The 72089-nt window shown below is 30.9% G+C and overlaps 6 protein-coding genes and 1 pseudogene across 9 annotated transcripts in view; 3 read left to right on the top strand and 4 right to left on the bottom strand.

Annotated features, from left to right (window-relative positions):
- The window catches only part of LOC113846096 (transcription initiation factor TFIID subunit 5-like), a 9834-nt gene extending 3219 nt beyond the window's left edge, over nucleotides 1–6615 (bottom strand). Inside the window, exons 1-14 of the mRNA XM_027473990.1 lie at nucleotides 6270–6615; nucleotides 5096–5177; nucleotides 4911–4989; nucleotides 4677–4774; nucleotides 4520–4576; nucleotides 3587–3674; nucleotides 3373–3482; nucleotides 2379–2486; nucleotides 2026–2177; nucleotides 1771–1881; nucleotides 1615–1684; nucleotides 1455–1491; nucleotides 472–636; nucleotides 246–322 (exon numbers count right to left, since the gene is read on the bottom strand). Coding sequence (XP_027329791.1) covers nucleotides 246–322; nucleotides 472–636; nucleotides 1455–1491; nucleotides 1615–1684; nucleotides 1771–1881; nucleotides 2026–2177; nucleotides 2379–2486; nucleotides 3373–3482; nucleotides 3587–3674; nucleotides 4520–4576; nucleotides 4677–4774; nucleotides 4911–4989; nucleotides 5096–5177; nucleotides 6270–6391 — 1356 coding nt within the window. The 5' untranslated portion in view covers nucleotides 6392–6615. The remainder of the gene's footprint in view (nucleotides 1–245; nucleotides 323–471; nucleotides 637–1454; nucleotides 1492–1614; nucleotides 1685–1770; nucleotides 1882–2025; nucleotides 2178–2378; nucleotides 2487–3372; nucleotides 3483–3586; nucleotides 3675–4519; nucleotides 4577–4676; nucleotides 4775–4910; nucleotides 4990–5095; nucleotides 5178–6269) is intronic.
- A 10795-nt stretch (nucleotides 6616–17410) lies between these two features.
- Nucleotides 17411–19096, top strand: LOC113846818 (probable WRKY transcription factor 40). Its single transcript, XM_027475487.1, has 4 exons — nucleotides 17411–17487; nucleotides 17712–18041; nucleotides 18279–18395; nucleotides 18547–19096. The coding sequence occupies exons 1-4, from the start codon at nucleotides 17428–17430 to the stop codon at nucleotides 18898–18900; spliced, it is 861 nt and encodes a 286-aa protein (XP_027331288.1). The 5' UTR covers nucleotides 17411–17427; the 3' UTR covers nucleotides 18901–19096.
- Nucleotides 19097–23894: 4798 nt separating this feature from the next.
- On the top strand, nucleotides 23895–25685 carry LOC113848219 (annotated as a pseudogene).
- A 1086-nt stretch (nucleotides 25686–26771) lies between these two features.
- On the bottom strand, nucleotides 26772–41226 carry LOC113848213 (formin-like protein 18). Its single transcript, XM_027477624.1, is given in 19 exon segments — nucleotides 26772–27171; nucleotides 27637–27703; nucleotides 27809–27877; nucleotides 28373–28489; nucleotides 28586–28657; nucleotides 31036–31130; nucleotides 31367–31448; nucleotides 31532–31582; nucleotides 31688–31768; nucleotides 32113–32154; nucleotides 32268–32366; nucleotides 34834–34905; nucleotides 35420–35546; nucleotides 35648–37412; nucleotides 37455–38484; nucleotides 38577–38869; nucleotides 39712–39742; nucleotides 39744–40480; nucleotides 41154–41226. Coding segments are annotated over 19 exon segments (5088 nt in total). The 3' UTR covers nucleotides 26772–26986.
- Nucleotides 41227–47611: 6385 nt separating this feature from the next.
- LOC113847711 (chorismate mutase 2) lies at nucleotides 47612–50499 on the top strand. 2 transcript variants are annotated; one of them, XM_027476959.1, is made up of 6 exons: nucleotides 47612–47964; nucleotides 48267–48492; nucleotides 49331–49417; nucleotides 49514–49657; nucleotides 49844–49936; nucleotides 50104–50499. In XM_027476959.1, exons 2-6 carry the CDS (start codon nucleotides 48268–48270, stop codon nucleotides 50335–50337), a joined length of 783 nt encoding a protein of 260 aa, XP_027332760.1. In that variant the 5' UTR covers nucleotides 47612–47964; nucleotide 48267; the 3' UTR covers nucleotides 50338–50499. The 2 variants fall into 2 exon arrangements, with proteins under 2 accessions (XP_027332760.1, XP_027332759.1); XM_027476958.1 differs by lacking the exon at nucleotides 47612–47964 and having other exon boundaries at nucleotides 48205–48492; nucleotides 50104–50440.
- Nucleotides 50500–53819: 3320 nt separating this feature from the next.
- Nucleotides 53820–62476, bottom strand: LOC113847134 (3-hydroxyisobutyryl-CoA hydrolase-like protein 2, mitochondrial). Of its 2 annotated transcripts, none has more exons than XM_027476024.1 (15): nucleotides 62164–62476; nucleotides 62004–62084; nucleotides 61856–61924; nucleotides 61617–61680; nucleotides 60241–60320; nucleotides 59318–59401; nucleotides 59142–59226; nucleotides 58528–58613; nucleotides 58313–58434; nucleotides 56187–56247; nucleotides 55231–55329; nucleotides 55043–55144; nucleotides 54927–54968; nucleotides 54674–54831; nucleotides 53820–54554 (listed from the first exon to the last, which is right to left on the bottom strand). In XM_027476024.1, the coding sequence occupies exons 1-14, from the start codon at nucleotides 62287–62289 to the stop codon at nucleotides 54712–54714; spliced, it is 1221 nt and encodes a 406-aa protein (XP_027331825.1). In that variant the 5' UTR covers nucleotides 62290–62476; the 3' UTR covers nucleotides 53820–54554; nucleotides 54674–54711. The 2 variants fall into 2 exon arrangements, with proteins under 2 accessions (XP_027331825.1, XP_027331824.1); XM_027476023.1 differs by having other exon boundaries at nucleotides 54149–54319; nucleotides 62164–62340.
- A 705-nt stretch (nucleotides 62477–63181) lies between these two features.
- LOC113847271 (BTB/POZ domain-containing protein NPY1) lies at nucleotides 63182–68245 on the bottom strand. 2 transcript variants are annotated; one of them, XM_027476263.1, is made up of 5 exons: nucleotides 67521–68051; nucleotides 66248–66317; nucleotides 64467–65645; nucleotides 63783–64011; nucleotides 63379–63731 (listed from the first exon to the last, which is right to left on the bottom strand). In XM_027476263.1, exons 1-5 carry the CDS (start codon nucleotides 67580–67582, stop codon nucleotides 63493–63495), a joined length of 1779 nt encoding a protein of 592 aa, XP_027332064.1. In that variant the 5' UTR covers nucleotides 67583–68051; the 3' UTR covers nucleotides 63379–63492. The 2 variants fall into 2 exon arrangements, with proteins under 2 accessions (XP_027332063.1, XP_027332064.1); XM_027476262.1 differs by having other exon boundaries at nucleotides 63182–64011; nucleotides 67521–68245.
- Nucleotides 68246–72089: the final 3844 nt, after the last annotated feature.

Genomic DNA, 72089 nt, shown 5'->3' with positions numbered 1-72089 from the left:
AAGATACAAAATCTAAACTTAATGAAATATTTGGAGCATGGTTAGAACCAACTTTCATATACATGCATATGCTATGTTTGGTTACAGCAATTAAAAAAATGTAGGGAATCACCAGATCATTTACATTTAAATGTTCAAATTTAAAATTATCCTTTAAATATTTTGTGTGTTGTATGTTTGTTATTGGAATACATACACAAAAGGCAAAAATATGGAAGTTAAAAAAATTCAGAAGACAGATTTACCTGAACATCCCAGACAGGGTAATTGTGAGCCTTGTAACAAACAAGATTGGCATTAAGCTTTGTACTCCATAATCGAACTGCACAAAAAATGTAAACTCATGGTTCGGAATAAGACTCAAATTAAAATAGAACAAAATATATAAATGTGAAAAAAAAAAAAAAAACTCTCAAAAGTGAAGAAGAAACAATTAGAAAAGAACATTCAAATGGCATCAAATAAACATACTTGTTTTGTCTGCTGAAGAGGAAAGAATAAAATCCCCAGTGGGACTAAAAGTGGTTGCATAGACTGGCCCTGAATGACCTTGAAACAATGTGTACTGCCTTTTCCCACTATTTGGTCCAAGAATTTGTTCATTTTGTGATGTGTCATTTCCTCTCTGTGAGAAAGCTGATGGTAGCAACAACTTAACTATTATAACAAGTAAACCATGAAACTCACATTTGAGCATATTGAATTGCACAAGACTTAACAAACTTCTTTCAACCAATTTAACTTTTGCAAAGCTTAGCTTTGATTTTGTTCAAGTCAACAGTCATTTTTTGTTAAACACCATGATGTTTTAGCAATAGATAAGGTTTTACAGCTCTAGAAGTCAGTTTTATATGCAGACAGGCAATTGTGATGAAGATGAAAGACCATCACATTATTGAAGGATCAGTCATTGCCTACAAATCACAATGACATCAATCTTTCAAATGATAATTAAGATCCAGTGCACAACCCAAGAAAAAAGACAGAGAGAGGTATGATCAATCCTCTAAACCTTTTTTGGATAAAATTTCCAACAAAAGGCTATTTAGGTGGCAAATAGTGTGCCCCCCATATTGCTTCACTTCACATTCTTGTACCGATTCTTTTCCTCAACTGATTATTAAAGTCAAAAGACTAAGAATATGCACAATGAATGAGTTAGATTATCTTGCACAGAATCCAGTATAGTAGTAACTCTCACCAAGAAAAGAGGAATCGGTCAAAACTTTACTTATATACATCAGTAAGCTATACAGCTGTATATTATGCATGGGTAAATACATAAGGAGTTTAAGAGGATGAGTTTTATAAGCCATATAACTGCAGCACATAAGAAATAACAATCATACTCATAGCTAAACTTGTTTCTAATCATATTAACATTTTTCAAGCAAAGAATGCAATGATCATACTCAGCTTGTTCCAAACAAATGATTTTTCAACTATAAACTTACAAGTGGTGGGCTGTTCAAGTTTTGCTAAATCCCAAACCTGTGGATACAAATCACAGTCACAATTGTCACAAGTTAACATTGTCTGGTAAGATAAAGTTCTAAAAGGAAACATGATTTTTTTTTTGGGAGAGGTGGAAAGAGGAGGATGAAGGGAAAGAACCTTTACTGATGAGTCAGAAAATCCACCAGCAATTAGCGATCCATCGTGCGATATTGATGAACAGCTTAAACTGGGGTAGTTGACCAAAAACTAAGTATTACTAAATAGAAACCCAAATATAAAATAAACTCGTTCTGCCAAAGTGTAAGGCATTACCCACTATGTGTATTGACAAATGTGTAGAAGTTAACAGAAGGCAGGGCAACGCTATTCAATTGTACACGATTCCTTAAATCTTCCAGGATAGACAGTTCTACCTCGGTTGAACTGCAAGAATGAAACATTACACCATTAAACAGAACAGAATTATATCTTGCCAATGAAAATAATGTTATCTCATTCTGGTTTAATCTACATCCTATACAGAATATGCAAAGCCTATTAAACAAAAAATTGGACATGAGAGAATACCCTATGAGCAAGGGGAGTTCTGGTTTCAGGCAAGGTGTTGCTGATATAGCATTAGCTTCAGGTTTTGCATTTTTCCCTGTTGCACTTCCAGCCTTGTCCTTTTTTACCTTTTTTATGGAACCACCTTGCTTTCCTCCATCAATTGACCTTTTCTAAAAGCGAAACAAGCACAGAACAAAAGTGAAAAAACAATTAAAAACTTTTTGACAATCAGACAAGTTAGCTGTATAAAAGTGATAAAAGTGCATTCGAACAAAACTCATGCAAAACTTTGTTATAGGTGCAGAAATTCTGAGAAACAAATGGCACATGAACCATAGAGAGTGGTAGATGCACTTCAAGAACATATGTACCTTACTCTCATCATTATCCCCTTCCTTGGCTTCCCCTTCTCCCTTTTCTGTGTCTGAAAGCAAGGCCCCAGCTTTATCTCTGTGGTCATCTACAGAATCTTCAAGCAACTGTGGCAGAAAGATTAATGAGATTGAAACCAGACCATTATTGAACATGACATTTAAATCAGAAAAATATTTCATTTAGAGAAATCAATGAAGAACTGTTTGAACCAGGGGCCATGGAAGCAACTGCTGCCTGTGCCTTGAATACTACCAAAACTGCCAAATCTTTATTCTTCCTCAACAACCACCAGTCAAAATTAAACCCATTGTCCCATACCAGTATAATGGCTGTAAATTTGGATTTAAACATTTGGAAGCATATAGCTAATTGCATGGATAATCTTAAATGGTTGTCATGCCCATACTGGGCACATATCCAATTCTTATGGGGAAAACATGGATACATATCCAATAGTCACTGGTCACTCAAAAAAAAAATCAGTCCACCATTTAAAACTTGTTTTGTTAGTAAGTGACATTGGCTGCTAATAAATTAAACATGTTGCTACTTCACTCCCTTCAAATGCATTATATGAATAAATGAGAAAAGAAGTAAAGTTATGTTTTGTTGTTTTAAAAGTTTTGAAGGAGCCATAGCTCCCACATATTCCACACATCAATCCAAGTACAATGATGACATGACAATGATAACAGATGTCAGTCAATTTAATTGACTGATCACAAGTCATGGTCTGATTATCTCAACATTGGACTTAATTGAAAAATTTGCCAAGACATGAAAACTGAAATGCACAAAAATTAGCAAATTTTCAAGTCTTTCAAAATTTCAGGCAACAGGCATTCTTCATGCCACTAATGCCCTTTCTATTCCAACAAAAAGTTTGCAAAAGCAAGACTGCAAGAGAAACTGGGATTGCATTGCTAGAAACAAAAAGAGCAAGATAATTTCTAACATTGTCTAGTTTTGTCAATATATTCAAGGACTCACCCCCCAAAGTATTTCTTTCTGATTTATCTGGTTTACTACATCCTGGATGCTTCCAGCGAGGGCAACAGCTTCTGGATCATCAGAAATTGAGCTAGGTTGTCCAGTTGTAACTGCAGGGCAACAACAACAACGACAACAACAACAAATTATATGCAACACTGAAAAGTCCAAATGAACAAAATCAAAAGATGCAGCTTGAAATAAAGAAAAGCACCTTGGAAGTTAATATGATCATTGATAATACCAATTATAGTGGTGGATTGCATACTGTGGAGATGTTGCAACAGAAGCTCATAAGAATACTGTCAAATGCCCAAAACATTAACTACTATCAGATTTTCTACATATAGCTCTATTTTGCAAAGAATGTAATGACCTCAATGATGAAAATTCTGAAAAAAGAAAACAAATTTCTATATAAAATTATAAATAAAGACAATGATGGTCCAGTCAAATAATGGATATTCATTTAACTGATTCCAGAGATCAATAATGGGATTCAGATATTGTTTAATTATATCATTATGATCAGACAATTGCATCTGCATGTAACTTCCTTTATGCCTCATGGAAGCCAAACCAAGGCAAGAGAAAAGTACCGCAATGGCCTACCATAACAGAGACTAGAGTGGAAATTATGGTATATCTCAAAATTTCCCTCAATTAATAAGTCATAATTGATAGTAAAGCTCTACCTTTGAACATGTGAATAAACAATACTGAGATGATGAATACTTTCAGCAATCCACCAAAGAATGTGACATCATTATATAATACATATGATACAGAAATATTACTACAAGTCTACAACGTTCCAGGCATATGCAGTAAATTCAACAGATTAGATTAACAAACAATAGAAGGCATACATTCACAAAAACTTCAACTAACTGCAAATCAAATGCTAATGACTAAAGATTGTTTCAAAAAGTAATGTATCATTGCTACTAATAAAAAAATAAAATCGCAGGGATACTAGTTAAACACAGAAAAGAAAGCCCAAAAAGGGGTACAATAGTTTTGGACTTCTGGTGGATTCTAAAACTAGATGAACAAAATCTTTTGCTTGAATAACTGAGAAGAGTAGATAAAAAAGGCTCAACTATAGTATATCCGACAAACTAATCCAGGAGAGTGAAGACATTACCCCACATATCTTTATGTTGAATTTGCTCTGCCTAAGCGAATGAGCGAACTCCATTTCCTGGGTAAGAACAATATTGGAGGATTATATAATGCTAATGATCTAACAACTTCAAGAATCATAAAAGAGATATCATATCATAGTTTAGACGGAAACAAACCTCAAAATGAGTAGGAGAAATAACCACTTCTAACTTTTGAAGGTCTCGTGAGTGCATCTTTTCATGGTCTTCACGAAAGGTATTGAAAAAGTTCCGAGCTGAGAATCCGGAATCATGAATCATGTAAGGAGAAGCATAAAATATATATAGCATTGATGACCTCGTTAGGAACTCTAAAATCTGAAAATAAAAATAATTATTATTTCATTAAATGTGTGTAGAAATATTTCATACCTTCCTGAAGATGCCCTTTTGCCACAAGATCCATGAAGCAATGGACGAATACAGGATAAAGCACACGTAACAACTCATGCTGCAAATAAGTGGCAAACCATATAATAACTACAGAACTGAAATTGAACAATGTTGTAAATGAACTTCAAACAAGAGTGCAGGACAATAACCAAACGGCATCTTACCTTGTATGAGTCAAGTGACCTGTATGCCCATGATCTCAGCCTACCATACCCATCATGGTATCTAGCAGAACCTCTCTCCAATCTGGGTTTTCATTCAAAGAATCACTCTCCAAAAAACCACACACAGTGGACAAGTAATATAGGATTTGAGCAAGCTGATCGCCGTGTTATAAGAAAAGGTATAAACCTCCTCTTCAACAGCTTACATGCTTGCCAGAAGATTTTGGAGGAAAGCAATCCAATTTAAATTCATATTAGTTCAATAGTTTTCTTGTGAGATGCTCAAAATGTCAAAAACAGATACCATTGCCAGTTTAAAAACACAGTTTAAATGTTAATAGGCCTAGCAAACTAGTTGTCAGTTTTAATTAATTCAAACAGAATTATTTGCTAAATGAAAACATGAAAACGTTTGGAAAACCCATCTACCAACTTTTATAGGCATAGCCACTAGGATGGCAACCGCACCTGCTGAAATCTTGCAATTTCAAAGTCATGTACTGATTTACAAAATGAGCCAGAAATGGTAGTTATTAATAACACCCCCCCCCCCCCCAAAGTGACAACTCCAAGATTGAAATCTGGGATAGTTTGTCTGAAGTTTCAATCCCCTTCCCTTGCAACCAACTAATGCTTAATTAAAATGTCCACTTACATAGTTTAAGTGTGACTACATTCAATTCTCTATAAAATACTGACTAACAGTTAGTTTAGATAAACTCGTCAACAGGATAGAAATTTTCCAAACTAGGCCTAAATGATTAGAAATCACAAAATCAAATACATTGATAACATTAAATGTTATAATTTCAAATAAAACTTAATATTCATTGACGGCACACATTAAAATTACCCGCGTGCGCGTGTGTAATTAATTTAATAGATTTACACTGACAGTTCATTAAAATTAAACTCTATATAAAATAAAAGCAACCAAAAATTTTAAGTTTTCTCTTATAACTAACAATAGCTTCATATTTTCACGAATTACACAAACACTGTGCTATTTTTTTTTTAATTATTATTAATACATAATTTTCAGAGGCGAAAGAGTTTAAACGAAGTCACCCAGCGACTCCGAGATCCTAGGTCGTTATAAATTAGCGAAATTGGAAAACAAAAATGTAACAAAATTAAAATAAGATAAAAAAAAAAGAGGGAAAAGAGAAGATACTGAGTGCGATTGAGAGTGTGAGGTTGAAGAGAGGAATCGGTGTTGGAGAGTTGATCCTTTTGCGTAAACCCTTTGTCCTTTAGGTACCCACTAACACAACCTTCTATTTGATCTTCGTCCATGCCCCTTTTTTCACCACTCCAGAGAAAACAAGCTTGCTTCTTCGGAATCGTAACTTGGATCTTTCACTTCACTTGTGAAAACTCAAAACTATGATTAAAACTTGTAATTTTGTGAAGAATTTCAGGGCGCGGGATTTGGATTTGTATGACTTTCGTTCAACTTGAAATTTCTATTTGGATAGGAACCTGATTTGACCAAAACTCTATGAAGTATGAGATAGAGTAGTATGTACCTAATTTATTAACATAATATATAGATTTTAGTTATTGTAGAGTTAAACAAAAGTTGGTAATTAAAATTGGGCTTCAATAATATCATTAGTGTTTATCAAATATTTAAAAAAATTAGCATGTATGTTGACTTATTATCAAATATGGCACACTTGGAAAATAATAGATGTAAATCATTCTCTATCCTTTCTTTTGTTAATGTGAAGATACTTATGGAATAGTCTTCATCAAAATGGTAGGTTATTAATTCTTTTTGTTGGGCTTTTATCTCCATTTAATAATAAAAAAAGAGAGAGTAGTAAGTGATAAATTTCTAATAAATAATTTAACCTATTTTCAATCTTAATAACAATAAGTGAAATAATAAAAAAAAATGTCGTTTTATTCCCATTTCTGTTTTTGTGCTTCCTCAGTGCTTTCTTCTCATATCATTAGTTTTGGGCTTAATTAATAGTGCTCCTACTATTGGGCTTGCTAAACTCGTTAGAGTAAGAGTATTCATTTATTGGGCGTTTTTCTTTCTATACCTTTTAAGTTGAATAACAAACATGTTGGAGCAAAGATACTTCTTATGAAGGTCCAAATTCTATCACATCTTTTAGTTGTATATTGCCAAACTAGAAACAGCAAGCTTTAAAATTTTACATTTTTGTGCTCTTGATTTTGTGAATCTTTTGTTCAATTCCTGGCAAGTGAAACATGCACAAGTAGGTACTACATGAAACATTTTAACTTCATTTGCACATGATGAAGATTGAGGGTGAAAGAATTTTTAAAATAAGTAAACCTCTAAAATAGTCCTTCAACTTGTAAGTGTCATGGCATTTAGTTTCTAAAGTTTTAAAATCTTCCCTTTGGTCCCCACATTATTTTAAAATGTTGAATTACCAAATTATGTAATAAGTAGGCATTACTATTTTTGAAGAAATTAATAACATATTTATTATGATCTCGAAAGACAACTTATAAACTGTTTTTCCCTAATTCTCCTTGTGTGACTCCATAGCCATTTTCAAGTTATATCTCTTCTCTATTTCCGATTGAGACTAAATAGTATTCCCATTTAACATAACTCTAATCTTATCCATGTGTATTAGGACTCAAAAGTTTAATGAGCTAAATACTTATCAAATCAAAATTCTCAAACATGTGGATTAGAGTCTATCCATGAACCTTAAACTTTAAAGTGTAAAATACAATAACCTTCCTTGTATTTATCAATGAAATAAGTTAACTAAATAAATAAAGAAAAAGTATCTTTACGTGGACTTAGTTTTGCAACGACACGCCGCTTCATTGATGGATTAAACGTATATGTTTCTTATATTGATGAAATTATTTAAAATGCCATAAAAATGGTGCACAAACAACACATGGCAAGTATAAAGAAATGTACTACACTAAACCAGATCAAGTGGAAAATTGATAAGCCAACACCAACTTCAATAGATAAATGTTGAAATTATTCATCTATTGTATATATTTGTATTGGGTGTATTTGCACGAGTAAATATAATAATATTGTCAGCAGAACTTTTATATTCTCTTCAAAGCTTAGTAAGAGAATTTGCATACAATTCCTTTCACACGTAAGAATGACTTGTTCTCTATATAAATTTTTCAAATACAAAGATGTAATCAGCGTGTAAAACGCTGTCCTTTGGTTTAGAAATAGTTATATATATATTTTTTAATAAATTGTAGTAACAAGGCATTGTAAAGTTCATCACAATGTAGTGTACCTCAAGGCAGCTTAATATAAGTATATCTAATGAGCTTGTTTTATTTTTCTTTAGTGTAAATTTCATCTGTGAAAATGATTTTAATATATAAAATAACATGATATATCTAACTTGTTGTTTTAATATGCATCAATCATACAATAAAATTTTATCTTATTTTATTTAATTTAAATATCATAATATTTTATACTCTCTCATATCCACCAATGATATCATTAATGTAAGAATTAAGCGAGCTAGATGATTTTCTTTTACAAAAGCTAATTAATATAAGAGGTCTTGTTTTAGATGATGAAGGGAGCATCTTATTATAATAAAAAAAAAGAGACCTAATTTGTAAAAGAAAAAGTTATAGTAGATTCAGGAGTATATTGAATTATTATTCATTAACTAATGATTATCAATCTTAATATTATTTTTAATGAAAATAGAATATTAGTTAAAAATAATATTTTTTAGTTTACTATAAAAATTATTAATTTGATATTCTGTATATATAGATAGAAGGAAAAGGCTTGAAACATGTGGTTGGTGGTATTTCCCTTTAGCCAGATTTGCGTGATGCTGGAGGCTTGTGCTTGTGGTAAAAAAGTATTCAAGGAAATAGAAAAAGTTAGAGAATTTGAATGATTCCACCATAGCTAAAGAGCTTGTTTTTTAATTCTTATTAGTTTTTATTGTCTTTTAATATGATGCTGCATAATAATTATGTATTGAAGCATTAATATATTATAATTTTTTTATTAGAGGATTTATGAAAGAATAATTTTGTTATCTTAAAAAAATGTGCAGGTGGGAAAATAATAAAAATGTGATGAATTTATGTACATGATAAGTGACACCATCCCTTGATGGTAAATTCAAGATACCTTTTATTTTAAAGAAAAATATTAACAATACTCTCTCTAACATACTTATTATTTAGTTAAAATTTATTAAAAATTAAAAAGTATCAGAAAAAAACATTAATTTAAGAATAAAAAATAATAAATTTTACATATTTTTTTATTTTTTAATAAATTTGTCAATAATTAGCATTATTCTATTTCTAAAACTTTCTTTGTTCATTCTTCTCTATTAATTGCTAATTTTTGTCATCAATCAATCTCAGGTTCAGTAACATAAAAAATTTAATCTACTCATTAAGTCGTAAAAAAATAAATTCTTCAAGTCAATAAACTATTTCTTCTGTTCTTTTTTCTGTGAAAAAAGTGAATTAACTAATTTATCAAAATTTAAAAAAAGTTATATATATATATATATATATATATATATCATAAATATTTTTTAACATATACAATAATATTATATGGACAAAAAGTTGTATTTAATAAGTTTTTATTAAAAATTCTACAATTCAATACATTGATACTGTAAATGTTAATAATTATAAAGAAATTATCATGTTCTTTAAATCAAACTAGACAAGAAAACTTTATATTCTCTTTTTTCTCTTCTATTGAAATCCTTTCCCAACTTGAATCTAACTATATAATTAATATTTTTCCTCTTCTCTAAATTTCCTAAATAATGAAAGGAAAAAAAATATGGGAAGGGAGAAATATTTGTTCCTCTATTTTTCCTTCTCTACCCTCTATATTTTTTAATCTAACAAGTTTTCTTTTATAAATTTCTATTCCTCTCTCTTTGTCTTTGTTTTATTCAAATCAAACATTACATTAAAAACATGGGCGACTTAATTTGGTTGCTCAAAATTATTATACCTACTGCATAAGCATCTAGCAAACTATATTATATATAAAATTAACATGTCACAAGCTTTCAATCAAAGCTTCAGCTAACTTATAATTGAAATTAAGACCACTGAGGTGAGTCAAACATTTGATCAATAATTCATTCATACACATCACGTGTAATATAAATATTAGGTACAGTCTGAGCTAACATAAGAATGTATATATTCCTTCAAAGCTTGCAAAGAAAATTATTGTAAATATTCCCTTTCACATTACAATTTCGAAAGCCAAAACTAAAGATTCCATAGCCAAAAGTAGTGTGGCATTGTAGATATCGTGGTGCTCGTGGCTTGCCAAGATTATATAAAGTTTCATTGAAACAAATTGACCAAAAACTTTTAAGTGGGATCTTTGTGCATTGTGATTCAATTGAAAAGAACGCGCCATTAATAAAGATGACAAAGCAAAGCAATCTACAAAGCACACAGCATATATATTTATATTCTAATGTCTATTATATCACATCATCAAATTGAAATTTTAAAATTTATATCTTATTCTAACCTTATTTTCATTCGTTTTTAATTCTTTCTATTTTTAATCCATTTATTTTCAACACATACTTTATTTTTTAATTAACGATACTCTGTTACTAAATTATAGTTTTTTATAATCAATTAAAATAAATTGTGATAATATTTAATATTCATTAAGAGAACTAATTTGTTATATAAAAAGAATATTTACAATATTATCATCAATTTAATAATTTTTTTATAAATTTTAGTCAATATTTAGAAATATATTAAAAAATCAAAAGAAAAATATTAATTTTAAAAAAGTTCCATGTAATTTTTTAAAGTTTTAATAAATTTTAGTGATAATTAGAAGTATATTAAAAAAAGTGTGTTATTAGTATTCTCTATTAATATTAATTTTTAAATTAAATTATTATAATTTTGAATTCAACTTTATTATTTTAATTTTGATTAAGAATTCTTAAATATTTTTCTAAATCATTTTAAGCTTTCATTTTGTATATTATTCAATCAATATGAATGTAAAATACATTGTTTAGTATATTTATTTTTTAATACATATATCTATATTTTGTGGAATTAAATTAAATAGTAAAATTAATAAATATCTATAATATTTTAAAATTAAATTATCTTAAATAAAATAATAATTTAAAAGAATAGAATATTCACAAAAGACAGATATTAAAGACAAGGAGACAAGACATTAACACAGTTAATTGCGCTCCTAATATTAAAATTTGTGATCACAGTGCATAATTGAGAAAGAGTAGTATGGTAGTGTTGTGATTAAGTATATTTTTAGTGTAGAAATTACTAATATATGTGTTTCTGTATTTTATGTGATACTATTTTTCTTTAAATTCTAAATAAAGTTTATGTTATGATAATTGAAAATGTCATTGCATTATGTTTAATGATAAAATAAATACTCATCTTTATTAAATATTTCAAGACTATAGATTAGTAGACTATAGTGTACACTGTAGAATAAACTATGTATTTAGAAAATATTAACGATTTTGTTATTTTAATTTTTTTATAGACTGTGATGATGAATCAAATAGTGTATGAATTGTAAAGATAAATGTAGATTGTAGTGTTCTTTTTTATTACCTTATGAATAATAGGATTTGAGATTTGACACACTTTTAGTCTCTATATCTAACAATAGACTGTTAGGCCTTCAAGAGTTATAAATAATGTTTACACTTTTCATTATCATAACTTTTTTGGGAGACTTATTCAGTATATATTTTTGAACAGATAATAAATGTTGATGTTGTAGTTAATTCTGATAATCTCAAAAAGGATGAGAATTTGACACTAGAGGAACTAGTTGAGATAGAAGATTAATATAGTAATAACGACTAAAATTTTACTATTATTAGCTGCTTATCATTAGGTCTTAGAGCTGGGGTTAACAAAACTCTTCTTTTTGTTAAAGGATGGTGCTATTGTAAGAAAGTTGATGGAAAATCAATTTTCATTTGTGTAGTCTAGAGGAAGGAACACTCTATTTCTACCCATTTTCATTCGGTGAGAGTTTGGTCAGACGTTGGTGCACTTGAAATTTGAGTTTGAAGGGAGCATAGTTGCCAATTCTCAATAAAATTTGTTCGCTCCTTTGCTGACTCCCTGACATTAATATATTTCTACCCATTATGAAGTAAACTTCCCTTAGTTTCTTTTATTTATTCATTTTCTTATTAATATTCTGTTCAGATTGGGGACTTCTATGAAGCTTGCGGAATAGATGCTTGTATTCTTGTTGAATATGTTGGTTTAAATCCCTTTGGTGGTCTGCGATCAGATAGCATTGGGAGAGCTAGTTGTCTAGTTGTGGTAAGCATTCTTACTTTTGTATACACTATTTTTATCTTCTGTTGACAAATTTTTATATTAATGTTGTGATTAAATATGCTTATTTTCTCATGCAATTTAATTTGTATTGATATGTGTGAACATACATCAAGAAAGGGCCCGTGTTCTAGGTGTGATGAAAAATTTGGGCATGACCAACATAGGCTTTACTATTTCTCACTATTTCCATATTTATTCCTTTTAATTTCTTGTAAAAAAATTAAGAAAGCCACAATTGTACTTTCACATTTGTGCTCACATGTTAGTCCAACAACCAAATAAATTTAATTGCATGACATAACTTCTCCTTTTTAGCTCAAATGCTTCAAATTTTAAATTTTAAATTATTATATAGAAAATAATTTAATTTAGAAAGAAAATATCACAATGACTACTAGGATATCATTCTTTCTTTAAAGTAAATTAAAAAATATAAAAAAAAATCATTTTCTTTTCTTTTAAGAAAACTTGACAATATCAAAGAATTGTACCATTCTACCAAAGTGCATTTTTTTTATAACTACTTAGCATAGTACTTCTATCTATCTATATATACAACAAATAGATTTATAGAAAAAAATATTTATTTTTTATTTAGAAACTACAAGAATCCTGAATTTTAAGACTTTAAGTAACTTTTTACTCGTCAATACACGAATTCATTTGTACATAGATTTTTAAGAGAAAAAACACAATCTCTTTTATGAACAATATTCTGAAAAACATTAATACATCATTTCATTTGCCTAATTGACCTCTATGATTACAGATTTATTGAAGAAATTTTTTATTAGATTATTGTTAAAAAAATAGGAAGGTGATAATTGTTATTATCCTAAAAGTAAATTTCCGACTATCTTTAGTGGAACTTGATATATCCAACTTTATTCTTCAAATACACAACATAATAATTAAAAGTGGCCTTAGCATTGAAGCCTAACAAACAATTATCGTTATCAAATGCCTATGTTGTGATATCTTTAATTTATAGAAGGCAAACACATTTGTTAAAAATAAACTATTTAAGTACGGTGATATGATATAAAGTCTTTAAATCAAGCTATTAAAAAACTAATCATAAATGAAGATATTAAAACGCCATATATTATTTGAGTAAAAACCCATATTTTATAACAATAGTCTTAAAATAATCTTTTATCTTCAAAAAGGAAATGAAAATTCCTGTATTTTAAGACTGTTCATATGCATGACGTGTAATTGAAGTCACTCATAATCATCATCCTAAATTATTCATTGTTCATGGACACATTTTTCTCGGTACATACCACATATTGCAGGATAGTTTCGTTCGCTTGAGAAGAACAAAACTACACATGCAAAAGCTTTTTCTTTTTTTTTTAATTATTATTATTATTTATGATAATCTTAAGGAATTATATTAACTGATTACAAACAAAAAGTTATTTTAAAAAATATTATGTAAAAATATAATCAAATATATTTTATTATTATTTTTTCTTAAAATCAATTGTGTCTCCTAAAAGTTGATGTTAGAAAAACCTAAACACAACCTTCTACATGTCAGCATGATGATCTCATGTTATGGTCCATAATATATGTAAAAAAAAAAAGAGAATTATAGTGCCACGACTTGACTTGCCTTGATTTTGAAAGATTCTTTTGTGGGCACAGGTTAATTTATAGTATAGTCTTCCACGTATTTCCCCTCACATGACACCAATTAAATATTACTAGCTTCATTCCATCATTAACTTGTAAACAAAGCATGTCAGATCTTTCATTGGGGAGCACAGATGTACCCTGTAGAAAATTTGTATTTATCTCGTTTTAATGAAATAATCAAGGATTCAAATTTCTATGTTTTTGTCAAGAATGCGTTTTGAAATAGAGTTTAATTATGCACTTATTTAATGGTTTTTTTAAAGCAAGAGTTTATTCAATAATTTTAATTATATGTTTTTTATATTTTTTTTTATAATATATCCAAATTGGATATCCCATTTTATTTTTCTCAGTCAATCCCTGGAAATTCAATTGGAGAAATTTAACTAATTAAACTAGGAGACTGAAAGCAGCAGTGTATCCCACTTTCAATTTTCATTAACAATGGAATTTCGTGCACAAGACTGTGCCTTGACTTGGACCTGTTCATGTAGCTCTTGTAAGAGTTGTGGAAGAATCGTTATCCTGCTGCTGCTTATAAAATATGTCTAAGTAAATGTGGAAATTCCACAAATAGGTACTTTATTTATTTCAATGGAGTTTTCCCTTATTTTTATAAACTTTCATAATTATTAAATAAAAAACATATTTTATATTTTAATACTTAATTTAAAAAATTGTTAAAAAAAGAAAAAGATATAAGAGAGCATAATAAACAAACGTTGAAATTGTTTGTGACGAGGAAGATAATCAGCTCAAAAGAGAGGAAAAGGACAGAGATTAGTTGGAAATAAAGAATATAAACTTTTCAAAGTTGGGAAATTGAATCATGTGGAAAAAGAATGAACAAGTTAAATAACGTAACGTAATATGCGTGGCGTGAGCATCAGAGCATGTGACGATGGCATGAGATGTCATATTCAGACTTGAAGAACCAAATAAATATTTTTTTTTCATTTTAAATTGTGAAATTGAGTAATTAAAATAATAATTTTTCATAAGATTAAAATATATTAAAAAAATTGGAATATTTTTTAAAGACATTTAAGTGCTAATTTAATAATGTTTAATTTTTTACTGATTTTGATTCGTGTCACTAATCTATTTGATCTACCAAATCTAATGTTATTCTGACAATACGTGTGAACCTATCTTATCGAAATTTAATTTATATACCAAATAAAGATACCATAGACGACAATGAATAATTATTATATGATGGGAATTTTTTAAGGGTGACCATTGATAGGATAGAAAAAAAATATAAACCGAAACGAACCAGAACTCCAGAAAGCATGCAGATTAAAACTGTTTCTGATCATTGAGCATGGTTGCGTCGTCAATGGAAAATGTCACACATATAATATAGTTCTGTTTGAAAGAAAATAGAAACCATTTATTAAACAATAGTTATTATATAAAAACAAAATATTTCAATTTTTTTAAAAAAAATATTTAAATATCAGATGAAACATTGATTTATTTTTTTTAATAAATGTTCTCAAGCCACTTATTAGTAAAATTAATATTCATACATGAAAATAGATAAAAAGTTAAAGTCTAACTTTTTTAAAGCTTAATTTATATTATTCTATTTAAATAATATATTTAATTTAACGTTTTTTAAAAATTTAATTAATTGAATAAGTTAAATTTAAATTTTAAAAAATTATTAAACTTAATAAAATAATTTATTTAAAATTCATAAAATTTATAATAATATATTATATAATTTTATATAAAAATTAAAATATAATATTGTAATTAATAAATTAAATTTTAAAATAATAAATTATTAAAATTAAAAATTCTATTTTTTTATTAGAATTAGAAAGCATCTCTATTTTTATTTTTTTTTTGCTATAGAAAGCATCTCTATTACCTGTATTTCAAAAAAAAAATGTTACTATTAATTAATATACTTTGTATGTATAATATAAATATTAATTTTTTTTTATATTTTATTTAAATATATGTCTTATGACTTTTATACAAATATATTTATTTAAATAATTTCATAATCCATTTAAAAAAGACTTAATGATCGATTAAAGATTTTAATATGAAATAAATTATTAAAAAGATTAATAAACTAAATTAAAATTTTAAAAATATTAAAGTAAATTTAATAAAAATTATATGATAATAATAAATTAAATTTTAATTTTAAAATTATTAAATAAGTCAGAGCTTTAATTAATATAAAATGAAAAAACTTTTTGTTAGACGATTGACTAATGGTGCTCTTTTTCTCTTTCTTTTGGAAGTCAATTGTAAATGTTTGGGCAAGAAGATTTTATATATTATACAAAGTTATATTTATTAATATATATATATATATATATTATATAACATATTAAATAATAAAATATTATAATTATAGTAATATTTATTACAATATTCTTGTATTATGAAATATTTTTATTGATATTTATATTAAATTGTGTACTTATATATTAACAAATAAATAGTCAGTGTAGTCGTTAAGTAATTATAATACATCCTTTTAAGAGGTCATTTGTTAGGATCGGTCATTTGGCCAATTTTCAATCTATCTGATTAAATCGACTGATTCACTCTAACTTTTAAATTAGTATTATTTTATTTTTAATAGTTAGTAATTTGTCCCAAAGAACTTACGATAGTAATCATGAATTAGAATCTGCTCACAGGGAACTAACATCTTCAAACAACCATAACTAACGAGGTAACTCAAAAATTAGTACCAAACAAATCGAATTCGCAAAATAAGAAAATCGCTTGTCTTTTCAACAATTGACAAATGACAAACCTTTGCAAACACATGAAAAGCACTTATAAGTGTGTTCACACGGCTTCTTTGCAAAACAAAAATCCAAGTGCGATAACTTTTCGTAATTTTTAATGGAAATTATGTAACTTTTCCGTGAGTTTTTGGCTTTTAAAGTACAACGTGGAAGAATAAAAAAATACGAAAAAGTAAAAGGGAACAGCTTAGTGTTTTAGAAAGACTCCCTCGTCAATTAGAAATGGAAGAAAGTCAATGAGATATTATTTTATTACTGATGGAAAAATAAACTTTTATTTATTTGGTGAAATTATTGTTCAGAGCAAGATTTTTTATAGCTTTTTACATAAATTAAGAATTAAAATATAATTTGAAAATAAATTTAAATTTGGAAAACGCGCATATGCTTAAAAGCAGAAAGTCTGACGCAGCTAAGGTGACGAGAGAAGTGAGGTGGCGTTTTCACTCTCATTTCCTGCAACCTTCCTCCTTTCCCCTCACAACTATATATCTCACCATAAAGATTTTCATTCCTCTCACTACATTCTAAAATATGGAACCAACATGCGTCCACACTGCACTCAATCTTAACGTTGATCCTTCTAATTACATGGTTCGTATCCATAAATAACGTTCATCCTTCCATCTACTTTTACCATTTCTTTTACATTTCACTTCAGTTACATACTTAATAATTCAATGATTATCACATGTTTCTGAAATATAATGTTATTATTAGTTACAGATAACATATAAAAACATTTTAATAATTGCATCAAGTCTTATTCTTCTCTAAAATTCTAACACGTAGCATTGGATTGGAAATTTTGTGACCAGGTAGAGGAATTGGCTGATGAGCTGCGTCGCCTAAGTCGTGAGAATAAGAGGTTGACTGAGACGTTGACCCACATGTTTGAGAACTATCAGACTCTGCAAAAGCAATTGTGCCAATCGATCAACTCCAATTTTGAGCAAGACCCAACACAATCACGGAAGAGAAAAGCTGAGAGTGAAAATTGTACCAACAAATCTGGTATTAGATGCAACATTAACACTCAGTGCAGCACCATAACTGAGGAAGAGTCATTCAAAAGGTACAAAGATATCACCTCCTCGCCTAAGGTTACCAAGGTTCTTGTCAAAACAGAAGCATCCAATACAAGCTTAGTAAGTTTCCAAATATTTGTCTTCTCTTCCTAGGAACTTATTTAGGCCGTCTTCATTATTTTATCTTTAAAATAATATATACTTAATTTATAAATTTAACTTGGCCCAACAACTTCATTGTTTTGTATACATATAATATAGTTTTGTATCTATATTAGGAGTAAATTTTGGGAAGATTAATGAATTCCAAGTGCTAACTGAGAATCCTGAATTGATTTTTCTTTTCTGGGTATGAAGTATGTGATGGACGGATATCAATGGAGGAAATATGGTCAGAAGGTCACCAGAGATAACCCCTCTCCTAGAGCTTACTTCAGGTGCTCCTTTGCCCCAAGCTGCCCCGTGAAAAAGAAGGTAATAAAATTTTCATAATTGGATTAGCACCCTCTATGTTGTATCCACAATAATCAACGATTTTAATTGGTACCCATTTAAATTGAAGCATCACAAAACAAATATCAAGTTTTATTTGATCAATTTCATCATTATCAAATATCAATTATAGGTACAGAAGAGTTTAGAAGACCCCACTATATTGGTTACAACATACGAAGGAGAGCATAATCATGGTCATCAACGAGCTGAAGTATCACTTGTCTCGAGCCAAAGTGAAGCCCCTAGAGGGTCAGGTCCTGGTTTCTCACCTAGTACACCCATAATTGAAAGTTCTTGCCCCACCATAACGTTTGACTTGGTCAAGTCAAGATTGGTTGACGATGCCCAAAAGTCCTCTATCCATCAAATTTTGGTTCAACAAATGGCTAATTCTTTGACAAGAGATCCCAATTTCACCGCAGCACTTGCCACCGCCATTTCAGGAAAAATTGTGGACCAAAACCCTATGACCACACATCTTTAGGAACATTAATTTTCAAAAATAACCGCTTTTTAAACTCTAAAAATTTATTAAGACGATTATTTTTTCAAGTAATTAAGTTGTAATGGAGAGAATTATGTTAGTTTGGCTCCTTTTAGGGTGACAACAGAGTCCAATAGTAAGAAAATGTATATATAAAATTCATGTAAAAAAAAACAAGTTCAAATTCTGTTTCTCTCAATATTGCAGCCCCACTATTTAATTTCTATAAATATAATTTTATTTCATTGTATTTTCTTAAAAAATACTTTGATTCTCATAAACTTTTTAATTATTTCTTATAATTATTTAATAATAACATGTCATATGTTACATCAGCAACTATATTTAAAATAAGATGACGCATGAGAACTAAATACATGGCATTCCACCACTAAATAGTAATAATATTTTTTTAAAAATTAAACTAATAAAAATTTTGAAGGCTCAATTTTTATATAGAAATGTCAAAGTGGGTCAAGTTTGACGGGTCAATCCGCTAATTAACTTGTTAAAAATGACAGATTAGGTTGAATATTTTGTCCTGACTAACTCGTTTAATCTGTCTTGTTTTAACCTGCAAAATATGAATTAACAGTAAATTAGTTCGTTAAGCTCATTTTTAATTAAATATTATTTTTAATTAATTTTTTTATTTTTGTGTTATTTTAATTGGATTAGTTCATTAATGCATTAGCCTATCAACCCCTTTCTATTTTTTTGGTATATAGTGGAATGCCCATTAGTTTGTTAGTCCACCCTTAAACGAGTCGAGTTATAAAATTTAATTCATTTTCAAATTGGGACACAGGGAGAGAAAGTGGACATGACTGACCCGTTTTAATACCTTTATATCTTGTTTAGAAATACACATACACGTTGTTGTATTAAAATTATAGAAATATAATTAATATTTTTCTTTTTAATACTTTTTCATTATTAATTGCTTACCTATGATCTAAAGGTGGGTGGTAATATTTTTTTATATATATTTATAAATATATAATATGTTAATTTTAATAAGGTATTGAATAATATTTTTTTAAATTTTATAGATATAATTTATATAATTAAAATTTTAATTTAACAATTAATTTTAAAATTAAATTATTTAATATAAAAATATTAATTAGGTGAAAACAAGTGTACTGATTTAATATCTCTATCTTGTGTGCATAGACTCACACGCTCTTCTGTTGAGTGGCAAAGTTTTTATGAACAATATTTTCAATTTTAAAAGACCGCCACATAATCAGACAAACGTAGATTTTCTCTTCGAAGAAGTAACATTGACACATGTTAGATGACAAACGAATATTGTAATATTATTATTATTATTGTTTTTATTTAGCTTAAACATAATTATATCTAGTACATGATATTTATAGTTTAAAACAAAATATAGGAAACTTATTTTAAACAATATTTTTCTTTAAAAATTATTTTAACTTAATTACATAATTATAAATATTATGTATAAAGATTTAATATAATTAAATGATTATAAAATATAATTTATTTTAAAATAATCCTTTTATTGCATTGCATGGAATCAACGGGTAGAAGTTGTTTTAACTTAACTTGTGATTTTGGGTTCAAATTCTAGAGACGGAAAAAGAAACAAAAAATAAAGAAGATAAAGAAGAAAAGTTGAAAAAAAAGTTGAAATTGGAACTTTAGGAAAAAGAAAACGATAAAAAAGTGCATAAAAATTGAGGAATAATTTATCATTACATCCAAAATTGATTATTAATCCATAAAACTAGTCTCATTTCCTTTTTCATTCTTACTTTTATTTGACTAACTATCATGTGTTACTGTATTGCATTATGCTTTACGTTTTTGCTCTCAAGTTTGTTCAACATTCACAGTGTCATTGGCCATTAATGTGTTATGACTAAATTTACACAACACATCTAAATCTATTTCATGTCAGTGAATTATCCAGACTCATAACTCGACGACCTATGCAACTAGTTGAAAATAACGATGAGAAAAAGTAAATTGATGTTGATTTGTTCAATCATGCCTCCAATATGTTTTCTAGATATCAAGCTCAAATTATTCAAATTTGAGAAGTTCAAAATTGTTTTTTTTATTTGATAAACTTAATAATATATAATACTTTTGTAAAATTTTAGAAGTTTGTAAAATTTGTATGGATTACTTGTCTCCTAAACATTATTTGGATTTATTTTAATATTTTTAAACTTATTTGATAATTGTTTGGTTAATATTAGTAACTACTAAAAAGTAAATATAAATAATAAAATATTTGATAATTAAAATTTTTTATTAAAATTAAATTTAGTTTATCACTACTAATAATTTTATCTCATTTTCACTCTTCTCTTTTTAAACAAATTATATACAAGTGCAAACCTTAGATTTCTTTCCTTATTTAATTGTCACAATATATTAATTTAACATGATGTATTTTTTTCAGTTATTTAATATATTTTAGTTAATTTTATGTTAAATAATTTTAATTCAATCAAATATTTAAAGTTATAAACTTTCAATTATATCTTATAAAATTTTTATTTACTTATCAACCGTAAATTATGTAGGTTAAGTTTGCATAAAATTTTAGGTTAAGTTGTTTTTTCTAAAATTATAAAAAATAAATAAAAATTGTTTACAAGTTAAAAAGAATTATCTTTTCAAATTTTAGAAAAATTAAATAAGAGAATTTTTCAAAAGTTAGTAAAATATAAATTATTATTTTTTATACTTTTTTTCGTTAATGAAAATATCTTCAAATGTTTGTTTTCACACATGAGATGGGGTAAATATAATAAATGGGAGCCATAAATATCCATGTCACGTGATTCACATGAAGAATGAAAAGGCATACGTGAACAAATACAAAATACAATTTATTAATCGCATGAAGAATCAAAATCTTGCATTTTTTGTCCAAGTTCCACGTGCTTTAATATTCGGATTTTTTAACTTCTTATCATACTCCTATCTATCTATTGCATTAAATTATTTTTTACTCGTTTATTATCTTCTTTGAAACATATATTAATTATTAAGCATAAAATTATAAAAAATAATAATTTATTAATTATATAAAATGATAATAAAAATAAGTGAAATAAAATTATCAAAACAACGGTGGGGATGTGAGGACGATGGGAAAGTTCAAGTCGAGTTACGTGCATGGATTGTATTCCACTTACAGTAATTACTATTTATTGTCGTTTACAGTGTGAGGTTTTGTCGGCTTCCACAACCAATGAATTTTCAGTGTAAACAAAGACTCTTGATTCTTGCGCCGCCCATCGAAAGTGTTTCAACGCGCTACCAGGGGGGACTCCAATGTTCCTATTTCTATGGATATTACCGTTTGGCTACATCAAAGTCTAAAACCTCTTCTTCTTAATCATATCTAAACGGGATTTCTGAGTATAAACTAAGAAAAATAATCATTATACACACTCATTAGATGTGTATACTTACTGTGAAGTAAGAAAAGAAACAAGTATAAATATGATAAATAATTTAATGTGGTAGAAATAGAAAATTTAGAAAAATGAAATAAAAGAGAAGTAAGAAAACTGTAAATATTGTATATTATAATTTATTAAGTAAATAAGTTAATTATCCTTAAGATTATATAATTCAACCCTTTATTCTCATCCAGTTAACATCTGTTAAAGTTTGATGGATGAAAATAATTTGTCATTTCTTTCTCCAAATAATTACGTTGCGCATCAATTGATACGTAAATCAACCAAAAATACAATCAAATGTTTTTTGATGAGTTTCAATCTATCTTCATGATTTTTTTTTCAAAGAGAGTTCATGAAATGAGTGGCAACTTCTAGTTTCTGCCCAAGCATTAGGATCTTGTTAATTTGAAGAGAAAATTCGGTTCATGTTCACGATGCTCGACCCTTATGTTCATTGGTGGTTGCTCTTGGATTTTCTTCACATTTTAAGCCATTCGATGAATATGTCACTAGTCTTGCGTGTCAAATTCAACTCGTCACCCGCATCTTAAGGCACTAAAGACAATTGCACTGAGTCATTGTACATCTGGAAAACCTTGACCTTTTTATACATCAATCTGAAAACATGGACCATGCGATATGAAATTGGAAAATGGATTTTTTTTTTCATTTATCTTTACATATTGTAGCTTATATGTCCCAGAATTATGAAATTTATATACGATAAAATAATTATATAAAATGAGGTGAATTGTTATTATTACATATTTGCTTGTATATGTAGAGTCGCTATCAAATGATGCATAATAATCAAAGACTTAAAATGAGTCTATTAATTATCTTGGAACCCAGGAACACGTTGGAGACATTATGATGAAAAGGAAAATAAAACTTTCTTTTCAAACGGCAAGTGTCATGCCTGTGACATCGAGGGATTACATCATTCTGCATACGTTATAGGAGTAGAAAATATTGGCTCATTGTGAAACTGTTCATAGCAATAATCTTAGTACATAAATCCAATCACTCTATATTTTTCTAACACATGGAGTTGAATTGAAAAATTCACTCATAACTAAGACCCTACTCTGGCCACCTCTCTTTTCATACAGATGTATCATTTGAACATTAAGAATTTATATTGTATATAATATTATCTTCAATTATTTTAGTTTTTTTTTATATATGTTTATATATATATATATATATATATATATATAATACACTTTAAAAAAATAAAAGAGACACTTCTAAAGTTGTTAAGAAGAAACATTATATTGCTTTTCATGTGAGGGGCAGAAGAATTATTAAAGAAAGCAAGGGCCAGAGGTTGGAGAGTTTTGGCCACATATATAAATGAATAGATTTCCTTTCATCTTACTCAACCTTCAACCACCCCCATTCTGTTCTAATTTCTATAAAAAATTAAAAGGCTCCTCCATTATTTGTTATTGTTGTCTTATCACACTTTCAATTAATAAAGATAAATTCTCAGTTGTGATTGAAGGTCGTTTAACTCTTCAACCTACTATCACAATGGATCATAAGGTATACTAGCTGGTTCCTCCTTTTTCTTTGCTTCTTACTCTTGTTTTTGTATACCATAACCATATCTGTCTATAGATATATATGTGTGTGTAGAGAGATTCAGAAACACATACTGAATATGAAACTATTCTAGTGAACATTTTTTATATAAGGATGAAAACATATGTAGCTAATGCTTAAAAGATTATAACAAACAAAGTTTGATGATTAGGTGGAAACTCTGAAAGCGGAGTTACAAAAGTTGAGAGAGGAGAATACTGCTCTAAAACTGATGCTTGAAGTTCTGACCAGAAAGTGCACAAAGTTTGAGACCCAACTTCAAGAGATCAACAAGGTAGAAAACAAGGGCATGAGCTCAAATCATTTTGATACAAACAAGAGAGCAAGACTAGAGTTTCCAACAACTAAAAAACCACAACAAATCTTTGTCAAAACACACCCCAAGGATGATAGTTTGGTATGCTATGCCCCATTAGCACTAATTTGGTTCTGTAACCATCAAATTACTTCAATTATTATAATGCCCAACTTCTTTATGTTTATACAAATTTTCCTTTGGGAATATAGATAATTAACGACGGCTATCAGTGGAGGAAGTATGGGCAGAAGGTTACCAAAGAAAATGCTTCACCTAGAGCTTACTTCAGGTGCTCCATGGCTCCTATTTGCCCAGCCAAAAAGAAGGTTTATTGTATTAACATATCATAATTTCATTTGGTTCTATTTTGTTTAAGCAATACAGATGACTTTATGTCATTATGATGATTTAAAATAGTATAATAAATGAAAGCACAAGTTAATAAAATGCTTATATAAACAACTAGGCCATGTGTAATATTATATATACATTGACATATGATTACACAATTAGGGAACTGATCGAGAGGAAATACAAACTTTTGTAGTCAACAGTTAGGTGTAAAGTTAAGATTACAATCCATTTCTTTTTCATCATGTACATGTATGATTTCAAGAAACTTGCAAGGTTATTATTGGTTTTCAGTGTGTTTATTTTGTGTAATTTTATGTTGCGTTTGGGGAGAAGAATTCTAAATTATTAGATTACATGAATTTGGATTAAAAATAAAATATTTTTAAAATATTTTAGAATTTTAGTTAAAATTTTTTATATGAAGTACAAAGAATTGTAAATGACACGTTTTTAGAGAAAATTTAAAATGTCCTCTAATATATTTAACTTCTTTATATTGATCATTTATAATCTTTTTCATATTTAATTCACATTTTAGTTATTCTTCATTATTGATATTATATTCTCCAAAATTTTAAAACTCTCTATCCAAACCCACTTTAATGAATAATTTGGCGACATAATTGTGGTTTTAAGACACCCTTTAACCTTACTACAATTAATCATTTCAGGTGCAAAGATGCATACATGATAATTCTATCCTTGTTGCAACTTATGACGGAGAACACAACCATGGTGTCCTTCATGAGTCATTGCGACCATCTTCATCAACACCTAAAGGCTCATTAGTTGCTAACAAGTTGCCTCTGACAAGCATACCAAATGACAAAGAGGCAATGAACATTGACTTTGCGCTTTCTAGTTGTACTCAAACAGATAGGAAAATTTCTGAGGATGCCATGCAAAAGTTTGAAACTGGAAGCAACATCAAAATTGAAGAATATGTAAATTCTCTAATCAAAGATCCTGATTTCACTCTGGCGTTAGCTGAAGCAGTTGCCCGCATCATCACTGGCCAACAAAAGCAACAAGGTCTAAACCTCAATTTGGATCTTCCTGAAGAGTGAGATGTATCATTTTTGTCCCCAACCCCGAAGCCAATATGCAAGTGTAAAGATGGCTTTTAGTTCAGTAAATGGTAGGCTGGTAGCACTGAAAAGTGAGGAAAATTTCCTTAATTTCAATGCATAATGTAGGATTAGGAATATAAGTGCTACGTTTTTTACCTTAGCTTATTACTTCATTTGATCATTTGAAGATGTAAAATAATGGCACAAATGAGACACAAGAGTTGGTCATAAACAAGTATTCCTCCAAGGGCTATTTAATAGAAAAAATGGCTGAGATTTGATGCATAGTAAATCCTTGTTCGTTTCATGGAGTGTCTATTATCACTTTTATGCTTTTATTGGTACTTTTATTTAAGAAATTTTATGTGAAATACCCTTACTATTAATATGACTATAAAATAAAAAATGACATTTTAGACAAAATTCACTTAAATAAAAAAGACAATCGATACTTAAGAATAGCAATAGACACACCCTTCGTTTCAAAGTTACAATATTAATTTTCATATTTTTTTTAATGAAAAACACATGTTCTAATGTATCTGTGGTTCAAATTTATACATGCATTTCAATCACATTCGATTGTTAAAAATTAATTCTATAAAACTCTAAACCAAATGGACAAATAAAATAAAGCAGTTACTAAATGAGAACTTCAAATAAACGGATGGATCAGTAAAATGAATAAGTTGTATTCTAACAAATACCACAATATTTACAAAGCATTTGTCTTCACCAGTGCATGTAGAGCATAAGGGCTTCAACTGAAAACTCAGTATAGGTGCCTTCTAAGTGCTCTCAAGTTAAAATAAAACTTAAATACTACTCTATCTCATGTGAAAAAAATAAAAATATCACTGGATCAGCATTTACATTGCTATTATGAGTACCCAAAATTTTGGACTGGCAGGGCAAAACTATATCACATACTTTGTACACCAAAATAGTTCACCATGCCTCACTGAAATGAACACCATGAAACTGCTTTTCTGCTGGACATGGAACAAATTGAGATGAAATCAATGTAATAACTCATGTCCACTTGTGTATACATCTTAGCATAAAACGAGCTTTGAGAAGGCTTACTACTTAAAATGAATATAATCTATGCCACAAGCATTACATTTCTCGCATTAGAGAACTTCAGTTGTTGGGTGATCATCAATGTTAATAATGCAGCCAAGAACAAGGTGATTTTGCACTTGTTCAAATTGTTTTCTTCATCCAAACACATGGCAACTTTTTCACTGTGGAACATATCTCTTTAACAGCTTGAGGCCATTAAAAAGGAAATCTGATCACTTAATATTCCCACTCTTGATGGTGGTTCTTATCATATTTTCAGGCTCTTTTTTAGCAGCCAGTTTCAACATCTCATTTTCTGCTTCCTTCTCTGCTCTCTTTTTCTCTAATTCAAGCTGCTTGCAATTTTCTTCATGTGCTCGAACGAACATTCTCACAAAGTTGAGGAGAGTAGATACAACTAGAGAAAAGAAAAGAAAAGAAATCAAATGCCCAGAGGTTGCCATGGTGAAAACAATGGTTTTCTTTCTATCACAATCATATTGATTCAACTATGCTCATATTGACAAAAGCTTTCAGAAATCTTAGGAAGGCTTTTCACTAGAGAATTCCATTTTGATTTTTGAAAGTGGTTATTTTCGGATAAGGTGGTATACAGTACTGCAGTATTATGATTTAATCTAATTTCAAATTTTGATAATTATATTATGTTTGCAGTTTTTTCTCTTTTGCAACACTTCTTTAGCATAAAAAAAAATGGAATAATGATGCTGCAGAGGGTGCAAAATTGGTGTCCTTAAAGTTACGAATCATACTGAAGTCCCCTGAGATCCACAACAAATTCTAAACTAGGTTTTTGAAAGAGAACACCGGCAACAGTGGAACAATAAATGATAATGTAGACTGATTAAAAATAGCTAGTTACCTTGTTCAAATGGGCAGCGTGCCGGATCTTCTCCAAAGTATAAAGCCAATGCATCTGCATTTCTACCCTGGTACATACAGATTCAGAAAATCAGACACATCCCTCGTCATACCTAGAATAAATCATGTAAGCTAAAAAAACTATCTTCAAAAGGAAAGAATTAAATCCATACCACATTGGCATAAAGTTGAGCCAAAGATCTAACTTCAGCCTCAGCATCAGAAAGAAATTCCTTCAGAATCTGAACATTACCAATAAATAAATAAAAGATAAAATCACTCAAAGTAGAGAAAAACATTTATCACTGTTAAGGACAAAGAAGTCTATAATTCGGATAAGTTCTGAATAACCATAATAGAAGGGTAACTATGCCTCTGGGATCCTTCACATCACTGTTAATCCTATATATGATGCAGCATAACTGACCCAGATTTGCATAATCTGTTGCAATAGTAGCTTTGGAGTTCCATTGTCACAATATTAAAAGCCAACATAAATTTAAACATCCGTATTGTCATATTCTCATTCAGAAAAGGAGGTGCTTTCAAATGCACCCTTTGCTTATAGCATGTCAATGTTTAGCATGCCAATATTTACATTGATGTTTGTAGCTTGTTTAGCCTAAGGCCCTAACCCAGGCTTCTACATTAATATTTTAATCCAAATCGTCAGAATTCAGATGTTTGGATCAGTTCAATTTGATTGAAGTATTTAGATGACCTGCGCCATATTGTACCTGGCAGAAGCTTTCTGACACAGGCCCATCATTCTCTGATGCAGTCAATTCTTGAACTACTTTCTCCAGTCCTTTACTAATAGCTTGCATTTCCTCTGCCAAATATTTCAGTTGTATCTGTATGGAATACATGCTTATAACTTAGCATACATCAAAATCCAAAGGAGAAAGAACTGAAACCACCTTATATGAGAGTAGAATAAACCAAGATACCTTGGTTGATGCCTCCAAACTTACTAGGTCTTTAGGGAAATCTAATAGTTCTGGAAGCTTTTCAGCAAGCACCTACATTTTGTCAATCATCACAACAAGTACAATCTGACTTATTTCAAAGGAAAACACTGTCCCAAAATAGAAAAATTCACTCAGACTTCCATGGGCTGATAAGCTCAATGAGAGAAATTTTGTAGACAAAACATACATCAGCATTTAATCTCTCAGAACTACTATGAAATAGTGATAAGTTCATATTTTGATATATTTTATAACTTATATTTATACACTTAAACTCTATTTTATATATATTTACACTAATTATGTTATTAATTATTGCATTTTAGCTAGAAGTTGTTATTAGTGCATTATGAAGATATTCTAAATAAAAATTAAATATTTTTAGTCTTTGGCAGTGCTATGTGAATCTGAGTTTAAATTTTGAATTTAAAATTTAAACTTAAATAAAAATTTGGAGCAGTTTCAAGTTAAGATTCTGATTGTGGATAAAATTGATTTGAAAAGATAGAACTCAACCAATTGAAAACTCAAGACACAGTCTATATAAAGAGGCCTTATACTTCACACTTGACACTTCCACTTTTCTACACACATTTTTCCCCTTCATAGTTCTATCCAAACTTATCGTTGAGAGTCATTGGAGATCATTGGCAAAGACGACAAGCTTTCCCTTGGAGTCCAAACAAGTGATTGAGCGCCCTTTCGGAGAACGAGAACTCTCTTCGTCTTCTACCTTTCTGGATTTTTTTTGTTTGAATTTTTCTTTGTAGTTATGGGTTTATTTAGCACATTCTTCGTAGTTTATTTTGTTATGAGTAACTAAAAGTTATGGTAGATCCTACTACAAACTTCATATGATTTTTACTTTAATGTTAGTATTGATTTTTCTTTAATGTTTTGTTTTATTCTATTGGATTATATTATGTATGTTAAGATTTGATCACTCTTAGCATCTCATAGTTAGTTGCACTGTAGGTGATCGTATCACATATAATTAATAAAACTATAGGATAGAACTAGATAAGAGACTAGATTAATCATACTTAATTATTTTCTTTCAGCCGTTATTGAATTAACAAACTCATAAGATCTTCATACTTTCTTGACCAATTACCTTGCATGATCATTGGAGATATTTGCTCAGGAAAAAGAATATTGACATTGCATAAGATCTTAGGCTCATCTTATCTGATTTCTCTCATATATTTTATTACTGTTCTTTTAATTTATTATTAAAATTAAACTCTGTTTTTATCCGTTATAATCTCGTTACGTTTAAACAATCAAATTAAATTATTCTTGATACTTGAAAATAATCTCAGTGAGACGATAACTTAAAAACTTTTAATTTGAAAACCCTTTATTACTTTTCGATAGGTACATTTATCTACAAACAAATAGTGTCACATTTTTTAGCATCAAGTTAATTCTAAGGGTTTAATAAGCAAAGAAATACGAAACGTCCACATTGCAATCAGTGTTACTACAATTTGACCATATTTTTTTGCGATGACTCAAAGTGAGCATCATCAGAACAATTTGGTACCACAAGAGGAAGGCTTCTAAAGATTCAGATTTCAGTGCATTTCCATTGCTTAATGCCCAAAAAAAGAAATTCAAATTCTTCTCAGCAAGCCAAGAGGGTGTGATACTTGAGATGCATGTTTATCTTGAAAAGAAAATGATATCCTCCATATGAATCAGGACTTTCTACCGTAATGGGTTCTTTTCTTTCAAATACATCTATCCTTTAATACTTTCAATCTTGTTACATTCTGAATTATTTTGTTTTTCTTCTTTGAAGAGAAAACCTCAAAAAATAAATAATTAATCTTAAAATTAGAATTCAAGAATCCTCTGTCCTTGAGTTAGCATTTGGGGTTAAGTTAGGTTAATCTATTCACAATTCTAATATGACATTAGACCTATTTAGTCCTTGGACCACCTTTAGATGTCCAATCTTGAAAACTTCATACTCCAAAGATCCCACATTGGCTAAGTATAAGGTCAAAGTACTCCTTATAATGAATTGGACAATCCTTCACCCCTCTAGCTTATGCACTTTAATTGGGCCCAATCCATTCTCAATTCTTATTTTCGCACAAGGGGAAAAGGAGAGTGATAGATAGTCGTTGTCATAACTTTACAATTTAATCAGTAGCAGAAAACAAATAACTTCAATGGAAGTTTGTCAACATATGCACAGGCAAACAGACAAATTATATGCCAAGGAAATCTTAGAATAAACTATGAAGTACTCAATTAAATTTATTACTTAGAGCATTTCACCAATCAATACAGCAATATAACACTAAGAAATGAAGATGTTTTTCAGAAAACAAGATAATTTTACTTACGGTTTTTCCAGAGGAGAAAACTTTTTGTGCATGAAAAATTCATATTGAAATTGAACGATATCAGGCATGTACCTTACAAAGGTAATGCATGAGAGTCATCTTGTTGTTTCTGGCTCGTGTATCCGTGAGTTTAAGGAGACTATCTAATCGGAACCCAACAGCAGAACCTAATAATCATACAAATTAACTAGTAAGAGAGAAATCAAGGCTACAATGATTTGTTCCAATAAAATTATATTCATCAATAGACCAAGAGTAAATGTCAAACACTAACTACAGAATGCACATAATTTATGACTTAAGAGTAACTGGAAAATTCATGCTTCATTTTTAACTTTTTATAGGTTGTTTACCCATAATGCTTTGTGATAGTGAAATGGTGAATGCTAAAGCTTTAAATCACCTCTTGCAGTTCCATGGTTCAAAGCATTTCCTAGAGAAAGAATGGTCTGCATGATTCTTTTCAACTTGACTGAATTCCTTATCTGATACACATGCTAAAGGATATGAAGAGAAAAAGATATTGAAACGGAAAATAAAGTATTTAAGAAAAATATGTATGACTTACCTCTTCAGATGCAGAATTTACAATATTCAAGTCCCTTCTAAGCTCTGAAACCTACATGAATATTATGTAGCAAAGGGAACCAGAGCAGCTAAATTTCTAATGGTGAGAAAAATTAATTATTTAATAAACAAAGGCATTTCATTGTTGTCTTCTGACCTGGGAGCGGAATTGCATCTTGAAAGAGAAAACTCTTAGCTTGTTTTCCACTCTTGGCACTTTCATTAATTCTAAGAAGAACTATCACAAAATGCAAAAGCAAATAAGAACAAAATAGAAGGGGAGAAAAAAAATCAATCTTGAAGGTGATTTCCAAAAACTACATATACCAAGTTAGCCAAATTTGGAGAGTTTCAACTCATATTTAAATACTATCTCAAAATTAAACACTGGCTGTAAAAGTTTATACACAGATCTGCATTGAAAAAAATTGACAGTCAATTGTATGAGTCACCAGGGAATACTGATCAATTTTTTATTGTTCCATTAACACTAGACTGACTAGTCATCTAACCACAAGTTGCCTGAAGTGGGGGAGAAAAATAGTTAAAGAAAAGAGGCACAAACATTAAATGTCCACTCACCTGTTCACACTTTCCCAAATTGTCCTTATCTCCAGTATAGCCCTGCATAATATAAAGTATTGCTATGGCTCAAATAAACATAGATTGTTACAAAGTTATTCATGCTAACCCAATGAAATAAAGTTCTGGTTGATGAAGAAGAAAAGTTTTGATACCCTGAGCAATTCCATCTCTTCTTTGGTTGGACAGAACTTTATGAGGTTCTCAACTTGATCAACATCTAATACTGAATCGTCCAATGCAAGCACAGCACTCTAAAGACAATGGTGTAAAGCATGTGCGAGAACTATTAGAAATTGGCATGTTTCTCTGTGATACAAGGCATTCCTTTCTGATTAACTGAGTTGTTTAAATTTGGGATTTTCATTGATAATTCAAAACAAAAGGGCATTCAATAGTCAAGTAGGAAATTAATTATATGATTATAAATAAGCACCACAAGAAGCAGTCAATGACAACAACACTTTTAAAACAAGCGAAAAATAAGATGACTATCATATTTACTTTATAAAAATGCATCAGGAAAAGAAAATGGCTTAACTCAAAGCACTTCGCTGGTTCTGAGTTAATAAATACGACAAATTATTGAACTAAAAGTTTAATATAATAATAAGACAATAACAACATAAGAAATTTCATAATTAACACAAAATTATAGCTTATGCAACCTGATAGAGCCCAATTCCAGATTGGTCCTATTGAGCCATTGGCCCATGAGACAAAGTCATTCCTTAAGAAATTGTTAGTGTACTCACGGAAGAAAAGAGGAGGAGCTGACATCGCATGAGAGAAGGGGGTGCAGGCAGTTAGAGGAGAGAGAGTGGGATATCTTTCTGTTATTTAGGGAATGATGTGAGGTTGTGGAAGGGGGGCTGTTTTTCTGATATCTTGGGTAGAGGAAACTTAGTGGTTTCTCTATTAGTAGCATTGCTCTGGGCAGTAAGGAGTCATCCTTCTTACTATATTTCTTCTTTTGTCATTAATACAGGATCAAAGTCTATTTTCTTCTTCAATTCTTTGTTTCACTTTTATATTTGTTGCTTGGGATCGTATTACAACCCCTTCAAAATGACATAATAAATGCAAGCACAATTCATGAAATAAAGTTAAAAAAATTTAATCCTTTCTTTTATTTCATTTGGTTGTCAATATAATCACAGTTGTTCAGGTATCATCTAACTCAAAATGGTAGCTGCCCAGGTTTACATTATTGAATATCCAACAGCCATAATACAAGGGAATTACATTCATTTTCAAATTTAAGGGTGTTCAAAGGGTAAATTGTGTCTGAACTAGAAGGTTATAAGACAGTAAATTGAATAAATCAGGCTAACACTAGGAGCACTCAACCTATATTGACCATGCATTGTAAACCCAACCTAAATCAATCTTGTGATGGTTGGTTTGGGTTAGGCTTGGCCATTTTATTATACCTTTCGACCATGAGAAAAATATTGGAACAAATAAATCACATATGTTACTTATGTTGTGAAGTATAATAATTAGTGTGAAACATGCATCTTCTTTGGGATCCAGCTTTTCCTCCGTTTGTGAGTATCACCCATGGTTTTCATAATAACTCTTTACCAGCTATGCATAGAGAGAGAAGGGATTTTTAAGGCTCATGAACTTTATTTATTTATTATCATTCTGCTGTTTAAGGACAATTTGTCATCTTTTAGACTATTATATCTTTTCTCTCAATTACTTTACATAAAAAATAAAATGAAAATGTGTCAAGACCATAGCCTCATCTAAAAAGAAGAAAAAGCATTTAAAAAAATGAATTTATTATTTCAAAGTAAAATATAAAATCAAGGCCATATATTTAAATTAATGCAGTCATAACATCAGAGCATAAGCATACTGCTCTGATGCCATAACAGATATACTCATAAGCCGATGATGAGACTTCAGCAAAACTTTACACTTGCAATTGAACATCAACTAAGCCAAAATCTCAGCTCACCATAGTAGAGTAACTACTTTCTATGTCAAAATGTACCCGTTGCAGTGGAAGACCTATATTCATTTGAGGGTGGGAAATGCACCCCTTCATTTCAGCAAAAACTAAAAATAAAAAACACAATTTTTTTATATTTTGCAACCCCTATTTTTATAATTTTGAATCCACTAACCCAAATTCAATTGTATTTAAACTCATTAGGACTAGGTTCTTTATCTTTACAATTTTGAACTCATTAAACTTAAATTCAATTATATATTTAAACCTACTAAGATTAAACCAAAACTTATTTTTTTATAAAATTTATATCATAATAAATATTTATATATCTATCTTCATATCATGATAATTATCATTATTTTTATTTTTATTAAATTGCCCTTGTTGATCTAGTATCCTAGATCTGCCACTCCCCAATTGTGGGATTAAGATCCTCTCAAGTGGAAACTTCACTGCAAAGATGTGCAGTGTTTAATCCAGCCTTTAAATTTTATTAAAATATATTATTTAATAAAATTTTATATTTTAATAATATATATTTGATGGATGAGATTTAATGCGGTGGAAATGTCACTACAGAGGATAATTTTCCCCAGTCGTGACGACAAATTATTCTGGATTATCTATTCCTTAAGCAGTTACTATTTTAGGAATGTTTAAAACAGTGACTGAATTGTCATGAACTTTCCAGGGACATAAATTCAAATTAAAATGTTCCATTTACATGTGAATAAATACCATAAGAAATATCTCACCATCAAGTCAGGCAAAGGGATTTTGACTTTCGTAAGCATGATCTCACAGTTATATGCCCGCCTGAGCTCAATCTGCAAAATACATGAATCTTTTAGCAAGAGCTCTTGTTCTATAAGAAGTCCTGACAAGGATTCAACAGAAAAACTTTAGCCTCAATGAAAGGCATTAGACATATGAGCCAGAAGGCCAAGAAAACCTACACAGGTGGATCAAAATCAATTCACTAATGAAAAAGAAAATAAAATTATCATTCAGTTCCTAAAATGAAAAATATTATACATAGATGTGCACACTCCAGAAAAGCAGTGGAGTAAAATGTAATGTAGTTATTTAAAAATGTCAATTTCTAACAATTTTGTTTTTAAAACTAAATGTTTTAATTGGTTTAATTAACAAACATTAGAATGAGTAAAGGACTTTTTTGGACATTTTGGGTCAAAAAATGAAGATGTAGTAAAGCTACCCATCGTTTTAACTAGCAGTGGATATTAGTAAACTTTAGTAATTTTTAGTAAAAGTTATTTACAACAACCAAGTTAAGTCGCCTAAATTACAGTACAAGTATTAATGAAAAAAATGGCACACCAATTGAACTTTGTCAACTTTTTGCCCCGAGGCACGGCGATTTAATTTTCCTCCTTTTCCGTCATCAGAATTTGGAGCAACTGCAGAGAACAGGCTCTCAAGTTCTGACATGTCAAACTCTGGAGCCCTAACACAAAAATAGTAACAATAGTAAATAATGACCATAATTCATATAAGCTCAAACTTTTATAACAAAAGAAAAACAAAATCTTAGCATACAACTCATACCTACAAAACTCATCAAGTTTCTGTGTCTCAGCCCATAAGCTTCCTTGCATGGCCCTTGTTAATTTTAACCAATGATAAGGTTTCAGATTGCTCCTTTTAGTCTGAGACTGACCTTTGGGATTAGCACGCAACAGGCCACGTCCCTTTGCACCTAATGGAGCAGAAGGTGGTCCAGGAACTGGAGGTGCAGCAGTGCCAGGTTTTGATAACCCGGTGGCAGCAGGGGAAGGTGGTGGGGGTACAGGTGGAACATTTGTGGACTGGTTAGATGAAGAATTGTTGGATGCAGAAGCTGGAGGAGGAGGAGGTGGTGGTACTGATGGTGTTGGAATAGAACCAGGTGTGGTGCTAGAAAGACTAGGAGGTGGAGGCGGGGGAGGAGGGCCAGGCGTGCCAGACTTGTTTATACTTGATGGAGAAGAAAGAGTGTGGGAAGCTGAAGAAGGAAGCCCAGACAGCGGAGGAGGAGGAGGTATTGAAGATGATGAAGCCTGTTCAGTTGAAGATGGCGGCGGCGGAGGGGGAGGTGGAGGCGAAGGAAAGGAAGAAGGACCTTTAAATGAATCTTTGAAATCCGATGTCACTGGAAGGGAGGAGGGTAGAGGATGGGATAAAGATGAGCTCTCCATGGCAAAGGATGGAGAAGAAAGAGTTGGAGGTGGAGGTGGAGGTGGAGGAGGAGGAGGAGGAGGGCTAACCAATGATTTCTTATCTAAATCATGCATTGTATTTTCAGGGTGATATGTGACAATGGATTGCATCAATTTTGAAGTGGGTTCATGTTGAGGAAATGGAGGTGGCATAGGAGGAGGAGGAGGAAGACTAACTATTGATTTTTGACCTTTATCATTCATTGCATTTTCAGGGTGGTGTGTGACGACAGATTGCATCAATTTTGAAGTATGTTCATGTTGAGGGGGTGGAAGTGGTGGAGGTGGAGGTGGAGGTGGAGGTGGAGGAGGAGGAGCAATGGGTCCAGAAGTCTTTTCAGTAGAAGCAATAGCATCCATGGAAGATTTTGATGGTAAAGATGAAAGCAATGGTTGTGAGGATGCTGGGGGAACACTTGCAGGACTAGGCTCTACTGATTTTGGCAACTTGGAGACTGAAGGAGACAAAGTAGAAGGAGGAGATATCGGTGCATGATCCTGCAACACAGTTGTTATTCCAAGAGCTGATGGTGCACTATGATATCTTGAGATAGCTACTGGTGAACCTTGCAAGGAGTTAGATCTAGAAGTTGAAGCAGATCGAACAGCTGGACGGACCTGTGGTGAAATTATTTTAGATTGAGTGGGAAGATGAAGAGCAACCTGCAATTCTTGAGGTTTAATCTTCCTTTTAATTGAGTTTGCATCAGCGGGTGATTCAAGTAAGGGACTGTTTTGTTTCCTTTGAATTGTGGATGTGAGTCTCTTGATATCATTTTCTGAAAACACCGTTTGTTCTAGTTGTCCAATCTTCTTTTTCATTGAATTTGCGTCTATGGATGGTTGAATTAACGGAATAGATTGTTTCCCATGAGCCAAAGATGGAGGACAGTTGGCATCATTTTCCAACAATGACTTTGATTCTAATGATTCAGTATCCTTTTCCTTTGACTCTAATGGTCCCATCTTCTGTTTCATTGAATTTGCATCCACAGATGGTTCGATTAAGGGAATAGGTTGCTCCCCATGAGTCATAGATGTAGGAAACTTGGTATCATTTTTTACCAATGCCTCTGATTCTAATGATTCAATCTTCACTTTAGGAGAACTTGAATCTGCTGAGGGTCCAAATGAGGGAATAGGCTGTTTCCCCTGACCAGTGGAAGCAAGAGTCTTGATACTATTTTCAGGTGGTGCCTTTAAAGGTTCTTTTTTCTTTTCCATAGGAGCATCGTCAGATGGTTCAAATGAGGACATCAAAAGTTTCCCTTCAACATCAGAAGTAGGACATTTGGAATCAAATTCTGGCAGTGGCTTTGGCTCAAATTTGAATCTTCTATCATTTTCCAACAATGCCTCCAACTTTAATGATTTAAGCCCTTTTTCCTCTGATCCTAACAAATCAGTCTTCTTTTTCAATGAATCTGCATCAGTGATTGGTTCAATTGAGAAAATAGATTGTTTCCCCTGAGGTACAGGAGTAGGATGCATGGTGCCACTTTCCAAAAGTGCCTTTGATGATAACGATTCAATGTCCATTTCCTTGGATTCTAATAACCCACTCTCCTTGTTTATTGAATTTGGACCCATAAATGGTTCAATTAAGGGGATAGATTGTGTCCCCGGAGCCATAGAAGTAGTAAACTTGGGATCATTTTTCAATGATTGTTTTGATTCTAACAGTTCAGTGTCACTTTTAGTAGAATCTGAATCTGTTGAGAGCCTATATGAGGGAATAGGTTGGTTCCCCTGACCTAAACATTCAAGAGTCTTAACATTGTTTTCTGACAGTACCTTTGATTCTAATGGTTCTGTCTTATTTTTCACAGGAGTATCCCCGGACGATTCCAACGAGGATGTAGAAAGTCTCCCCTGAACTTCAGAAGTCAGATTCTTTGTATTGTTTAGTTCCTTAGAATCAAATTTAAATTTTCCAGACAATGACTCCTTTAGCAAGCTGTTTGCTCCAGCAGAACCACCACTGTCCAATCTTTCCAGAAGGATATTTGATGCCGTTATTTGTTGGAGAACATTCACTACCTCTGTCTTTGAATCTAGCCAGTCCACATTGCTGAAAATTTCCTTGACCTTAGCAAATGCTTCAACAGGTAGGCCTTCTTTCTCCTCAATACGCGGCAGATCAATTGAAATAACAGAAGACGAAGCATCCATATCTGAGAAAAGAACCTTCAACCAGAAATACAGCATAATTCCATATACATTAATTTGGTTGTATAACTAATCGTTATTAAAAACAAGAGAGAAAGAGAGATCAATACCTCCACTCTAAAATTTTTGGGGAAGTAATCTTTCGCATTCCATAATATGTCAATTTCATCACGGTTAAGCATCAAAATATTTGATCTTATGAATGCTGTATTAAACATCACCCGAAACATCATTTGTTCACGTTCCAAATCACTGTCCAGACTAATACACTCAAAAACAACATCACCTTGAACATGACAATGGATGTCAATCTTAACCAGTTCACAATCAGCCTGTATCAAATATGAATCAAAAAACAAATAAATAAACAAAGGGAAATGGGGAAAACAATAAATCTTTATTCAAGAACCCTGTGTAGGTGGAATATAAATAGAGGAAAGAAAAAACAGTGATACTGCATTTTGCTTCTAAGTTAGAACTGAGTTCATCAGTGCCAACTGATCAAATCCAGTGTAGTATAAAGAATAAACAAAATATCCAGATTGTAATTGCATTTAACATAATTTTATGTTGATTACCAATTGTATTTATGCAAATCATGAGAATTTCACTAGATCATTTTACGCAAATATTTGTCAACTTTGAGAGATAATTAACCCATGCAATGAATGGTATATATAACAAATCATAGCAAAATAATTGGCATACTCTCAATTCTTGTTTAGATTGGCAACCCATGGAAGATAATATTTCCATGCAGGTATTCTCCTTAAAAGCTCAACAGGTTATCATCCATTCTGTTCATGAACAAAGATGGTCCATTTCCTGCTCAAACCATCTCTCCTCATATCCCATCAAAGCCACCAGCCCCACCACCACTTTGCAACATTAACCCCTTCTCAATTTATATAGAACATTAAACATTTAAAATGCTGCTTCAAATGAATTGGCATGGTTCTAATTTTATTTAAATATATTGGGTAATCATCGCCTTCAGTTAGCGCGGTAACTTTACAATAAAAGTACCCAATTTTAAGAAAACAAAGAAACGATGTACAGTTTGATTACCATATGTATTTATATATGTTATCTTCCTGTCTGTATCAGTGTATCTGTATGCCAGTTCAATTTAAGAAAAGTACACAGCATTTTTTATGGTTGAAATTGAGATAATTAAACATATAATGGAAAGAACACCTCAATACAAGTAGCAAAAACAAAACTAAGGGCGTTAGGTTCATTATCTTGAATTATGATCATGCTTGAATTGTAAAAAGGCATACTAAATTAGAGTAAAAGGATTTAAGTATAACCTGCTTGTAATGCCGGACAAGTTTGCTCTTTTTTGGAGTTGAAAAGAGAACTTTGGGAGTCCGATCTGCAGGAATAAAAGGGTCCTGTCCATATATCCTAAATATAGGGCAGCAGCCACCCTCTCCATCCATATTAGGAATAAGTCTCATGATTACACAGTCCAATGTAAGTGCTCTATCAAGAGGAGGCCATTCTGAACCAACATTTCTTCTTGATATGTACTGAAGATATCTCAATTGTGAAGGTAATGGATTCAATGGTGACATCAACTGCAAAAGTTCTCGAGGAGCTTGCTTGTATATCATGTCTAGTGTTTTCTGCTCCCCTGTAAACATCTTTCTATAAATCAAGAGTGCAGCTAGCATAAATGCTAAAACTGGCCACCCACCTCGTTCACAATGCATCAAGACAACATTTTGTTGCCCAAGTTGAAGCCAGTTTTCACCTGACCTCAAGAAATGGTGGATCATCTCCATGGTAAGCAATGGACAACCTTCGTACTGTCGGGGATAGTCCATCACAGTCATATCATAGTCACACAAAATGTTTGAGATCTGGCTTTGGCTATCTCCCTCCCGCATGTTGAACACCATAAATGAAGCATCAGGGAAGTAATCACGAAGTTGCCCAATTATTCCCCCTATGTACACTTTATATTCATCTTCTTCCATAACATCCGTGGTAAAGCAGTAATCAAAGACTACAAATGCAACAACAAAATAATCACAATCACAGATATATGAGATTAAAATTCTCTAAGATGATGAAATGTACCAACTACCAACTAATATGACATGTCACTCATATAAGCAAAGTAGCAAGTTTCTAAAATCAAAAGGCCCAAATTTTGAGAGATTATAGTCATCAGGCAAGTATAGCTCAAGTTGTCAATTACCAGCTTCCAACAATCATCAATGCACAATATTCATAATTTATTAATACTGACTGCCTAAAGAAATAAAGCATCCATTCAGCTGAGTTGCAAACAAGATGTAAAGAGCCTATTGCACAACTAACATTTAGACTATAATAACTGCATACTGTACAACAAAAGCGTAGAAAAGTTTTACAATCCCCATTGTTCACTGTGAATCTGCAAAATGAGCCACATACATACCACAACCCACTAACACAAAATGCATAAAGAAAAGATGGAATATTTGCACTAACAGAACCAAATATTGGTCACATTATAGTATCCCCATTATTCACTTCAAATCTGCAAAATAAGCCATACATACCAGAACACCCCACCAACACAAAATACATAAAGATGAGATATTTGGGTATTTGCACTCAGAAGAAGCCAACACTGTTCAGTTCCACCAGAACCAACGCACCCACAAAAATGAATGAGGTAACAGAAAGCGTACCATAAACCCTTTCAGTGATTTCTAGAAGCCCATCAGGGGGCTTCTTATAGAAGAACTTGCGGAACAATGCCATTGTCTAGAAGATCCAAGAGGGTATGCTATAACAGCACTGATTCAACCCACATTGCATCCAAGCTCAAATTTTTAAGATCCCAGAAACCCCACCAAATGGAAATCATTTGCTATTGCAATGATCATGATGGATGGCATTGAAGGGAGTGTGTGTATTCAGGAATCAGAGGCATGGATTTTTGCTGGGTCTTTAAGAAACACTTTCTGGGAAATGTCATTGTCTTCACATGCACACTTAATCCATCTGATAGAAAGAGAAGGGGGGAAAACTTAGCTTTCAATCAAAAAAGACAAAAGAGTTTGTTATAAGAGGGGAAGAGAAAGTGGGTGGTGGGAATCTAATCTCAATCCACAGTGAAATATCATATTCAAAGGGAAAAAAAGAGTTGGACATTAGATAGATATGGTTAGTTGATGTAGGAAGAAGAACATTAGAACAACAATTTGGATCCGAGGTTTCTCTCTCTAAAGCAATCTGTGTCTCTCTGTCCGTTATCTTAATGTTTTGTTTTTATGAGAATAAGCACGTGTCTGGGGTGGATTGTGATCATGATGTGCCCAGTTTTTTTTTTTTTTTTTTTGACAAATTATGTTCATATAAAATAAATTTAAAAAAAGTATACAACAAAGGAGACATATTAAAAAAAATGTAAAATAAAATAATCAGCATAAAAGATATTAGTTAAAATGTTATTAAATGTACATTTATTATTCTATTATGATTTTTAAAAGATATTGATTGGTAAGAGTTAACAATTAACGTGGCAAAAAATAAAAAAAAATTAATACTTTTATAGAAAAAGTGTTTTGAAATTGTTATAAATAAATAATATAACTTAATATTTTCTTTCACTTAAGGTTAAGGACAAAAAAACACAAATGGATAAGATCCGTACTAGGTTGCGGCAATATGGGGTTTCCTCACTTCAAATATAAAAACATTGGTTGGCACAAGGCATTGCCATGTTAAACAATTTATCCAAACAGATACGGGATCATGGTTTTTATATTATTTTATTTTTCTCTGAAACGAGTTTTGCAAGTTAAATTTTAACAAACAAATCAAATTTAACCTCTAAAAATAAGTAAATATGAAATTTGGAAATAAACAACTGCCTCATAAAATTCATTTCTAAATTTTTAACTTAATATTAACATAAAACAATGTTTTAAGCCTTTAGTAGCTTCTAATTTCTCGAATGCCTACTAATAAGGTATGCTCAGAGTACGTTTGATAAATAAGATAGGATAATATATATATATATATATATATATATATATATATATATATATATATATATTTATTTATATATTTATAAGTTGAATATAAATTTGATATAATAAGACAATTATTTTGTTTTATTTTATATTTAATGTGTATTAAAATAACAAATTGGGTATATTATATTATGTTACTTTAATACATATTTTTTTTATAGGATAAAATTTATACGAAAAAATTATTTAGAATTAACTCTTTTATCTTCTTCGATTACGAAAGTACTTGAGTTTCTTTTCTTTTTTTTCTTTTGAAAAATATATATATTTTTGTAATACTCTTTAATATTAGAGTAAAGATAATTTTTTTGAAGATTCAAATTTCATTACATCTTTTAGTTGTATATAAATTTTACTTTTTTTGTGCTCTTACTTTAAAAAAAGTTGTTTAATTCTTAACAAGTGAAGCATAAGCATATAAGTATTATAGAAAATATTTTAGCTTCATTATGAAAGCAATTTTAAAATGAGTAAATTTTCAAAATAATCCTTCAACTTTTAAAGGTTATGTAATTTGGTTCTTAAAGTTTTAAATTCAACTTAACATATTGTTAGTGAACATTTACAAAATATTGAATTACTATATTGTGTAATAAGTAGATGTCATTGTATCTGAGGAAGTTAATATATTCATTGTAGTTCTAAAAAGATAATTTATAAAATATTTTTCTTTGACTCTTTCCTTTTTAATGTGTGATTCTACAATTAACTAAGTTATATTTCTTCTTCATTTTTCACCAATTTAGAGCAGTCAAATTATCTCATTTATCCTAACTCTAACTTTACCCCGTGGATAAGAACCATTAAACTTTAAAATTAACCATCTATTAAATTAAGTAATATTTCATAGACGGATATATTTATAACTTACCTAACTCACTTCATGAGCCAAAATTTCACAAATTAAAAAAATATTTAAATTAAAGATAAAATTAGTATTTTTTTTCTTTCAACTTAAAAATTCAATTCAATTTTATCTTTCAACTTTATTTTAGTTCATTTTAGTTGTCTAACTTTTAAAATTATTTCAAATAAGTTTTTTTTGTTAAAAATATAAATTTTGTTAATATTTTTATCTTTTTCTATTATGTTTAATGTTCATTGTCTTTTTTTCTTTAAGTTTGTGCATTATTCATCTTTTTTTCCCTCAAATCTTTAATTTTATTTTCTTTCTTTAGTTTGTGCAATGTTTTATTTTGTTTTTTTTATATTACTTCTGCATTAATGACAAAAGTACATACTACATTTACTTGATACAACAAGTATATGATTTTTGAAGAGGTTTATATAATTACAAGAGCTCAAACACTTATTGCTCTATGCAATACAATTTTAAGTCACTGATTTACAGTGACTTTCATTAATAAAATTAAAAATTTTGTTATGTAAATAATGAGTTTCTTTTTTATAATTGTCTTTATTTCTTATCATTACTTATGACCACCGGACTTACACTCACAAAAATTATAAGATAGGATTTGTAGTAATATATTCCTTTAAAAAAATGATAAACATTATAAAAACTTGAGAAAAAAAGATAATAAATAGTTTAAAACAATACACGTGATAAAAAAAAGTTATTAATGAAGTTAATGTTTTTAACAAAAAAAAACTTATTTAAAATATTTTTAAAAATTAGAAAATCAAGATAAATGAAAATAAAATTAGAGAACAAAAAACAATAATTTTTTTTAATTAAATTTAAAATAAAAAATTAATTACGCTAAATACCATTAATTAATAATAAATGATAGAGGTAAAATCAATGTCATACTAAAAGTATATTAGCGCAGAGATTATGGTCAGGCAATATGCATTTTTTGGGCTAGTCATTTTGTACCCATCACACCTACCCTGCACTTGCACACACTCTAACACGTCATTTCAAATACTAACTAAACAGAGCACGCACAATTTTTCTTCTGTCTCCGGTTATTAAATTTCAATATATCTTTCTATTCTCAATCTTAATGCAGAAACCTCCATTGTGATCTTCTTGTGATGATTTTTAACTCATTAGTTGCTCATATGGTCTCTTTCTCCTTGCTTTCATCAACCTAACTATTCAATACTAATTATTTGTTCATTTTTTGTCTGAGCTTGATGATTATTCTGAATTGAATTTATTGAAATTTCACATAAGATTTATCTGCTATGCTTCTGCATTCATCGTTGTTTTGTAGTTTCAAATTAATCATGACTTACTCTACTTGTTTTGTCTATGCTACTATTTTTCCTGAATCATGTTTAGTTTAATAACATATGGGTTGACCCATGGGTTAACTTGGCCCTAACCCACATAATTAGTGGGTTTTGTAGGTCTAGGGCTTGAAAGCTTCACTATTATATGTGGATCATAATAATAGGGTTTAAGTGGGTTGTTTCATGAGTTAGGAGCCTAATTGACAGCTTTATTCCATCTTCAGAAGTCTCTTCATTATCACCAACATTTTCTTCTATAGTAATTCTATCATTCACTCATGAAAAGTATCTGAAATCATTGCCTAGCTGCAAGAAGTCAAAATAAAAAAAAATTAAAAAAATGAACTAAATTTCTTTTATAAGTTAAAATAAATTCATACTTTTTATTTTTTTTATAAGTTCTCTTATTTATATTCTTTAAAACTTAAAAAGATAAATTATTTTTAATTTATTAAAGATTTATTTATTCTTCATTTTTTTTTTCTTATAAAAGGCTTGTTCACAAGATTGCACAAACTGAATCACTAAGATTTCACTTTAATTCATTAATCATATAATTTCCATCTTTTTAAATAGGAATTCGTCTTGATGCTTAGTTACTTGATAGAATTTCTCCTTACTTAAGATAGGAACTATGGTGGCCAGTTCAGGTCAACCATTGTCCCTCTCAATTTGCAGCCATGTAAAAATCATTCACCTCCTCAATTTCATAGTTTCATGGCTACAATGCTGTATAGGCTCCAAAGAGAAAGGCCTATAAGCCTTTCATTTCGTATGCTCATTAACAATTTAATAAAGAATAACACTGTAAAAAATTATATCCAACAGTAAATTTGAACATAAAAATAAAATTAATTATATAGATTAAGAAAGTCACATCTAAAATTTGAAGTAATCTATACAAAATGGGTAGTGATGCCTAACTAAATTGAAAAATACTGTGACAATCACTTGAAATATGTATGGAAAAGTTTTGGAAGAGAAGAGAAAACATATTTTTTAATTTTAAAATAAAAAATTATATATCATTTATGATAATAAATGTGTGATTAATATATTAAATTTATATTAATATAATAAATTATATCTTTTATTTTAAAAGATATTAATTTAAAATACAAAATTTGTCTCTCTCTCGAGTCTCCTCTCTCCAAAACTTATTTTTGTATTTTGAAAAATAAAATATTACTTATCTACAAGAAATTATTTCCTTTGATGCTATGAACAAAGAAGAAACAATAATCAACAAAGGAAAGGCAATAATAGAGAAATAATTTCATGAGTTGTGCACACATAGCAATGACAAGCAAAAGGCAATTAATATGATACACAAAAGTGATAATTATGGGCCTTAATCTATAAAATTATGAACATGAATGAATTTACACGTTTTTTCTTGAACTCGAAGAGATTTCTACGTTAATAACATAACTGTCAACTTCCAAATGTCAACGTCTCTATGAATTGTGAAGTGAGATAACGATGATGCAAACTGTGTCAATATAAACTACAAAAGCTGAGGTGGGAATGGAATATCGTTCTCCTTTCTCTTTCTGGGCTCGCCATTGACTTTCAATGAGTAGCAATTAGCAGCTACCAACGACTTCACTTCGTTAAGGGACTTTCTATAATAATATTTAATAGATTATAGCATTCAAATATGACTCCATCAATTATTCTCTTAGATATATAGGTTAAGAATATTAAGTTAATCATATTTTATGCTTTCAATTCCTTAAAAATAAATATTAAATAGTAAATATGCTTTTTCATAATTTGTTGATATTTTCCTTAACTTATGCACCTGTTGCATAGGATAAAAAATCAATTTTAAATTACAATTATAATTTTTTCAATATTTTTTTGAAAGTTTGTATCATTGTAATGGAGAATCGAACTACGGTTTATTTCAGTTCAAAATTTTCACAAACGTGGATTATGGTGTGTGTTATTCAGGTCAAATTCCAAAATTACATCTTTGATTCAATGGAGTTTTACATTTTGTGACAAAATTTTTAAAATTTGTAATTATTCAGTGTAATTTACTGTAAATCTCAAAATTCATTCACACCTTATGGGCATAAAATTCAAAATTCATTCATATTTTGTAAATATAGCTAAATGTATACTTAAATATAGATTAATGAAACATGAGAATATGTTCTAAATTAATTTTAATACGAAAGAGTAAATTCAACTCATTTAATTTATATATAATTTTTTTAATTTAAATCATAAATATACTCCATTGTCCATCCAAATATTTAATATACCTGCATTTTATTTTATTAGAATTCAAACTTCCTCCAAATTTTTAATACATATGTATTCAATAAGACTTGAGATTACTAATTAATATAAAACAACTCTTATTTTTAATGTTTAATACTTGTTAAAAAGAGAACATTTTAAAGTAAATTTCATTATACTTTTTTTAAATGTATATTGAGAATATCTCCCTCATCAACACCTAAAAACTAATATTTTCGAAAGGTAAAAATTATTAAGGTAGATTTTCCCTTTTTGAATAGAATCATTTTTATACACAAAAAAAGAAGAAGCTATTAACATATTTAAAAGAGACAAGTACCCGGTAAATGTTTATTTGAATTCCTTATTAGAAGTTTTAATCACTTTAATTCTTGCTTTAAGAAAATCTCACTTTAGTCATTTACTTTTTAAAAATACTTATTTTCTTACATTTTTAATCATTTTATATAAAAAATTATTAAAATATAAATTTTATAAAATAAAAAACTGAATCATCTATATCTACACTTTAAAAAATTATTGGTCATTTCCTTTCCATCTACAGTGCAAGTGGGATTTTAGGATTTCTATAAAATAGAAATACCCTAATAATGATTTTGAATTTGATGAGAGAGGTGGTCCCAGTCTCCCAGATCACAGATCCCAGTGGGAATTCTTAGCAGTTAAGAAGGGGATTGATTGAATGTGGGATCCACACGTAGCCTTAGCCTTAGCCTATGGCAAATTGAAGTTGGAGCTTGAAAGCAAGGTCACATGGCAACAACCAACTCCATAAATCTAAAGAAATGACCATCCACGCAACACCATTTCTCACTTTTTCCCCATTAAGCCTTTTTATTTTAATTCCCTCTACCCTTTCTCTTCCCCTCTCATTTATGCACATACATATATAAGTCCCTTCTTTGTAAACCTCAAAAAATACTCACTAACTATAACCCCAACGCCCACAATCTAATTCCATTTCATAGCATAATAATTCCAATTCAAGGTACGTTTCCCTTTTCCATCATTTGACTTTGTCTATGTAGTACGCACAATCTCTTTTCGATGTCGGATGTCAACCATATATATGTTTAGATATTACGATATATGATTTGGTTAAATGGGTGGCGCTGAATTTGACTTTCCCTTTATTATTGTTACTTATATTTTTGTTTTCTTGCACTATATAATATAATGTCTGCACCGTGATCATGATCATAATAATCTTAGTGTGATCTTTATGACAATGTTGATGATTCGATTTCCATTGATGGTTCTTGTGTTGGCAATTTCTACTTTGGGATTCAGAATGGCCAAAGCAGAACCGAGTCTTGAATCCGGGAATGGGTACACGCTAGATTCAGTGAGGGATGCTTTGGTGAGGCAAGAAGATACCATTGTTTATGGTCTCATTGAGAGAGCCAAGTTCCCTAGCAATTTTCCCACCTATGATGAAAACTACACTGAAATCCCGGGTTTTTATGGTTCATTGGTTGAATTTGTTGTTAAGAATACGGAGGCAATTCAAGCTAAGGTACTAATTATAGTTACCTTATCTCTTCTTAGCTTGTCTGTTTTCATGTCTTGTTTTGTATTGGGTTGTCAGATTATGTCATTATGATTGTGTTTGACCTGTCACATTCAATGAATTTGGCATATTATTATTTCTTAAGATTGTAGGTGTGTTGATGGATGTTAAAATGATGTTATAGATATGATTAGTGATATAAGAAGATGGGGATGGAGGGATAAGTTGATTTTTCTGAAACATGCAGAATCAGTTCTGACTCTTTGATAATGTATACACTTATTCTGCTCTTTTTTTTGGAACTTCTCTAGAAATTTTTTAAGACCAAGGGTCCATTTGGAAGAACTTATGGAGAGTTTGTGGAAATAGCTTGTAATTTTATTAACTTCTTTTCAGTTTATTTTAATAAGCTTCTTAATGTAAGTTATCAGAATAAGTTCTTTTCAGCTTATTGCAACAAGTTTCATGATCAAAGAGTTTGTGGAAATAGCTTGTAATTTTATTAACTTCTTTTTAGTTTATTTTAATAAGCTTCTTAATATAAGTTATCAGAATAAGTTCTTTTCAGCTTATTGCAACAAGTTTCATGATCAAATTCATGCTATAAACCCTTATGTGAAAAGAGTATATTGAATAAGCGTTTAACTAAACTGCTTACCAAAAAGCAACCTTAGTTTAGAATTTCCTGCCTCTGTTATTAAGTTTAGAATTTCCTGCCTCTGTTATTACAATCATAAGTGTATCAGATCTCTTTCAATCATCATGAGTGGTTCTATTTTATTTGAGTTCTGTTACTTGCATCTGAAAGAATATTATGTGTAAAAAATAATACGGTATGTTACAGACAGGAAGATACAAAAACCCTGAAGAAAATCCCTTCTTCCCAGAAAATTTACAGCCATCATTTGTGCCATCTTACCCTTTCACACAGGTAATCCAAATTCCCCAAAGTGGTATCACTTTCCAATTTCAGTAGTTGACGCAACATAGAAGAAAAGGGATGTCTTTTAAACTATTCCATCTTCAGATTTTGCATTTTGGAGCCGCTTCAATTAACATAAACAAGTCCATCTGGAAAATGTACTTTCAAGAGTTGCTTCCATTGCTTGTTACTGCGGGTGACGATGGCAACTATGCACAAACTGCAGCAAGTGATCTCTCATTATTGCAGGTAAGGTTTTCTGATTTTTCTAGAAAATCCTTAGAAGTATGTACATGGATGAATTTACACACAGCAAATTTTATAATCAACAACCGCAATTTTTGTCAAAAGAAGTACTATTATTTTGCACATGTATGTTTTGTCCAAGTCAATAACAGTGGCCGAAAGGTCCTAAACTAATGCTGATTTATGCAGGCCATCTCTAGAAGGATTCATTATGGAAAGTTTGTAGCTGAGGTGAAATTCAGGGATTCTCCTCAAGACTATGAGCCTTTGATTCGTGCTAAGGTATATTATAAATGTAGATTGTTGAGTGTTGGTTTATATAGTTCAATGATGTCATTCTCATATTATTTATTGTATGGTCACATTCTAAGTGTTGCATGTAATAATATTATTGGTTTTTTATGCTACTTTGGTTTATAGTTAAAACAATTAAGTATTGTATTTTGCAGGACAGGGAAGGATTGATGAAATTGTTGACATTTGAGAGTGTTGAAGAGATGGTGAAGAAGAGGGTTGAAAAGAAGGCCATGGTGTTTGGGCAAGAAGTAAGCCTTAACCGTGCTGATGACAACAATGTGAAACACAAGTTTGATCCATCAGTGGCTTCTATCTTGTACCAGAAATGGGTAATACCGCTTACCAAAGAGGTTCAGGTTGAGTACCTCTTGCGCCGTCTCGATTGAAGCCATTTTCAATGCAATTAGAATTTAGAAGAAACAAAGGAAAGGAAGATGATATCGTTGTTCAAATGATTTATTGCCAATTTCATGTGGCATCTGACCCAAAAAGTGAACAGATTTTATTAAAATATGTTGTCAATGCATTTCGATTATGATTTTTAATATATCATTGGCGCAGTCTTTTATAATTTTTTATTTTTAATCCTTTAATTCATACCAGACTTTAGATTATTACTTTTTTTTTTCCGGCTTATATGTCCTTCAGAAAAAGGATTCAGAAATTAAACATTTATCACATAAACTCTCATGTGATACCTTTTTATTGAATAAATTTTTAATTATATTACTTACTCAATTCCTTTTTCATTAGGTATTTTGGATTCATGAATCAGTTAGGTGTGTTCGACAAAAAATTCAGACTTTTTATAGCTTTTCAGTGATTAGAGTTATTTTATTCTTCCTTTGTCGATAAATACTGGCTAATCATCACCACCATTAGAATTTCCCATAAAACTGAATTTTAAAAAAGTTTGTATAATTGTTTTTAAGTACATGTAATTAATTATAAGTAATTTTTAATCTACACAATACAATTTGATACATACCGACATGTGTCTAATAAACCTAGCATCTTTTTCTCCAATTTTGGCAGAAATAATGATGAATAATTAATTGGACTACCAACTCTTGAACGTTTGACTATTGATAGTTGCAGCACAAACTCTATAATGTATTGTCTTTGTTTTCTTGTCCTTCCATTTGATGATCATTCTTCTCTATTAAATAATAATTAAATAAATCCATTTTTATTAGTCGTCGTGAAATCTGACAAGCAGAACTTATTGACATATTTAAATTTACGATTTGACTACTTTAAAATAAAGAATATATTTTAGAAAATAAAGCATGAAATTATAGTCATGGATGAAAAAAAAAAAAAAACCATTGGTTGAAAGTATAATATACATGCACATAAATTTTTAAAATTACTCTACTATTTTCTGAATCTTTTATTCCCTGCAATGCACTATTCTCTTTAGAAATTAAACTACATTAAAAACTATTAAAAAAATACAGCAGCGCATAGGAGCACAAGTCACACGCTAGTAATACAATGAACTAGGCATAATTTGAAAGATAATAGAAATTCCTCGAGTATATTGATATAAATGGTGGCAATACACAAGAGTATAAGATGTATAATTGCTATGTAATAAAATGTATTCAAGCAATAAGCAATATCTACTAAAACAGATCAGAACAAAAACAATTGAAGAAAACAATTCAAATGAGACAAGATTCCAATCTCGAATGCAAGAGTATAGTTATTGTGCCATTAATCAAGTCACACTTGAAATGGTGAGAGAGAAGGATTAGAGACAGAAGAAGGTTTCAGAGAGTAGAACGACAATTCAGTTAGGAAGAGTAATACTATGCCCATTCATGCTCGTAAATGAAATCCTTCCACTATTTTATTGGTTTGAGCATGCGTCCACTCCTCCTCACCTCTACCTTAAGCGGATCGGCAGTCTTGCATAACTAACTTTCCTTTTTTAGGCTCTCCCCCGTGTCTTTTTGTGCTTACATCTACCTTGCTTTTAGTGATGTTAATTTCTTTTTCTGCCCTTGCTCTTCTATTGCTCTGGTTCCTCTCACCTTCTGTTTACGGTAAAAAATGACAATTTGTAAACAAATAATTCAAAGATCAATCTGGGGACTGGATTAAGTCCTCTTTAAGTTCTTTTAAGTGTGTTGTTAACATAACAGTAAAATGGACGTCACAAATTAAACAATTTAGCAAGAATAGTGAATATGAAACGCGTAAAATTGAATCCCAACATAAAGGTTCTTCGCAGAAATGTGTCAAATAGAAAGTAAATTGCAGAAAAAAGGAACAAAAGCAAACAAAGAAGTTGTAAATAGACTGCAGAAAGATAAATGTGCGAAAATATAAAGGTTCGTGAATGTAAACGTACGACTCCTCACAACAGCAGACAGTGGTCACCGTGAGTCTCCTGGTAGCTGATGTCTGGCGCGGTGCAAGGTTTCATCGTGAAGAGGTTTTAGGTGCGATGTCAGGATGCAAAAAGTCGTCCTTTGTAAAATGGCGCTTTAGAGTATTTATAGGCAGAAAGACCACCACTGTTTTCCTTCTTTTGCGGACACTTCTTAGTAACTACCTTCAACTATTAATGCTCATTATCTATGCTTGCTTGTGATCGTATTGTTGGTTGTGGCTTCTTTTGTAACCGCTATCACCTACGATCTCCTTTGCGTAGTGGTGAATGTTGATGACTGTTGGTAACCGCTTTTAGATTTTGCAATACTTGACCTATTAAGACTTTTGTTTTTCTATCTTTCGAGTATTTCTGGAAAAAATCTAAGAGACTTATTTAATGTTATGGCCTTAGAATAGTTTCTCTTTAACTTCTCTTTTCGAGCAATTCTGAAGTTTTGAGAGCTTGTCTTGATCTTGTGGATTTAGAATATTTTCTGACTACTTCCTGTTTTTCAAGCAATTCTGGAGGGACTGAAGCTCAACCAGGTTTGTGGACTTAAAATATTTTTTGACCACTTCCTTTTTTTGGGCAGTTTTTGGATGTCATGGACTTAAAAACTCCTCAAAACTCTTCGAAAAATCCATCAGTTTTATGGACTTAGAATATTTTTTTGTCAGTCATGTTTTTCGAATAATTTTGAGTGTCAGTGACTTAAAAACTCCTCGAAAAAACCTTCAATTTTGTGGACTTTGAATATTTTCTTGTCAGTCCTATTTTTCGAACAGTTTTAAAAGAAAATTAATAAAGAGACAAAAACCTTTAAAATAGCTCAAAATGTGTCTTTTTTAATAAAAAATCTTAGATAACTTTTCAATACTTCTTTAGATCTATTTTTAAACTCCTTCATGACCCTGACAATTTCGTCGACATATAACTTCATTCAACATGATTTTTTAACTTAAAAAATTTTCTTTACCCCAAACACCTTCCTTAAATTTTGGCACAAATTAATGCGTATTATTAGATTATCTCTTTACCTTTCGGCCACCCGACCTCGCATCACATATGCCATTCACGATGCTTTTAATTTTATTTATCGTTTGATTATGTTTTCTCTCTTAAAATATAATAAAAGCACTAATTTGATATATAGACAACTTACCCATAACGAGAAACAAAGACGGAGCTTCTGCCAATCACGTCGCATAACTAACTCTGATGTCATTATTTACCACTGCCTTTAACACTAGTTAAAGGTCTAACGGATCCACAAGGATTTAAGGAATTTTAACATCTTTAGGCAAGAGGCGCTACGAAGCACATGCGTTTAACCCTTGCTTAGAAAAAAAAAAAAAAAGATCATTGACTATTAGAAAAGGAATCCCATATCTTGTAATATAAGATGAGTGATTTAATTCTCAATTCCAATTTAAAAACGAACTGAATTAATGATCCAAAATATCAAAGTAACTTGACATAAAGGTAGAGGAAGATATATATTATTTCATCATCATAAGTTAGTCAAAGTATTATAAATTTTTAGAATCTTCTAAATTTGTCATTGTTGAATTATAGAAGAATCAAAATAAATAATGATTTAAAGTGTTTGAATTTACGCTTACATAAATCACCATGTCTCCCAAGTAGTAGAGATGGCCTAGCTGGTTAGCCTTTGCTCCTGGATCACTTTAAAATTACTAGCATTATTTTTCTAGTTTCATTTTAAAGCCATGATATGTTTTGTTGAATATGGCAGAGGTGGGTTTTCAAGATGACTGGAATGAGAGTAAACAATGAAAGAAGTGGACATGGAACATTCTACCACAAAACGACACATCTAAGGACAGAAATTTCGGAACATTGATCCAGTTCATCTGTTAATCCAGACAGCCTGTGGCAGACAGAAATCGTTGCTGGTGGATAGTTCATGGCTCATCTGCCAACTGCATCATCGCCTCTTTACTCGGAATTATTCGTAGACAAATCTACAGTAAATACTTAAATTATTATGACTTTCGTAAAGATGCAAAAATCATTCTAAAAACTTTTGTTTAAAAATGTTTAAACACCACCAAGAGAAAACCTAAAGCTGAGCTTATATAAAATTTCATCCTCCAAGTGACTCCCTATGCTTAAGGAATGGCTATCGATTTGATATAATGATGACTGACTGAATATTGGATGATCTGCATTTTCATGGAAGGCTAGCAATAATTCAACCTGCCCTCCCGACCAAAAACATAAGTGAATCTTCAAAATTTTATGTCAATACAACAAAAATATGTTAAATACTATTTTTAAGGAATTTCCGGAACAAAATTAGAACTTATTTGTCTTACCATTGATAGTCATGAGCATTGCTTAGAGATATGCTTTTTCACATGTAAGGTTCTCGCAAAGCTGTTGGCAGCACTAGTTCAGACTCAACTTCGCTTAACGGAGAGAAATAGAATTCAACCATGTCCTCAGATATTTCTTTTAAAGTAGGTGGGTCCCACTGCAAATTTGTCAATAAAATGCTTAAGATTTACTCCCGACAAAAAAAAGGCTTTACTGAATACATAAATGTACAGATTCTTTGACAAAATCTACCTTTGGTGCAAAATCTTTGTCAACCATTCTTGCTCGAACACCCTGCATAAAGAACAAGCAACTTAATAAAAATGATGTTGCTCTTCATTGAAAAGATATTACAGAAAAATCATTACCTCAAAGAAATCAGAGGAGACGTGCTTGGAAACTCCACGAAGGGACAGGCGGTATTCACGTACAAGACATTGATCAAGAGTTTCAAATCTACCTTCACGTATCTAAATTAAGCAGCAGCAGGTTAACGTAGAACAAAAAAGTGCCTTGAATGGGAAATCAAATAACGTGCAAGGGAGATGCAACTCACAGATCGTAAAATAACTTTCAAACTCAACGGAGAGGCTTCTCTCATTCTCCTTAGAGTGATCATGCACCATTCATCATAAGACTCAACTGCCTCTTTCTCCTGACAGAATAACAATTCATTTTGAAGCAAAAAGACAATATAAAAAAGCAGTGTAATTATGTACCAGATGATGGAAAACACTAACACTATCCATCGCCTGATTCTTCAAACAAAATCTGAAATGTTTGGTGTACTGCATTCTTTTCTGCCTATACTGATTATTTTTTGTTTGGTTAAAGATGCCCCATTACTTTCTAAAAATGTTTGAGCAAGGTTCCTTGCACATAAAGCATATTTTCAATATTTTTGGTGTCAGAGCAAGGGGAAGAAAATGATGAAGACAGATATACCAGAGCTTTTCACCACATGATCTCATAACCGTAGTAGATTGTGGATCAAGATATAATCAATATTGAAATGTTCTTTTCTAACAAAACAGAAATGCTTAGTACTTTACTCCACTGCCTATTTTTTGTTTGTATTTTTTATGTTGGTCAGGTGTTCTCATTACCTTCCTCAACTGGATACTGGAACATAGCAAAGATCCAAATTCCCCTATTTTGGAAGATATTATGGTGATTTCCATTGAGCCAATTACTTGACTACAAACAAGTTATAACTTGGTAGGAACTCCCCAAAAAAGTCACAACTTCTACAGATGATACAAGCTTTGATATTTGATAATTTACCAATAATTATGAATAAGGTTTCTTGAACAAAATGCCTACTTTCAGTAAATTTAACTTGCCAGCAAAAAAAATTACAAGACAAATAATATACCAGGTAGGCAGTCACTATTTAACAAATTACACAAAACCTCGCAACCGTAGTTCATAGTGGATTAAAATATGTTATTTTTATATTCAACATCACCCAGACTCACCAAAGATCATGTAAAGATTTAACAAAATGCTTACCAAAGCTTCAATAATTTCTTCCACTGTATCATGACTGAAACATTTATCAATAATATCAATCCTGAGTAAAAAAAAATGGAAAGCTCAGAATCAGAGAACTATGCAATCAGAACAGATGAAACCAAAAAGAGCAGGGTTCTATCTTCACCAAAAAAAGAAAAAAGAAAGAGCAACAACTAAATGCAGACTCTTCAAAATAGTTGTTTTGGGTCATATCTGCATTAATCACTTATTTATGTCAGACAATGTATGGACAGTTGGACACTTAATTTTTTAAACCTATACCAATATAGATGACAATATAACAATTATATAAATTGTTATGTTATATTATGTTTGCAATGGTTCCTGCCTATTTTCAAAACATCAATTCTCCCTTAAGATATCCAATTAGTGTTTGACGTTTATTTTATAGTAATTTTATATGTAGTATTTTATAGTCATGACATTGACATGTCCTATGTTTTTTAACATTTCCCGTATCCCCTTGTTTGTAAAATCTGGTATGCATTACTTAGCCCAAGCTTTTAGGATTGGCTAATTTACAGGAAATGACAACCCAATAGTCAAGTGATTTATAGTTATTTCAGTGTTGTCAAGCACCTTCTTTTCACTATGGCAATTTTTGTCAGAGCAACAGCGCCAGATTTTTTAATAAAGGGGGAGGATGGCTGAACAGAGGAAAAAGGCCACCCCATATTCATGTTATTTCAGCTTATAAGTGATGCAAGGTGGTACTATGTCTAGAAATTCTAAAGGTCTTACACAAATATATATGTCTGAGGCCTAGTCTAAAATAATCCATCAATGCTGATTTTACTATTCTAATTTTTTGAGCAGGAAAATTGTTTATCAAATTTACAATGAGGTTAAACATTTCTCAATAGCTAATATGGTTAATTCATTCAATACAACTGATAACATAATTTATCACATAGGATTTAAGCAATTTCAATTTTGAAAACTATTTTTGGTGGCAGCAACAATTAGTGTTAGTCAATAAATTTTAGAAGCAATGTATGTATTTGGTAAAGAATGTAATCTTTTAATATAATTTAATACTTCTAATGGAATATAATTTCTCTTGTCAGAACTTCCTTCAATGTCTTCAATTTTGGGGAAAAAAACAAGATCATTAATATCTACTGAAGAAACTAGTAAACCACAAACATTAGAATATTATAGTAATAGTTAGAAATGAAAGTAGGAATTATAGTACTTACTATGGGATAACAAATTAATTTTAAGGTGACAAAATAACTCAATAAAACTTATTTTTAATAAAACTTACCATCTAAGAACGTTAATTTAAGTAAAATTCATTAAAGATATCAAGGTTTATTTTGGTGGCCTTAAGTGACTGGGGAACTAGGCAATTGCCTTAGGCTTTACATGCCCCTAATGCAAGGTGGAATGAAAAGAAGGATGATTAGACATCATTTTTGCATGAGCATAGAGCAAACCACGCAAAAGTAATAAAAAAATAATAATCAGACAAACAGTCAGTTAATTTTCCTAACAGAACAATTTCCCAATTTTTCTTAGTATAGGCAGTAAATAGTGAACCCATCTGTTAGCACATCTGGAAGTTCAAAGGTAATAATTGAGAAATGGTATATTTTTCCCCAATAAAACAAACACTTTATCTCATCACACAAATTTTAAGAAGAAATATCACCACAATCAGTATTTAATCACTCTATTGCATTGTTTTTTTTTTTTCAAATTTTATTTGTTTCAGTAACTTAGTTCCATCACAGTAGCAAATTAGCAATAAAATTTAAACATCCCAGTAATGACTAAGGAGTACTAAATACACTATTAAATACTTCCATCCAATGCTTAAAAAGGCAAGCATTGAAAGACCTACATGTTTCTGATATAATAAATGTTTTTTCAATAAAAACTTTCTACTTCTATTTCTTAACCAAGGACACTGCTTAGCATTTTCATAGAATATAAGATAGTAGATTTTAGCAATTATTCTAACAAGCTTCTGGACCCATATGGTCATAACTGAGCTGCTATATAGAACCATGACAACCCCTCTCTCACACACACCCAAAAAATTTACACAACAAGGTCATAAACCGAAAAAGAAATAAGATGTGTTGATGCAACATTACTTGTGAAGGACACTGTTTTTGTCTGGATAAACAAGATCGCCATACTGTGCAAGGGATGCCTCCACAACAGATGGTTCATCTGTTATCAGTTTGCCAAGGCGTTCTTCAAGCCAGGCAAGCCTCTAAGAGGAGAAGCAAAATGAATGAAAATTGTAAGCAAGGGAAAAGTAGGCAATGCAGAACAAGGAAGCATAAAAACAAAAATAAAAACACACCGCATTTAGTGAATAATGAGTAGCAAGGCGGCAGGCAATCATTTCAACACCATTAAGCTTATCTCCTGTAAGGGCCAAGTATTCCCCTGTATAGCATAATATAAAATAAATAATTAAATATCTGACAATCATTTGCTGATTTACTATGAAAACTACTAGTACAATTTTAAATCAATGGTTAAATCATTAATATTTACACTGCTCTTGGAAGTAAATGGTTGTATAAATATTCAGTAGGATACGTATTCCGTTGGGGGCAAAGACCAACGAAGAAGTAAATGGGTGAAATTTGAGAATTTGATTGTTCAGTTTTAAATAGAAGACAATTTAATTGATTCAATTTTATAAATATTTTGAGTCGAAAATGAGAATTTAAGAATTTAGGTAGAAAAAAATTAACAGGGAACTACATTTGCTAAATTTTAAAAGTAAAGTGACTGAATTAGCTCAACAAAAGAACTTACGGGACCAAAATTACACAGAGGTTAAACTAGGGAGACTAAACATGCAATTAAGCCTTAAAATAATTAAACCTTTCATAAAAAAAGTGTGTCAAAACTCAAAAGTATTATGCAAGAATCCAGCTCTCAAATAGCATGCAAAATTTATATCACCTAAGTAGCCAGGTAGACGAGACAAAATATAAGAAGCTCCTGCATCAGGGTGGAAACCTATTTGAGCCTCTGGGTGAGAAAAAATCTGCAGAGTTTATGCAGAGGAAGGCTAAGTTGCCAGCATTTACTGAGCATGTGAGCATTAAATCCAATGAGCATCTGAAGAAATCACATACAGTTTTATCAGTTACAACACGGAACATCCCTGGAAGAGAAATTCCAGATCCACATCCCATCGTTATTCCATCCAAAATGGCCACCTGCATAAATACTCATTAAATCATCGTATAGGTACTAAAGAAGCTTTCAAGTTTAAAAAATTGAAAAAAGCGATAAAAAAATCCAATCAATCAGAGCCCATTATGCTACTATAGCATTCATAACAATACAGTATATGACTATATGGATCATGGACATACATAATGCTCTTAGGAGGAAGCTTACTAGCCTAACCATCTTGCTAGTTGTTTTAAATACTACATGAATGGGTTAAAGTATTTAAGTGTCATCTTATTTAAAACTTAGATAAAGATTTGTTTCAACTTTCAAGAAATTGTGCTCTGGACCAATGACAATGATGGCAGAGTTGGGCATCACCATCCAGTAATTGTCAAATTACCTGCCAGCTTTTATTAGTCCAGCGAACAAAAACAATATGTACTACATGAATATAAGTTATGAACCAATATGCTAAAAGCTTAACCAGTTAGGTTAAGACACATGAATGTTTTTATATTACAATCCCTGATAAACATCTTCATGCAAGAGCCCTTTGGGCTTGAAGCATGGGAAATGCACAAAACCATCTACATTGTGCTAAAATTCAACTTTTTATTAGAAGAATCGGAGTGACACTCAAAGGCTAGATCACAATAGACTATAATTTTGATGTCAACACTCAACACAAATACTATCTTTATATCCCTTTATCTGAATCATAAACCACTGGAAAATAAATATCTAAATCATATGACAAACAAGAATAATACAGTATATAGCACTTCAACTAGAGTGAAGAACATAAGCTCAAAATAAAATTATATTACGTATATATCACTTCTCCAACCTAAATTACTCAATATCTCAAACAAATACTTACATGTGGTTTAAGATAGGTCCCTTGAAGATATACAAACGAATATACTGTTTTGAAAAACTGTTCAGCTTCTTCAGTATTTCCTGCTTGTTATAAGCATAACAATGTCACAACTCGTCAATGTAAAATATATATCTCTGATGCAGAAGCAACTAAAAATTTAAAGTGAACCAAACTAATTACAGATCATCTTTCTGACATGAATGATGAATGTCTTAATCTGCCACTCATCTGATCATAACTCTAATATATCTACAGCAAATTTTTAATCCAAATTAAACTCCAACAATCCAATCAATAAAAGAACATCAAACCCCCCACCACCACCACCATCTTGCAATAGGACTCAAAATGAGAAAGTGAATCACAAGTCAGAAATTGTTTTTTTCATTTGTTTTTGAATAAACAATGAGTCTATCAAAAGAGAAATAAAATAGAGAAAGGAGGGTAAGAAACTCCCTGACAATGAAAGTAAAAATGAAAAGACTCAAGATATAGAGAACATTAGCACAGAAGAGGAATTCAGTCCCTCGGTAGCATCTAACAAACAAATACCTTAAACAAACCGCATGCACAAGTGAGGGATTCAATCCTATAGGCCACACAGAGAGGCAGAAGGTGCTGTTATCAGCAAATAAGGTCATGATTTAGATGAAGACGAAGCTAACAAACAGTCCCCATATTATTTTATAAAAAGAATTGAAATATAAATATAAATATAAAAATATACATCACACCTCAGATCCTGCAACAACCAACTTCTTTTAGCAAGTTTAAATTTTTTATCATGAACAACAAGCACACAGTAACCCTATATATAAAGCAAATTTCAGAAAGCCACTAAACCTACTGTTGTTTTAGATCCAACTTAGAAGATGAAAATTGAAATATAGAACTTAAAATGTCAAGCTAAGAAGTGGAGTTTTAGAGGAAAAGGGAAGACAAGGCAAATATATTATTTCAAATTATGAGTTATATAGTGTTTATAAAAATAAATAATAAGATTAAGATATTAAGTCTATGCTAATCTATCATTTTATTTCTTTCATTTAAAAAAATTATCAAATTAGAGAAAAACAAACAACAACCAAACCTTATCAAGCCAGGTGAAGTGGGCTACATCACTACATGAATCACCCAATGCCATTGAACTTCTCAAAAACTCGTCAAAATAGAGAATGTTATTAAAAATGAAAATTTTGCCCTCCTCTTTCTTTTCCACTAAAACCTAACACCCAAACATACTCTAAGAAATTACAGAAATAGCAAATGGTGATTGGATAAATCGCTCAAAACTTATTTGCACCAAGTTTCCATAACCAATTGAAAGGAAAAAGATAATATGCTTGTTCATGAATAAAATTTTAAATGCAACTCACCTTCAATGAGTGAGTGATACAGCCTAACAACATCTGCACCAGAACAGAAAGCTCTACCACTACCCTTCAAAACATTCAAGATAGAAACTCATACTCAACACAATGACGGATATCTTTAAATATGATAAAAAAATCCACAATATAGTATTAGAAAAAACAAATATGAATAATAATAACAATAACATCACTATGTTCCTTAGTTCAGTGCCAAATCATTGGCGTGAAAACGATGGTGATACCTTCATTAAAACAAAGCCAATATCAGAGTTCTCTTCCCACGAATCATACAACCGCTTCAAACGAGCAACCTACGAAATGGAAACGACGTGGCGTTTACCTCAAGCACATGAACTCGAAACGCGAATTGAGCAAAGAGAAACGCCGTACCATCGAAGCAGTGAGCGAGTTCAGCGAAGAAGGCCTATTGAGAATCGCTGCTCGCGATTTCGCTCTTCCTTCAACTAAAATCTATAATTAAAACGAAATTTTAAATTGAAAACTAAAATTACAAGAAAAAAAAAAAGACGAAGCACACGAGAAATGTGACCTGTTGCTGAGAATCGTCATCGTGGTGCTCCTCGTAATTTGGTTGAGCAGAGAAAGGTCGATGATGAGAACAGAGATTGCGAAATGAGAACCTAGTCTGCGGTAGCAGAGCTTTGAATCTCTGCATCTTCGATTTTCTTTCTGGTTAGAATCGTTGTTAAATGTTTCTAGTGTTAGAAAGTGTTACTCAAATGAAAGTTCAGCTCTCTGTGTCTTGGTTACTATGAAATTGAAGGACGCTTTCCCTCGGGAACCAAGTTGGGTCCGGGTTTGAAGGCACCGAATTGAGACCCGAATCGATGTTAGGGTTTATTGGGGAGTCTTTTGTCATGTGGCCCAAAAATAAATTGCACTTATTTTATTTTTAATTTTTATTGGACCAAATAAAATTTTAAAATATATCTATAAGTCAAAATAAAACTTAAAGAAATCAATCATACACGAAAATATCTTTTGTTTATAATTTATTTCATTCATTATTGTAATTTGACTAATATGAACAACAAAACACTAGAAAATTAACTTTAAATTTAATATAAATGATATAAAAATAATTGTTTCACGTTAAAAGGATTTAGCTACCTTGAGAGGAAAATAGATGAGACGGCTTATTTAATAAATCATTAATGAATTTCATAATTTATTTTCTATTTCCCAAATAAAATCAAATAATAAATATACTTAAAATGTATCAAAAAATAAATACTTAAAAGAATAATTTGAGTGTCAAATTCATTGCTCCAGAACTTTTTCAACTTTGAACTTACAAGGGCACCCACTGAATTTCCATTGCAGATTTTACTAATAAAACCATGTCTAGTTGATCGTTTGAGCTGTCAAAGCATGGACTTGGAAAATTTAATAATAAAGTCATTTACATCTTATATAATCTAGTTCTTAACATGTTATGTGTCTTCCTTTTAAGATACATCACTTTATTGTGATACGTTATCTTTCATATAATGCGGTGTTGGTCGTATTGAAGTGTAAAGTGTGATAATGTATGACGTACAAGTATTCAAAATAGGAGTTACATTAACACAACTCTCACCTGTAATTAAGGATCATGAATCTATACAAAAAGCGCAACACTTAATAAAACCTTAAGACCCCTACCCCCAATGAACATTTCTGAAGGCTGGAAGAATACCATACACTAGCCAAAATGGTACACAGACAATACAATATAATGTCATTAAATTTTTTGCAATTCTACCGAGACCTTTACATGATTCTGGGCATGCATTACACATACAAGATTAACACCCTAACACTTTACACTTCACAGCAATTTGAATCTCCTTCCCCTGTTTAAATTATGAATATTTCCCTAAGAGATAGAATGCCTCCTGTGTCTTAACGATGAACCAGATGATTTGGTATCTCCAGGGACTACAGAAGTTGGGCTATTAGAACTCCCTGAAGTCTCTGAGCTCCTATTCTCTCCTTGTCCTTTACCCATAATCCATAACTTATCAAAGATTCTCCTCGACCGAGACGGCAGTAACTGCATGCCACTTCTGCTGTTTTTGCTACTCTTCTTGTTCAATTTCCCATTCTTGTGGAACTCTTCATCTTTAATCTTCAAGTGACACACCTGGTTGTTGAGGGATTGGCAACTCTCTCCCCCGGGTTTCTCACATTCCTTGTCTCCATTGCATGGATTGTTACCAAGTGTGCGTGCATTGGCAGAAGCTCTAACCTGCTCAAAATAGAGAACCTGCACCACAACTCGAAGAGGAAGGCGTTCATTCTGCACAGCATGCATTGATGCATCGACTGATAATTTCCTGACATCCATCAGTCCGCATATCTTCTTCCTTTCAGCTTTTGTCAGACTCGGGTGCTCCTGAAGGTAAGAGTCTTGAGTGAATACTAAAATGTCATCAGGTAGTTAAGGCTGCACGAGAAGAATGTGCAGTCTATTCCTCGTTTATCCATTACACGATTGTCATTTCTTAGTCATTACAAAACATACATATTATTAAGCAGCTAGCAATTAGTGTAATAGTAGAGAAAACTGCTATAGTTCAGATATTATAACTTGAAAAACATAGCTCCAGCATGAGAAGCTTTCGTATGTATAAGAATTTAAATGTTTGTTTATTTATTATTTTATTAATAACAAAATAACAAGACGCTAAGGAGTGAAGTTACTCAATATATGGGATATGTCATAACAGGAATCAATCAAATTAGTAAAATAATTTTCACCAAGGTACCAAAGATAGATGCAACACAAAAACAGTTAAGTCAATTCATTATCATGGGATGATTGTATACTTTATGTTTACAAAATTGTACCTTCAAATAGATGTCAATAGCTCTGTACAGACCATCATGATTTGGTCTAGCAAACTCTGGAATTGACTGAGATAAATCAACAAAACTAGAGAGGCAGAGATTTGGATCATGTGCAACTTCTCCAAGATAACCATCTACCAACTTGCCAACATTCAATAGAGATCTCTGTCCTAAAATGGATTCTTCATTTGCTTTATCTTTCTTCTCCTCAACAATCGTATCCCAGCTGCCCTTTATGTTAGTCATGTATCGATTCAATAGATCTTGCACCAAATCAACATCATACTTGGTAATCTGGGGAAATCTTGCTGGAATCAGTAAATCTCTGACATAAGCTTCATGCAATTTTAGGCCAATGCTCTTCATCAACTCTTCCCTGGAAGACTCATCAGCTTCAACTAATATGGCCACTTTCAACAGCTTCAGCAAGAAACTACATGAACAACCCACACCATTATCACATGGCAATAAACATACAATTGTTTCTACCAGAGATTTGTTCCTCCAGGCATGGGCATCAGAAACCAACGCATCAACAGAATCAGGCAACCATCTTATTGCATACGTTTTTAGTGCCTCGCCAATCACAATGCCATCCATTCTTCCCTTTGATTTCACAGTAATCATTATCCGTTTATAAAGATCAATGTCCAGCTCACATATATCTTCAACCCACCAATCCTTGGGTACAGGCTCAATCTTTCCTTGTGGTGTCATCTTGTCCTCAACAATTTTATCAAGCTCTGATAATTTCCGGTTGTAAGTGTAAGACCAAGTGATGTTTGCTGGGTCCACAGAAGTTTTAGAAGCAATGGAATCTATGCATCTCCCAACGATCTTTAAATCCTCAGACCATGGAAGAAGATATTTAGTAGTTTGGAGAACAATTATAGAATCCTTCCAGCTACGAAAGATACTTGAGGTAAGAAACACCTCAATTTTAAAAATTAAGTTTCCTCTGTCAATATCCTCAGTCATCTCAAGGTACTCAGCTGCACATCGGGCAGCCACAACATTGTAAGCATTTAGGGTAACAGTCATTCCATAGCAGAACTTTGCACAAATTTCAAATGCTTTGGGACCACCAGGAAAATCATCCAACTGAACTTCATCAGAATTCTCTTCATTAGCCTTTGACACCAACTTTTGTAAGTGATTGCTCTTGGACAGTAGAGGGAACTGCAACTCAAGAAAAGTCATCATCAATAAACAAAAAAAGAATGAAGCAAGTAGTTAGCTGCGAATCCCTAAAAATCACAAGAAATGCAAACTCAATGCACACTGGACCAGTCTCAATGAAAAATTTTCTGATTTCTTAATTCAGTCCAATAGAAAACGCTACATCATTAAATTGTACAATATGGCATTGTTGAATGGCAAAATATTTCATAACTACAACTTGCTAGGTATACAATGGAGACAAAATGTTTTTGCTACCATATGTTCATAGCTATCATACCACTAGCTGACTAAGGTAGTGGCATGATAGTTAGCATGTCACACTTTCAGTTCTTTTTAAGTTAAGCAATTCAATATAATGTCATCATTGGTATGATGAATCTAACAATTGTGGACATGCATAGAATGTCTTCTACCTCCCCTTCTTAGTTAGCAAATTTGACATAACTATCACCCACTACTTGTTACCATAACTTTCATACCACTGTCTGCTTAATGCTAAAGATTAAAAGTTTTGCTACCATCAATATCATCCACCACTAGGAAATATTCTTACTTTACTTGCAGGACAATTTAAACAAGGTTCTGTGAAAACTGCATACCTTGTGAAGGTAAAACTTAACTTCACCAACATTTATAATAATATCTGTAGCCAATTCAGAGGATATATACCTGCATAATTTGGTAATGAATCACTTAACTTACAAATTGGAAATCATTGAACAAGACAAAAAAAAAGATAAGAGGAGATCACTGAACCTCACCCCCAAAATATAATTAAGCCACATGCCATGTACGCATGCAAGATTCATATCACAAAATCACATAATTATAACAGAATAATCAACCAAAACAACAGCAAGATGTCAAAAGACCGTCAGCCAAAAGTTTATTAAATAAGATGCATTTTGTTCATCTCACTCTCACATGGACACGTCATGTAAATGTGACAAAAAAAAATCCGTTATATTTTACATCTTGGCCTTGATCACATGTTCGGAGAAAAACATATACACATTAATTGCCAGAAGTTAAAAATTCTGAAATCTCTGCTCTTAAGGGATTAAGAAGCCATGCAATTTTATTTGTCCATACAATGAAACCGCTATTTAAAAATCTCGAGCAAAATGACCAACTGGAGGCACATCCAAATGAATATTAACTGTCCAAACGTGCTTCATACTTTTCAGTTGAATACTTACACCACATGCAAGACAGATGAGATTTCGTCGTGGCATACGGTTTCATAACAGGCTAAAAATCCACCAAACCATGATATTTTAGAAAGAATCCAACCACAAGTGAAACTCTCTAACCTTATCTCTATACAAAAGGTAGTAAAAATAATCTATGTACGCCAGTGAAGTCACATGCTTAAACACGTCATCTATAGAACTGTATATAGATACAATTATTATAATATAAAGAGTAACATTGTTTTAAATAGGACATCCATTCCACCATGATTTAAAATGCCGGGCATTCCATACCACTTTCCCTATATTTGGACCACAAGCTCAAAAAAAAATTTATAGTCCAAAACAGGACCACCTCCGATTCAATCAATGGAAAGTCTCTCTCTCTTTCTTTTCTTTTACAATTATCAGCAATATAGAATATTAACATTACTTCAGGGTTATGCAGACAGAGATTATGGTTTTTCTTTTGAAGACATTCAGTAATGAATCTCCAACTAGCATGGCCTCACTCAATGCATAAGCAACCAACAATATTAACTTCATTGCTGACACCAAAAACACACAATAAAGGACCCCCAAGAACGCAGGAAACACACGAAACAGAATAACCATAAAAAATCAAATAAAATCAGATACAGAGAAAGAAACAAAACAAAAGAGAAGAACGCGATCCCACCTGACAGACTTTCCATCAGCTTGAAGAGCATCAGGCTTCGAACCCAACTTCATAAACTTCATTATTTCCCCTTTTTTTATAATTTCCTCTCCGTCAAACCAAATCCAAAAACACCCACTAAGATAAAAAAAACAGAACTTAGAGAGTTTCAAACAAAACGACAATCCACGGCACCGTTTCCTGGGAAGTCATCCATGTGAACAGAAGAAAGCGTGCGTGTGTAGCGTGCTACAGTAAGAGCAAGAGACAGTTGGTGGTTGCCGAGAATGTGTAAAAACGCAACGCTTGACTTAGAAAAGAAAAGTGTTTCATTGAAGAGGGTAAGAAGGAAGCGTGTGAAGTGTTAAGAAGTGGATTGAATTGAATGCAGAGAAGATGGTGGCGGCCTTTGGTTTGAATAAGATGGGTGAAGAGGCGCGAATCTCAAGAGGGTGGTGTTGTCTGAGACGTGAATGATGAAGGGTCTGAGTCTGACGCAGTTGTGTGTGTGTGTGTGTGTGTGTGAGAGATAAAGAAAATGAAAATGAGAAGATGTTGCTGTTAATTGTTATAGGAATAGGAGAAAGGTGGGGTTAGTGTAGGGGGAGAGTAGGGGACTATGTGACAGGGTGGCTCAGAGGGTGCTTTTATGAGCCTTTATGTTTATGTTTATGTTTATGCCCAGAAAGCACGCCATCTTTTCCTTCACATTTTTCTCCCTCTTCCCAAACCTATTTCCCTCTCTCTCCTTCCCTTCCGTAAAAATAACATTTTTATGCAAAATTTTAAATAAAAAATTTAGCCATTATTTTTTATGCACTGTTTAGCATTGATCTAAAAACAATATGAAAATGTTTATGTAATTAACATTTTCCGTTGTCAGATTTATTTTATAGCTTAACTTTATGGAAACCACCACGTATATGCTGTGTTTATTCCCAAAAAGTGACGATGGTTTACATAACACTGATATGCCCACATATCTCACTACGGATTTCTTTCTTTCTTTCTCTCTTTTGGTCTGCTCTACCAATGAAAAGGGTGGCGCTTTTGGCATGGATTCCTTATGTACGTTCCTTTTCGTGATTGAGATGCGAGAATAGCTGATAGATGCCACTACCATCGTCATCGGTAGTGAAAACTGAACACTCTCGGTTAAAGTTTTATTATTTTCATGTAAATAATTATTTTAAATTAATTATAAAATAACCTGAATTTTACTTTCAATCACTTTTAAATCAATCGAAACCAAACAGAAAAATATATTAAAATGCTTACAAGTATAGTAGTAATATATAAAGATTTAATTTATATCATCAAGTTTGAATGAATGGATGGAATTCTGAGGATGAACAATATTGTGGTCTAGTTACAGAAGGAAATGTAGATGAAAGACACCTTATTCTTGGAATTGATAAATATTTGGAAGTTGTTGAGGTGTATGATGTTACATGACTTGGTAGAGTTTAAAAAGATGTAGGTCTTGCAATTTCCTGAGATGAAAATGGTGTGGTTTGGACTGATTGGAACGCATGCAATGGCATGAATCTCCAAAGTGCAGGTCGATGATAGGCTTACCCACCCCTCAAGGTGCAAGGCCATCCAATTACGGGATGAGATTTTGGGCATTAGTCATTTTATCTTATTAAACGTCTTGAATGTGGACGGGATATGGTTTTTGAGAATATTTTTTATAAATATTAATTTTAAATAATAAAATATTAAATAATTTAGTGCAAGTTAAATTTTTGTTATTTAACTCAGTTAATATAATATAATTAAACACAAACACTAAATTTTTATATTGTAAATATTTATAAATTTGTTTGTAAATATTAATTTTAAGTAATAAAATATTAACTAATTAACTCAGTTAATATAATATAATTCAACACAAACACTAGATTTTTATATTGTAAAAATGTTAAGAATTAAATCTTAATAATTTTTTAAAAAACTTCTCGCAAAGGATGTTATTCTTTTCAGGAAAAATATAATTAAGCTTTAAAAGTCAATATAATAAAAATACGATATATTTTAATAATATTAAAATTAAATTAAATTATTTTTTATTTTAGATAAGATTATATGTTTACTTTTTAAAAAAAATATTAACAAGTAAATATAATTTTATCAATTATAGATTAATAGAACTTTAAACTAATCATAATTTTTATTGACTTTTTTAATTGAAAATAATTTTTATTAAAATTAAATACATAATCAGTATAAAAAATCCAAAGTATTAAATTTTATTATAAATTACATATTAATCTAAATTAAGAATTAAAACTTAAAATAATCAATATTTTATATAGAATTATATTCAATAAATTGTGTTTTTGGTTAGTATTTATATAAATATAACTAACAAATTAACACAAATTTAATATTCTTATAGTTTGATTCTGTATTTGATACACATCATATTGGGACTTTAACTTTAAGTATTTAAAAATTATAATTTACTCCAATTTAGACGGTCAAACCACTTTCACTTAAGCAACTTAAGTTCAATATCAAATTTGTTTTAAAAAATATAAAATGACCAAGAAAGGAGAATAGGTGAGAGAATGCGGAGTTTGTAGAGCAAAACCGAGGAACTGAGGGATTTAATTTTTAAATATTTTTTAAATAAATTAATTTCACAATAAATAAAAATAATAATAATTTCATTCAAATAGTTTCTAATACATAGTTTAAATAATGTATTTCAAAATAAAAGAAAGTTACAAGTTTGCATCAAAATAAACGTTACAGAACTAATTTAATTACATCACAATTTTCAAAAATAATTTCTTAAGTTCTATAACAGTTTCATCCTCTCCATTCACAGAGTTAGTGCTGATCGTCTTGGTCACCTAAAAAATCAATGTAAGGATCAGTACTCTACACTATCACAAACAAGCACAAAGACTCACCTTGCACGTTTCACACATTTATTAACATAGTTCAAATTGTGCATCAAACAAATACAAAGTACTACTTTTCAACATTTCACTCCAATTCACATACAGGTGCGTTAACTGCACTGTCAAACAATCTACACACAACACTAACGTGCACTCACTGCACGTTAACCACGCTCACTGTGTTATTATGATCACATCTTTTTGATGCCCTCAATCTCAGGAACTTGCTCAGTTTCACACTATGTATGGTCGCTAGTTAACTCACGGATACAACGTGTACGGTCACGGGCCTCTTTGCAAAGGTATTAGTCAGAAGCTGAGTTAGGAGAAGAATGTGTAACCTGTGGTGCACTCACGCTCACTGTTGATATCACCACTATCCTTTTTTCTCCAAGAGATTTCTACCACCCCATCTTTCACACCCCCAGTATATCGCTGTAACTATTCATAGTTTCTAACATTTCACAATTACAATTACATTTACATTTTTCAGGCCATCCCTACACACATTTGTTCACATCACCAATCACATCATGGTATTCATTTTCATCAATTAGCATGTCCACACATATTCAATCACATTATAATTAATCATACAATTTTCATTACAATCTCACTACAATTAAGTCATTTTCATCCAAACACATATCTTCCTATGTTCTGTATCAATCACATTCCAACGCATAACAAAGCAAACAAATTATAAGCACAATAAGACAGGGTAGAATTTTCTCTTACCTCGAATTGAAGACCCAACACAAAATTAACAATGGAAATATTTTTCACATAGATTTTTGTCATAAACACATGAAAAACTCCATGAGAAACTGAGAAAATAAAGAAGAGAGACGAAAATCGGAACTCTAATTCATAAAACTTACCTCCAAATGTTTCAAATGTGATTTAAACCTTCAATCTAACACACAAACAACTTAGAGGTAATTTAATCGGTGGAAAAAAGTTTGGGGTTGAGAGAATCGAAGAAGGAATGAGAGAAAAAGTGGAAAATGAATTTTCTTAATACACAATCAACATTTACATTCATGTTTATGTACACATATTCATATACGTATATACACATACGTTCTTGTCATTACAAATGTACATATATATATTCATATCATTATATACATCAGATACACATTCAATGAGAAATCTACAATTACATTAATAATCAAATACTATTATAGAAAAAGGAGAATAAAGTTGTCATGAAAAGAAATGAGAGGAAAGAAAGGAGGCCAATGAGAGGAAGGTTGACCAAAGAAAAAGAACGAAGGGGTATGGAGAGAAAAAAAAAAGAGCTATGAGAAATGAAGAAGAAAGAAAAATTTTATTTTTATTTAAAAATAAATAAAATTGAATCGTTAAGTTTTTGCATGAATTGGAGTATATCCATATCTATATTTAAAACTAAATTTAATATAATTCTATTAATTAAGGCTCAAATTTAAAATCACAAATTAAACTATTTAATTCAATTTAGCTTAACTTTTGATATAAAAATTGAATGTATAAAAAATTATAATTTTTTTTAGTAATTTATTTAATTTTTAAAAATAATTTAACATATTATAAGTGTTTAGATTAGTTCTTAATACACCTCGCAGTTACTTTTTTTTTTCAACTCCTAGTTACTATGAAATGGTTTTAAGTGGTTGTGGTTAGACTCAAGAAC

The sequence above is a fragment of the Abrus precatorius genome, unplaced genomic scaffold (assembly GCF_003935025.1).
Source record: "Abrus precatorius isolate BTA unplaced genomic scaffold, Abrus_2018 Scaffold8, whole genome shotgun sequence".
Classification (NCBI taxonomy): domain Eukaryota; kingdom Viridiplantae; phylum Streptophyta; class Magnoliopsida; order Fabales; family Fabaceae; genus Abrus; species Abrus precatorius.
The sequence above is the reverse complement of the archived record's forward strand: the minus strand, read 5'-3'. Positions and strand labels throughout refer to the sequence as shown.

Coding starts and splice junctions, on each gene's coding strand:
- LOC113846818 (XM_027475487.1), top strand. CDS start 17,428: ATGGAACCAACATGCGTCCACACTGCACTCAATCTTAACGTTGATCCT. Junction 17,488..17,711: donor TTGATCCTTCTAATTACATG/GTTCGTATCCAT, acceptor TTTTGTGACCAG/GTAGAGGAATTGGCTGATGA. Junction 18,396..18,546: donor GCTGCCCCGTGAAAAAGAAG/GTAATAAAATTT, acceptor TATCAATTATAG/GTACAGAAGAGTTTAGAAGA.
- LOC113847711 (XM_027476958.1), top strand. CDS start 48,205: ATGTTGATGATTCGATTTCCATTGATGGTTCTTGTGTTGGCAATTTCT. Junction 49,418..49,513: donor CATCTTACCCTTTCACACAG/GTAATCCAAATT, acceptor TTCCATCTTCAG/ATTTTGCATTTTGGAGCCGC. Junction 49,658..49,843: donor GTGATCTCTCATTATTGCAG/GTAAGGTTTTCT, acceptor TGATTTATGCAG/GCCATCTCTAGAAGGATTCA.
- LOC113847134 (XM_027476024.1), bottom strand. CDS start 62,289: ATGCAGAGATTCAAAGCTCTGCTACCGCAGACTAGGTTCTCATTTCGC. Junction 61,681..61,855: donor TTGGCTTTGTTTTAATGAAG/GTATCACCATCG, acceptor AATGTTTTGAAG/GGTAGTGGTAGAGCTTTCTG. Junction 54,969..55,042: donor TCTCCTCTGATTTCTTTGAG/GTAATGATTTTT, acceptor TTCTTTATGCAG/GGTGTTCGAGCAAGAATGGT.
- LOC113847271 (XM_027476262.1), bottom strand. CDS start 67,582: ATGAAGTTTATGAAGTTGGGTTCGAAGCCTGATGCTCTTCAAGCTGAT. Junction 66,318..67,520: donor GCTGATGGAAAGTCTGTCAG/GTGGGATCGCGT, acceptor CAAATTATGCAG/GTATATATCCTCTGAATTGG. Junction 65,646..66,247: donor TTAAGTTTTACCTTCACAAG/GTATGCAGTTTT, acceptor CTTGAGTTGCAG/TTCCCTCTACTGTCCAAGAG.